The sequence below is a fragment of the Helianthus annuus genome, chromosome 12 (assembly GCF_002127325.2).
Source record: "Helianthus annuus cultivar XRQ/B chromosome 12, HanXRQr2.0-SUNRISE, whole genome shotgun sequence".
In the NCBI taxonomy this organism is placed as follows: Eukaryota; Viridiplantae; Streptophyta; class Magnoliopsida; order Asterales; family Asteraceae; genus Helianthus; species Helianthus annuus.
Window position 1 is genome coordinate 84,088,825 of NC_035444.2, and position 72,089 is coordinate 84,160,913.

The window sequence follows — 72,089 nt, forward strand, 5'->3', positions numbered from 1 at the left end:
TGAATGGAAGTTCTGACCTAGTCTCCGGATAATACTTTCCGCATTGCTTGAAACATAGCATCGCCCTCAGCAATTTGATGAAACAATAAAATTGATAATCATGTGCTGTTGAAGAAAAGATCCTCTAAAGGGGACACACCTAAAGTCGAACCGTCATCTCTCTGCTGAACGGAAGTTCTGACCTGAGCTCTCACGGTTTCGCAATTTAACCCCTTACAGATATCATCTAGGTATATTCATCTGTAAAACTGAATATTGGGATCTGGATACGGGAGTATATTCAAGAGGTGGGACACATGAATAAGTTTAAGTCTTTAAAACACCTAATTCGTATCCTGAGTCAGTTGAAATTTGTGTGAAAATTTAAGTGGATCAGTATATCGATAATCTAAGTGAATTGTTTAATTCTTAATGTGTAACTAAGCTCAACGGTACTTGTGACTTGCCATAAACTGATATGATCCTCTGATGCATACTCAAACAAAAATATTGTCTGTAAATATGTTTGTACATATTTCTTTACTGCTTTATATTTTCAGAAAAATACTAAAAGATTTTTGATTCTGCTTTATTTTCGACAACTGATGTCTGAAATGCTGAGTTTCAAAATCTAAGTAAGCTGATTGTGTTTCTGAAAATAAAACAAGTTCATTAATTTGAAACTTGAAATTCTTTATCAAAAATCAAAAACAGTTTGTGATATCTCCAAAGGTCATTAGTTTGGACTTGGATGATTAACTGTGTGGGATTTGGTTGCTTATATTGTTATAGAGCCAGTTTCTGATCCTGTTTGTTGAAACTTCCATATCAATGAAGTTAGTTGATAGGGGGAGTGAGTTAGAGAGTTTGTTGTTGAATTTGAAAGCATTATATTTATAGATGTTTGAGTGATTGCAGATAGTCCAGACTACGATCCCGAGAGTAGAGTCTAAGGGGGAGTCTGAAGACAAGCTGGAAGCTAGGGGGAGCTTGTAGATGGAAAGCTAGGTGTCGATCCCAAAGCACAGAAGCTTGACGAAAGGGGGAGCCTTAAGCTGATAAAAGTAGATAAAGATTGATGGATGCTTACAATGTTACAATCTGAATGAGAAGGCAGAATGATCAAGACTGAAGATGTGTGATACTGAAGATTAGACACTGAAGACTTCGTCAATATCCGAGGGGGAGTCTGTTAGTGCATTACGTCTATTGACTTCGTCTTGTATCATGTAATAGGATAGAATAGGAAAATCAGTGTCCGAGGTTCGAGAAACAGATTTTTAGGTTATAGGAAGTGATTCCGCTTGAAAGTGTCAAGTGACATTTCAAGCGAAATCAGAATAATCAAATTCCGCTTGAAACTGTCCTTGACCATTTCAAGCGAAATCAACATGTTATCTGATTCTGCTTGAACTTGTCTGGTCCATTTCGAGCGGAATCCCACTAGTATAAATAGGACACTTGTATTTCCTTTTAGCACACGGCTTCTGGATTTGTAACGAAGTGCTGCCAAAATCTGTTCAGGTTGTAATTGATGTTATAATCAATATAAGTGACAGATTTAATAGTATCAAGCTGTTTCCAAGTCCGTTTCACTGATTCCGCCTTTGATTCGGATATAAAGCTCTTCTGAACGACTCAGTCGGGTCAAACAACGATCCTACAGGTTTGTTGGACGTTAATAACAAAACCTTATTCTATATGGTTTGTGAAGGTTCAAGGTTGATTATATTTGTTTACGTGCCCTTTTAAATCTCTGCCAACAGTCACGTTATCAATCTTGGTGACTAGGTTAATTCGACTTACATGTCTATCTTATCTTCCCGAATCAGTTGCAGTTAGGCAGTTGCTGGACGCCATCCGTGCATGTTAATAAATTTGAGTTTTATTGTCTGGTCTCACGTGTAGTGGAGTGCGTCCGGTTGCTAGACGCCATCCGTTTGTTGGAAGTCCAGAATAACTTATTGCGACGGTTTCAAGAGGGAAGAAAGAGTTTGTGATTCAGACGGCCGGGAATTTGGATGTTCTAAGAAGTTGGATGGAACGGGTTGTGAGCAAGAGGTTAAAAATGATGTTAGAGTTTTGGCTTATTTGTAGTTTTGTGGAGTTTGATGGCTAGATTGTGTATGTTTATTAAATTGTTATTTATTTTATATGTATATAAATATATGTGTTGTTGCTGTTGATTTTAATGTTGTTGATTAACTGTCACACCCCGATTTCCACGTGTCTCACCGGTGGGCCCGGTGGGGGATTATTGTGACGTAGTTGGCAACAATATAGTCAAACCACACAATATATGAATGCACAGCGGAAGCATAAAGATAAATTATATTTCAACCATTGTTTGCAATATCAAAGTATTACGAATAGTCGAAATTGTATCCACAGGGGATCAAATAAAAATATAAGTTTTGTTCAACAGACGAAGGCATCTTAAGCTTGCGAGACTCTTTATGATGCTAAGGAGAATATCCAACCAATTACGCATAGTACCTGCATTTAGTCTTTTTGGGAAAATACGTCAGTTTACACTGGTAAATACATTCAACCGACACTTTTGTAAAATGTTTATTAAAATTGATTTGAATGCACAAGGCACAAACTCTTTTATAACTTGGGAGAATTATTTAAATATATAATCTTTTGAACGAATTACATGTTTCTTATGCGTTCAGTAGCCCGGATCAAGCCCGGGTTAAAGATCAATAGACACACCACAGCGACTATTTATGCACTGACGAGTGTACGCCTACACTCCGCGCTTAGGTCGTGGCCATTTCGTAAAATGATGCCAGGGATATCCGGGACATGGTCATTAACCCCCCAAAGGCTTTTAAGTAACAGGACTGTTTAAACGGGCCGATCAAATTTATTCAATTACCCACTCAATCGGTGGAGAATTTGATGCCCGATCAAGCGGTATGCTATATACCGTAACCCAAGCCCGTATAACGGAAAATAAGTTAAAAGTATTTACCTTTGCAAGTATAAATCCTTAATCGAAATAAATTGCAGATAGCTTTTACTGGTCTCCTAATCTGGAACGAAGGTTTAAATTAACCTATTAGAATCCTAACGGGTCTTTAATTTAGCCGTAGCTTAGACCGGTCAGTTTCAACGGATAGTTACGGTTTAATCGCGTGAAAGGCGAAAACCGGGAATGGAATGTTATTTTGAACCAAAAAGTTTGAAGACTTGTTTTATATGGGTATAATAATCACACTCTGGATTTTGGGGTCAAAACAATAAGGTTTGATCCGTTTCGGCTAGTTTATGTAAACTAGTTACATAAACCGAACCGTGCGCGCAAAAGGCGTAACGGGTAACCGTAAGAGTCCTACACTGGTTTCCTATGTCAATATGCTTTAAAGAGGTTGTGGTATCAGTAGGATACCTTCCATAATGCCCGAAACGAGTTTAAGTTCATATTATGCCCCGTAGGGGTATTTCGGTCTTTTTAAAGATTATAAAAGAGGTTTCTGAGTTCTACAGGAAATCTGAGTTTCCCGAACAGTTTATAAAGTCTAAAATACTTTATTTATTATTTAAAATCAGTAGCAACTGGAATCGGGTCAAAAGACTTTGTAGAACTCAAGTTATGGCCGAAAAGGGTATATTCGGTAATTACCGAATCGATGCCATAACCGCAGGTTATGAGAAGGTAAAAAAAATAATTAAAAATCTTTGAAAATCCCAAAATATTATTTTACATCAGTGAGTAAAAGGTTTGGTGTCGAAATCCGGGTTTAGATAGGCGTTATGCTAATTGCGCTATTAAATTACTAAAGTTTCCGTAATTTGCGCTATTTAGCATAACTCCTATTCTGGACCTCGGATTGACGTGAAATTTTAGGGACATGCTTAGAAATCAGTAACTAAGGTTATGGTTCTTTCACATGTCCGAAATTCTCGTTTTAAATTAAAAAGGGCGTTACGGTCAACTTTTAAGCATTTAATGGAAATGTGTAAAAGACTCGGACAAACAACAAACCGGTCACAGAGGGTAATACCATCATGTAACCTGGTCCTAAGAGAGTCCTAAGGTATATCTAAATCAAACTTTAACGGGTCAGAACTGAAGTCAAAGCAAAAGTCAAAGCTTTTGCGACTTTCGGCTCCGAACCGGGTCAAAACAGTAAATGGTCGGATCAAACAAGCTTAGACTAGTTAATATACTTATTATCATGTTTTATGAGTGTTTAAACAGGTTACATATCATCTACATTACTGATTATGCAAGAAATCGCAAAATAGCATTTCTGTTGACTTTTTCTAAGCACGTTTGACTCGATATTCGGACTAGTTAGAGTGGGAATCAGTGGGTGCCCTTTTAGAGGTTTAAAGCCCACATGATTACCAACATATAACTATCTTTGATTCGACAAACCACTGGACCATTTGTGATTTATCGCCAAGTCAACCGTTAATTACGACGGATTGACTTTTAAGCTAAACTATGCATAAACTAAGCCACAAAAGGTTAGGCACACTTACAGAAGCTTGGTGCACGACTATGGATGTTAGGAGAATGCTTGAGAGCTCCAGAAGTGATCAGAAGTGCAAGAGAAAGGTGTGAGGAACTTGTTGCCACTATGTGGCCTTTTATAGGCAATGAAGATGCATAGGATCATCACAACAAGGCCTACATGTGTCCCTTGATGATTAACAACTGTCCCTTAGTGCTAGGGAGTGATTAGGGGTCACCCATATCTCTGGAAAATCTTTACATTAATGATTTACCGTTTACAACAGCCAACAGCCAACTTTCTGTCGCTGGGCGTCGCTTACGGACCGTATGGCATGGCCCTTGCGGTCCGTAAGCCTTTGGCAGAAACAAGTTACCCTTTCACCCCCCTTACGATCCGTAAGGCAGGACCCTTACGGTCCGTAAGCGCTTAACAGAGGCAAAATTTTAACCTTTCATGATTTGAATGGTCAACTACAATACATGATTTTTGAATCTGGAACAAGTCAGTATGAGGCCCTTTTTAACCCATGCTTGGTCAGTTATCATAATGAATCATGGGTTTGCACAAGGATGGGCTTTATGAACAATTATTTGCATTGCATTATTTTCTTAGGATCCAAATTAGCAATTTGGACATCCTTGGTTAATAGTAATTACCGGATTAAGACATATTAGATGCTTATTAATTATGCTTAGGGTCTTGGGATTTATAATGAAGAAGTCGCTCAGAGGTACAAATTAACATGTCGACCTGTTCAAAAATCCTACCGTACATTTTAATTAAATCAGGGTTTACAATACTTTTGTCGTATGCGACACGTGTCATTTATTTATTGGACACAAAAGTTCGAGGTGTTACATCCTTACCCCCTTAAAATAAATCCCGACCCGAGATTTACTGAAATAAATAAGGGTATTTCTCTTTCATCGTGGATTCAACCTCCCACGTGAATTCGGGACCTCTACGGGCATCCCATTTGACCTTAACAATAGGTACATGCTTCCTTCGAAGCTTCTTTACCTGTCGATCTTCAATCGACAAAGGTTTCTCCACAAATTTTAAGCTCTCATCTATATGCACATCTGTATGGGGTATTACCAGTGATTCGTCAGCGAAGCACTTTTTCAGATTGCAGATGTGGAACACATTGTGAATTCCATTGAGCTCCTCCGGTAAGTTCAACTTATAGGCAACTGACCCGACACGTTCGATAACCTCGAAAGGTCCTATGTATCTCGGGCTTAGTTTGCCTTTCTTACCGAAATGCATCACCCCCTTCCAGGGTGATACTTTAAGTAACACTTTTTCACCTACTTCGAGTGAAAATCCTTACGCTTTGGATCCGCGTAACTCTTCTGCCTATCTCGGGCAGCTTTGAGACGGTCTCGAATCTGGACAATCTTCCGTCGTCTCGAAGACTATCTCTGGTCCTGATAATTGGACATCTCCAACTTCCGCCCAACAAACCGGCGATCTACATTTTCTACCGTATAATGCCTCGAAGGGCGCAGCCTTAATGCTGGTATGGTAGCTATTGTTGTAGGAGAATTCGATTAGTGGTAGGTTCTTATCCCAACTACCACCCAAATCGATAGCACATGCCCGTAGCATGTCTTCCAACATTTGAATAGTACGCTCACTCTGACCGTCTGTCTGAGGATGGTAAGCCGTACTAAAATTCAAACGTGTGCCCAAAGATTGCTGGAAGCTTTTCCAGAAATGAGATGTGTATCTAGTATCTCGGTCAGAGATAATAGACACAGGTATGCCATGTAAGGCTAGAATCTTATCAACGTATAACTGAGCTAACATGTCGGAGCTATAAGTCTCCTTGATGGGTAAGAAATGTGCTGACTTAGTCAGTCTATCGACTATAACCCATATTATGTCATTTCCTTTTCTCGTCTTGGGTAACTTGGTAATAAAATCCATAGTTACACATTCCCACTTCCATTCGGGGAGTTCAGGCTGTTGTAGCAAGCCTGACGGCTTTTGATGCTCAGCTTTGACTTGCGCACAAGTCAAGCATTTGGCTACATAAGCAGCTACAGACTTTTTCAAGCCTATCCACCAATAATTTGCCTTTAGATCCTGATACATCTTATCAGCTCCAGGGTGAACATAATATTTGGAACTATGGGCTTCCTGTAGGATAACATCTCGTAGTCCTCCATAAATTGGAACCCATATTCGTCCATTTAATCGTAAAATTATGTCCTTGCTAAGAGTTAACTGCTCCTCAGTTACTCCCAGCTTCTCTTTAGGATAGTTAGCTTCCAATACAGCTTCTCTCTGTGCAGCTAACAACCTTTCAATCAAATTATTCTTCACTTCAATGCTCTTGGCATTGATTCGGATGGGTTTCACTCTTTCCTTTCTACTCAGGGCATCAGCGACTACATTCGCCTTGCCGGGATGATATCTGATTTCACAATCATAATCATTTAAAGTCTCCATCCAACGGCGTTGCCTCATGTTTAATTCCTTCTGATTAAACAGATGTTGAAGGCTCTTATGATCAGAATAGATCACAAACTTGATTCCATACAGATAATGCCTCCACAGCTTTAGTGCAAACACAACGGCACCCAGCTCCAAGTCATGGGTAGTGTAATTCTTCTCGTGCACCTTTAACTGTCTCGAAGCATAGGCAATAACCTTGCCTTTTTGCATGAGCACACATCCCATGCCAGTGTGTGATGCGTTGCAGTAAACTACGAACTCCTCGGTACCTTCAAGCAATGTCAGTACAGGAGCGTTGCTCAACTTTTGCTTTAGAATATCAAAGGACTCTTGCTGCTTAGGGCCCCAAACGAACTTTACTTTCTTCTTGGTCAGGGAAGTTAAGGGCGCAACAATCCTTGAAAAATTTTCAATGAAACGCCTGTAATATCCTGCTAACCCCAGGAAACTACGAATCTCTGTAGGCGTCTTTGGCTCTTGCCAATTCATGACAGCTTCTACTTTAGCGGGATCCACTTGGATACCACGCTCGCTGACAACATGTCCAAGAAATTGGACTTCACGAAGCTAGAATTCGCACTTAGAGAATTTGGCATAGAGTTTCTCCTGATGCAGGAGTTTGAGAATACAGCGAAGGTGTTTCTCATCGTCTGCTTGGTTCTTCGAGTAGATAAGAATATCGTCGATGAAAACGATGACGAATTTGTCTAAGTACGGCTTGCAAACGCGATTCATGAGATCCATGAACACAGCCGGTGCATTAGTGAGCCCAAAAGGCATCACTAGGAACTCATAGTGACCATAACGAGTCCTAAATGCGGTTTTAGGTACGTCTTCATCTCTGACTTTCAGTTGATGGTAGCCTGACCTCAAGTCAATCTTCGAGAAATAACTTGCCCCTTGTAGCTGATCGAACAAATCGTCGATCCTCGGCAAAGGATATCTATTCTTTATCGTGACCTTATTAAGCTCGCGATAATCGATGCACAGACGCATCGATCCGTCCTTCTTCTTGACAAACAGAACAGGTGCTCCCCAGGGAGACGAACTAGGTTTGATGAAACCTTTAGCTAGCAGTTCATCCAGCTGGGTCCTCAACTCCTTCATTTCGGTTGGTGCTAACCTGTAAGGTGCTCTGGCAATAGGTGCTGCTCCAGGGATGATATCAATCCTGAATTCCACTTGCCTATCCAGTGGCAGACCAGGTAGATCTTCAGGGAAAACTTCTGGATATTCTGAAATGACGGGAATGTCTTCTATCTTCGGTTTAGGCTCATCAAAAATCACCTGTGCCATGTAGATGACACAACCCTTCTTTAGACATTTTAAAGCCTTGAGCATAGTCACTTGCTCAGGCAATCCGTACTGGGTATCTCCTCGAATGGTAAGCGATTCACCAGTCGGAGTCTTTATCACCACTTGCTTTCTGTTGCAGACGATTTGGGCCTGGTTGTGAGATAATCAGTCCATACCCAATACTAGGTCAAAACCGGCCAATTTAAAGGGAAGTAGAGATAGAGGAAAAGAGTGGTTCTTAATGGATATCACATATCCATCTAACATAGTGGAGACGGTTTCTATGGTGCCATCTGCTAGCTCTACCTCGTAATTCACATTTAAGGTTTTGACAGGCATATTCAGCAATTTGCAAAATTTATGATCTACGAAAGACTTATTAGCGCCCGAATCAAAAAGTACTCTTGCAAAGATATCATTTACGAGGAAGGTACCTGTTATCACATTGTCGTCTAGCATTGCTTCTTTCGCCTCCATCCTGAAGACTCTTGCATTGGTCTTCTTGGCCTCTTCCGGCTTCTTGGCATTTTTAGGGCAGTTGGTTCGAATGTGCCCCTTCTCGTTGCAACTGTAGCAAGTTTCATCCTTTATCTTTTTGCAATCCACGGTCTTGTGGTCCTTGGACTTGCATAACCCGCAAGCATACGACTTCGACTGAGTCTGCGAGTTTGATTCGAGTCTACACTTTCCAAAGTGATGTCTGACGTGATGTCGTGGTCACGCAAATTTAATCCCAATAACAACTATATAGATAGTGGCAAGTGGGTATCGAACACAGGGAGTTTGTGGAAAATATGCTATTTGAAATGCTTCTCTAAGTTAACTAAATTAAACTAATTGCAAGAGAAAATAAAATTCACGAGTTGGTTTGATTTGTTTGGTTTTAAAAAATAAGATTAATTAACTAATTTGCAAAATGAGAATTTGAGATGTAAACAATTGAGAGACAAATGACTATCTTGAGTATCCGGTTTGTTTCAACTTTTGTGTCAACATTCAACTAGAAAGAACTACATAGACATAGTTCATGCATAACCAATTGCAGTGATGAAAGAGGACTAAGTACTCAGATTCCGAGAACATGAGGTTATCACCCGATGATCAATCAACCCTTACCCAAACCTAACTATACCCATGATATCTCGATTGCCAACGGCACCAAGAACGTAAGGTTTCAAACTAGATTAACATAAAGATCAACAAGTTACTAACAATCAATCATGCATCATAACAATCAATTCAAATGGAAAGGAATTGTTATTCTAGAAATATAAATAAAAGACACAAAAGTTTACCACAACCTTCAACACAAGATAATCATCCAAGAAACTAGCCACTCATGGCTTTAACAAACATGATGCAAGAAATTGAAAAGGAAAAATAGTGTTCACAAGTTTCACCAACAAAAGCTAGATAAAGATTAGTGATAGATAGTTCCAAGATATGTTTCTTCACTCCCAAATGCTCCTCATATACCCTCCAACTCGTTCCCTCCAAAAAATAACTGAAAACATATGATTAAGAATCATAATATTCCATCAAAAGCCCTTTAAATGCGGAGGTTACGATTTGGGATCAATCGTCGCCGTAAGCTACGCCAGTTGCCATAGCTTACGGTGGTCAGTATCATTCCGGGTCTCAATATAGCGCCGTACGCTACGGCTCATCGCCGTAGCTTATGGCGACCAACATTCTTTACGCCGTCCGCTTCCTGTCCTACGGTGGTGTTTTTCTTCAACCAAGTGAGAGCCGTAGGTTACGGCGCTGAACATTATTTTCTTCTTGTTTCCTTCACTTCACTTTATGCCAACTTCTAGTATCCATTTAAGCTTCCTAAAACTCGTGTTTTGAGCACTTTCACACCTGCATAATCAAATGTAGAATAGTTACCAAGTTCGAACAATTAAACGAGTAAAGTATGGAGATTTATTCTATTTGAAGCACTTAAGGGTTGTCCTACGGACCACCCGTCACATCCCCACACTTACCCGTTGCTTGTCCCAAGCAACCACTTCAAAAATTATTTTTAACCATAAGCGACCAATCGTGCAAACCAAACCAAAGTGCCGTCCTTTTACTAGCTTTTATCAAACCACAAGACACACCCCTCACAATACTCTCGGTGACAAGAAAAATTAGCAAATTATGCTAAACCACTCAATGCGTATATGTGTGTGTGTGCGACAATAAGCTTGTATGAAAATCAAGTTGCCTCCTAACCAATATCTAACATGCTTTTGAATCAAAGGAACTTACGGGTTGTAACGGGGCTAGGTGCAAGGGTAGGAAAAGGAATATATATGTAGTAGCGAAGGACTTAACTCGGTCTTTTATTACACAATGAAACAAACAAACAAAAAAAAAACATGACATAACTTCTATATACAAGACAACTCAATCATCACTTCTTTTCTTCTTTTTCTTTACTTTTTTTTTCTTTTTTTTTTCAACATAATACCATAACATGTCTACATACTAATAAAACAACTACTAACATTATAAGACCGGGTTAAGTCGGGTAAACTTTTGGGAAACTAGCTAAGGGGTAACAAACAATCGGCTTTTAGGCACAAAATGGGCAACTAAATGTCCAAACCCCCGCCCCTCTCGCAACCATGCTCATATATATAATTAATGAGGTCCAACCCCCCAAATCCCACACTCGCACTCACCTAGACGAGGCATCCTAGAAGTCCCATATCATCTTCAAAAGCATGTTAACTCTAAGATTTAACAAGTATTCACACACAAGTTCTATTAACACACAACACACACCGCCACTCAAACAATGAAATATCAATAACAATCATGCGTGGCTCAATTCTCACCAAGAAAAAATTAGAAATGGGTGTCGGTGTGTCAAATGGAACAATATCATGTTTTCAAATTTTTACACTTTCGCTCGAATTTGCAAAAAATTTTTGAATTTCTCAAAAATTTCCCCCATCCCCACACTTGGGATACATTGTCCCAATGTATGGTTTTGAGGAAAAGATCGCTTTCAACAAGAACATCCCCAATTGCTTATATTCTCAAACCCATTTTTTTTTTATTTTTTAGAAGACACCACCAACTCTCACAACCCAACAACATATTAACACAAACACCACCCAACCTCCCAACCGCAACACAGACATAAACACATAGACATATATACAAAAATGTACAAAGGAGCAAAATACAACCTGGCTAGTAGTACTTCGGCTGTGGAGGCCCAAAGATGGATGTCATCATATCCGTCCACTCACCAAAACCGAATGCTCCACCGCTACTACTGCTTCCTTGATCACTGCTTGGATTTGCTTGTTGATAACTCATAGCATGCGGGTCCACCCACTGAGAATGGTGCAATGGCGGGGTGGGGTATGACACACTACCATCATATGGTGGCAATGTGGTGTAGTCCACAATGGGTGGATCTCCTACAACTGGCTGCCCCGCATGCCATTGGTCATGCATACGTCTTTGACGATCATCCAAGTAACGGTTGTTTGTTTCTTCTTCACGGGCATATCTATGAGCACGGTTCCATTGCTCATTTCTATCGTAACTTCTTTTAATAGCCCTTTCCACACTAGCACCCATAAATGTTTGTTGATCAAATAGCACTTGGTTTTGTTCACTCCAATCACCGAATGTGGGTGGCCGCCTTTGTTGAATGATTTGACCCATATCCCCCGAATGGGCCCAATACGGGTCATAAGGCTGTTGTGCATAGTCAAATGCACTACCCACATAACCAGATTGTACGCCAGCTCCTTGAATTCCCGATGATTGCCCAAATGGAATAGTCGAGTAGTGGAAACCCGATTGGTTTGAGGGTCTAAATGATGTAGCATGGACAATGGTAGAATTTGGTGCTATGGTATGGCTTGAATATGATGGACCCGCACCCGGGAAGAAATGTGATAATGGTGGTATAGTAGTGGAAGGATTAAAGGTAATGGTCGGTTCTTCTTGGGTAGTAATGGGTTGTGTGGTGTTGGTTGATGTAACATTTTGAATTATGGTGGGGTCGGTAATATTTGGTGGAATGGTGGTATTTGGTGAAGGTTGAGTGGATGTTGGTGTAAAAGGTGGAAAAGGTTCACCCGTAGTGGGTGGTGGTGGATCCCTATCCATGTATCGAAGTGGTGTAATCGGTGTAATTGGTGTTGTTGGTGAACTACTGATTGTATTTTCCCTTAGCAAAATTCTGTTTGCTCGCAAAGTTCGCTCGATTTCCGGATCAAACGCCAATGGTGATAGCTTGTGAGAGCTCCTAGTACGCATGCACCTGTCAATACCTGCACACTAACACACCCAGCGTAAACCAGAAAAATAACAAACTTAAAACAAGAACAAAAATAACACACGTTGCGCACTACTCCCCGGCAGCGGCGCCAAAATTTGACGTGATGTCGTGGTCACGCAAATTTAATCCCAATAACAACTATATAGATAGTGGCAAGTGGGTATCGAACACAGGGAGTTTGTGGAAAATGTGCTATTTGAAATGCTTCTCTAAGTTAACTAAATTAAACTAATTGCAAGAGAAAATAAAATTCACGAGTTGGTTTGATTTGTTTGGTTTTAAAAACTAAGATTAATTAACTAATTTGCAAAATGAGAATTTGAGATGTAAACAATTGAGAGACAAATGACTATCTTGAGTATCCGGTTTGTTTCAACTTTTGTGTCAACATTCAACTAGAAAGAACTACATAGACATAGTTCATGCATAACCAATTGCAGTGATGAAATGGGACTAAGTACTCAGATTCCGAGAACATGAGGTTATCACCCGATGATCAATCAACCCTTACCCAAACCTAACTATACCCATGATATCTCGATTGCCAACGGCACCAAGAACGTATGGTTTCAAACTAGATTAACATAAAGATCAACAAGTTACTAACAATCAATCATGCATCATAACAATCAATTCAAATGGAAAGGAATTGTTATTCTAGAAATATAAATAAAAGACACAAAAGTTTACCACAACCTTCAACACAAGATAATCATCCAAGAAACTAGCCACTCATGGCTTTAACAAACATGATGCAAGAAATTGAAAAGGAAAAATAGTGTTCACAAGTTTCACCAACAAAAGCTAGATAAAGATTAGTGATAGATAGTTCCAAGATATGTTTCTTCACTCCCAAATGCTTCTCATATACCCTCCAACTCGTTCCCTCCAAAAAATAACTGAAAACATATGATTAAGAATCATAATATTCCATCAAAAGCCCTTTAAATGCGGAGGTTACGATTTGGGATCAATCGTCGCCGTAAGCTACGCCAGTTGCCGTAGCTTACGGTGGTCAGTATCATTCCGGGTCTCAATATAGCGCCGTACGCTACGGCTCATCGCCGTAGCTTACGGCGACCAACATTCTTTACGCCGTCCGCTTCCTGTCCTACGGTGGTGTTTTTCTTCAACCAAGTGAGGGCCGTAGCCTACGGCTAGAGCCGTAGGTTACGGCGCTGAACATTATTTTCTTCTTGTTTCCTTCACTTCACTTAACTCCCTCACATCTTGATTATGCCAACTTCTAGTATCCATTTAAGCTTCCTAAAACTCGTGTTTTGAGCACTTTCACACCTTCATAATCAAATGTAGAATAGTTACCAAGTTCGAACAATTAAACGAGTAAAGTATGGAGATTTATTCTATTTGAAGCACTTAAGGGTTGTCCTACGGACCACCCGTCAATGTCTCTTGCAATTCTTGCACTTGGGCTTCTCACCAGACTGCTGCCCATCCTTCCTTGACTCAGACCCTCTCTTGTTGTCACCGTTTCCACGGTGCTTCTTGCCCGACCTTCGTGAAGTATCATCTTCACGCTTTCTCTTCTCAGCCTCTTTGTTCCTCAGCGATCTTTGTCGGACCGCATCCAGAGTGAGGGACAAAGAAATGTCAGCTACAGATCTAAAGGTCGCTGGCCGAGAGGCCTTTACGCTTGCCTTTATCTCGGGGGCTAAACCACCGATAAAACGAGCTATTCTCTTTGGCTCCGAGGTTACCAGATACGGAACCAACCGGGACATCGTGTTGAAGCTCGTGAGGTAAGCTTGACAGTCAAGGTTCGTCATAACCAACGATAGAAAGTCGGTCTCAATCTTTTCAACCTCATGTTGAGGGCAGTAATTCTCCTTAATGAGAGAAATGAATTCCTCCCATGTCATGGTGTATAGAACAGCCTTTCCCGAGGCCTGAACCAAAGACCTCCACCAAGCCAGGGCCTCGCCCTTGAATGATTGTGAAACAAACTTTACCACATCTTTCTCTGCGCAACCACTGATGTCCACCACGGTGTCCATCTTGTCTAGCCACGTCATACAATCAACTGCGCCTTTCTCCCCAGTGAAGTCTCGAGGTTTGCATGATACGAAATACTTGTAGGTGCAGCCCCTGGCGCGAGACGCATCAGTATACACTTTTTCTGGACGGACACTGTTTTCACTGGATGAGTGGTTATCATCGTCCTTTTTAGGCTTGGACGGTGGTTTGCTGTGAGATTTTGAGTGGGTTTTCGGCTTTGAGTGTGGTTTAGATATGGTTCTGCTCCGGGATTCAGTATACTCCTCGTATTGTCGATCCAGGGCTGCCTTAACAGCATTGTTGACCAGAGCTTTCAATTCTGCGCCCGTCAAATGAACCTGGGCGTTATCGTATTAGTCTTCTTTCGAATGACTATTTTCCCCACTTGGATCAGCCATGGTAACTTGAATCTGCTACAGAAGATAACGAAAAAAATTTTATTTAGGAGTTTATTATGGAATTGTCTTTTATGGCAATTCATTAACCATGGTAAACAGAGACCATATCTGGTTAATTTGTTTACTCTCTATTATTTAGGATTTGAACATAACCTATCCTAATTACAAACAATGTTGTTAGTGGCATACAAGCCTAGTCACGAGGACGTTTTTATAATATTAGCCGGAATTTTAGAGAATCAAGGCATGAAGAGTCATAGACTACCACTGTCTTTTGTATTATATGACAATAATTATGGCCTGTAGGCTTTACATCACTAATGGATGTTTAATAAATTTGGCCCGTAGGCACTACATCGCTAATGGATGTTTAATAAGTTTGGCCCGTAGGCATTACATCACTATGGATGTTTAATAAATGATCATCTTCATTGATGATTTAGCCCATGATTTATAAATCATTAAGTTGGGCTTTGAAATCCTTTAAAGGATTCTTATATGAGAATGACGCGTGCGATTTTAACGAATCACATCTGCCATGAACGTTAACATGTTTACAGCGGTTAACTTGGAATCTGAATCTTTTAATCAGGTCTTACCATCTTGGCCGGGTCTTATAATGACATCTGGCTAGGTTTCACTCTTAAGATTCTTTATTTAGGAAGATTTAAATTTGAAAGGAATGATTTTTGATTTGTTTCATATATAATAACAAAATTGAAATTCATAACATAACATTCCATAAATTTCAAATATGATTACACGCTGCCCTAAACGGGACTTTTTAAATAAATAATTACCTACGCAGAGGTTTATAGAAAAAAACAAGTCCACGCAGGGACCAATACAAGATAGATGTCCGTGCAGGGACTAAAAGATAAGTCCACGTAGGGACTGAAATACGATAAATGTCCACGCAGGGACTAAATTTCAAATACAACAATACATAAGGAGACTAATGATCTCGCTTCTTCCTCCCTTTTAGCAGGTTTGTTAGGCCCTTGAGAAATCCACGATTACTCTTACGTTCTTGTTCGAAGTCTCGTTCCACACGGTTTAAACGGTGGAGTATTTCTTCTTGCTCCGATGGAGAAAAACGTGGCTACTGTGCGGTTGCTGAACCGGAGGTCTAGGAGGTATTGGATACCCATGAGCTGAGTAATCTGGTCTCCAAGAGGTTCCATGGAGGGCATTATAATTAGCCGCTACCACGTATGGATCGGCATCATAGTTATAGTTGTAGTGCGTGTGAGTCGGCTGCTCAAACAGATTGTATGCGGTAGAGCCGCCGTACGCTGGTATCGGATTATCGTATCCGAATGGTGGCGGAGGTGGTGCAACTGGTGCAGAATTCACCTCTGCAGGGTGACCCGAAGGTTCCCCTAATTGTGGTTCTTCTTCAGGTACTGACGGAAAGTGACTAGCACTCGAGTGGCGAGGGGTGCTGAAATGGAATTCCCCTCCTCGGGTAGACATCTGTGCGCCTGATCTTCTACGCCTTGGCGGATCTGGAATTATTGGTTGTACTGGTGGCGGTGGCGGTGGCGTAACTGCCACGAACCACGAATCCTCAAAAGGATCCTGTTGTTGCTGTTGGTCATGAGGCGAGAAATGATGAGATGGTGTAAAGTACCAATTACATTGGTCAAACCTCGCCTGGTAGCTGTCGGGACCTTGATAGGGTGTCCCATGAAAGGATGACCCATCAGAAATCTCGATTGGATGGTTGGGAGTACCCCTTGCAGGTTCGACGGGGTCTGTATCCTCGTCCATATCCACTGCATTATCTTCAGAAAAGTGATCATCTGGTCCTAAAGGGTTATACCCTATTGGCTCTTGGACATAGTCCGCCGGGTTAAACTGTCCTACGAAGAAAGTTGAAGGATCGCCATAAGAACGGTGCGAAGCAGATCGCTGGAGAGGTATGAACGATGGTTGAGGGTTATTGGGATTGTTTTCCGAATCTGGTCCAAAAGAATGACGGTATGAGGGTGTTGAGCTATGCGAGGTAGAATGTCTCGCAGGTTCATAGAGGTTTCTTCTTCGTCTCTGTGGTTCTTCACTCCTTGTACTGGAAGGAGCTCGCATGTTCGAAGGTCCAGCCTCGTGATCATTGTGAGTAATGATCGTCCCTTTGCCTCTTCCTCCTCTTCCTCGTCTGATTGCTGGTGGCATATTTCCTGCTTTCAAAACTTTAAATAACAATAAACAATAAAAAGACAAACTGGAATAACAATTCGAATTTGTCCTATGTTCTTGTCTAGACTCAAGTATGTGCAATTGTGTAACTGAGATTAAACACAAAGGCTAGTGTTTAATTCACTCAGTGTTGGCTCTGATACCAACCTGTTACACCCCGATTTCCACGTGTCTCACCGGTGGGCCCGGTATGGGATTATTGTGACGTAGTTGGCAACAATATAGTCAAACCACACAATATATGAATGCACAGCGGAAGCATAAAGATAAATTATATTTCAACCATTGTTTGCAATATCAAAGTATTACGAATAGTCGAAATTGTATCCACAGGGGATCAAATAAAAATATAAGTTTTGTTCAACAGACGAAGGCATCTTAAGCTTGCGAGACTCTTTATGATGCTAAGGAGAATATCCAGCCAATTACGCATAGTACCTGCATTTAATCTTTTTGGGAAAATACGTCAGTTTACACTGGTAAATACATTCAACCGACACTTTTGTAAAATGTTTATTAAAATTGATTTGAATGCACAAGGCACAAACTCTTTTATAACTTGGGAGAATTATTTAAATATATAATCTTGTGAACGAATTACATGTTCCTTATGCGTTCAGTAGCCCGGATCAAGTCCGGGTTAAAGATCAATAGACACACCACAACGACTATTTATGCACTGACGAGTGTATGCCTACACTCCGCGCTTAGGTCGTGGCCATTTCGTAAAATAATGCCAGGGATATCCGGGACATGGTCATTAACCCCCCAAAGGCTTTTAAGTAACAGGACTGTTTAAACAGGCCGATCAAATTTATTCAATTACCCACTCAATCGGTGGAGAATTTGATGCCCGATCAAGTTGTATGCTATATACCGTAACCCAAGCCCGTATAACGGAAAATAAGTTAAAAGTATTTACCTTTGCAAGTATAAATCCTTAATCGAAATAAATTGCAGATAACTTTTACTGGTCTCCTAATCTGGAACGAAGGTTTAAATTAACCTACTAGAATCCTAACGGGTCTTTAATTTAGCCGTAGCTTAGACCGGTCAGTTTCAACGGATAGTTACGGTTTAATCGCGTGAAAGGCGAAAACCGGGAATGGAATGTGATTTTGACCCAACAAGTTTGAAGACTTGTTTTATATGGGTATAATAATTACACTCTGGATTTTGGGGTCAAAACAATAAGGTTTGACCCGTTTCGGCTAGTTTATGTAAACTAGTTACATAAACCGAACCGTGCGCGCAAAAGGCGTAATGGGTAACCGTAAGAGTCCTACATTGGTTTCCTAAGTCAATATACTTTAAAGAGGTTGTGGTATCAGTAGGATACCTTCCATAATGCCCGAAACGAGTTTAAGTTCATATTATGCCCTGTAGGGGTATTTCGGTCTTTTTAAAGATTATAAAAGAGGTTTCTGAGTTCTACAGGAAATCTGAGTTTCCCGAACAGTTTATAAAGTCTAAAATACTTTATTTATTATTTAAAATCAGTAGAAACTGGAATCGGGTCAAAAGACCTTGTAGAACTCAAGTTATGGCCGAAAAGGGTATATTCGGTAATTACTGAACCGATGCCATAACCGCAGGGCAGGTTATGAGCAGGTAAAAAAATAATTAAAAATCTTTACAAATCCCAAAATATTATTTTACATCAGTGAGTAAAAGGTTTGGTGTCGAAATCCGGGTTTAGATAGGCGTTATGCTAATTGCGCTATTAAATTCCTAAAGTTTCCGTAATTTGCGCTATTTAGCATAACTCCTATTCTGGACCTCGGATTGACGTGAAATTTTAGGGACATGCTTAGAAATCAGTAACTAAGGTCATGGTTCTTTCACATGTCCGAAATTCTCGTTTTAAATTAAAAAGGGCGTTACGATCAACTTTTAAGCATTTAATGGAAATGTGTAAAAGACTCGGACAAACAATGAACCGGTCACAGAGGGTTATACCATCATGTAACCTGGTCCTAAGAGAGTCCTAAGGTATATCTAAATTAAACTTTAACGGGTCAGAACTGAAGTCAAAGCAAAAGTCAAAGCTTTTGCGACTTTCGGCTCCGAACCGGGTCAAAACAGTAAATGGTCGGATCAAACAAGCTTAGACTAGTTAATATACTTATTATCATGTTTTATGAGTGTTTAAACAGGTTACATATCATCTACATTACTGATTATGCAAGAAATCGCAAAATAGCATTTCTGTTGACTTTTTCTAAGCACGTTTGACTCGATATTCGGACTAGTTAGAGTGGGAATTAGTGGGTGCCCTTTTAGAGGTTTAAAGCCCACATGATTACCAACATATAACTATCTTTGATTCGACAAACCACTGGACCATTTGTGATTTATCGCCAAGTCAACCGTTAATTACGACGGATTGACTTTTAAGCTAAACTATGCATAAACTAAGCCACAAAACGTTAGGCACACTTACAGAAGCTTGGTGCACGACTATGGATGTTAGGAGAATGCTTGAGAGCTCCAGAAGTGATCAGAAGTGCAAGAGAAAGGTGTGAGGAACTTGTTGCCACTATGTGGCCTTTTATAGGCAATTAAGATGCATAGGATCATCACAACAAGGCCTACAAGTGTCCCTTGATGATCAACAACTGTCCCTTAGTGCTAGGGAGTGATTAGGGGTCGCCCATATCTCTGGAAAATCTTTACATTAATGATTTACCGTTTACAACAGCCAACAACCAACTTTCTGTCGCTGGGCGTCGCTTATGGATCGTATGGCGTGGCCCTTGCGGTCCGTAAACCTTTGGCGGAAACAAGTTACCCTTTCACCCCCCTTACGATCTGTAAGGCAGGACCCTTACGGTCCGTAAGCGCTTAACAGAGGCAAAATTTTAACCTTTCATGATTTGAATGGTCAACTACAATACATGATTTTTGAATCTGGAACTAGTCAGTATGAGGCCCTTTTTAACCCATGCTTGGTCAGTTATCATAATGAATCATGGGTTTGCACAAGGATGGGCTTTATGAACAATTATTTGCATTGCATTATTTTCTTAGGATCCAAATTAGCAATTTGGACATCCTTGGTTAATAGTAATTATCGGATTAAGACATATTAGATGCTTATTAATTATGCTTAGGGTCTTGGGATTTATAATGAAGAAGTCGCTCAGAGGTACAAATTAACATGTCGACCTGTTCAAAAATCCTACCGTACATTTTATTAAATCCGGGTTTACAATACTTTTGTCGTATGCGACACGTGTCATTTATTTATTGGACACAAAATTTCGAGGTGTTACATTAACCAATTCAAGTAATTGTGTTGTTTTTGTTTAATTATTTAGTTGTTCACCACGGTACATGATTCCATAGCCCAGTGTGAGGTTTCAACACTTTTTCGAAAACATGAACGCGACTCTCGCAACGCGCGAAATGGATGACACTAGTTACTTTAATATATATATATATAGGGGAAGGTTCAAATGAAAACCACTAGTTATTGTGAAAACTAGAAAACTAACTAAAACCCACTAAAAAGGAGGGGGGAAGACTTTTAATGAAGGAGGGGTAAAATTGGAACAAAAAATATATAACTTTTCAAACATTTCCCATTTCTCCATACGTTATCATTTTAAAACAAAAATGGCACCATAAGATCACAAATTTTCTTATCTTTCATTCAAGTATATTCGAGCATATTTTTTATGATATAAAAAAAGATTTATGGTGTCGTCTTGTTTTCAATACTATTATTATAGTAGTGCACATGTGCAATATAACATGTACTACAATGTGCATTACATGCTTAAAATTAGCTTTTTGATTCTAGTTTAGCTTTTAGGGTTAGTTTTTTTAGAGGTTTAGGATTAGGATTAGGTTTTTGGGTGTGGGGGGGAGGGGGGTTTAGGTTTTTGGGGGGTGGGGGTGGGGGTTTAGGTTTTTTTCGGGTTTGTGTTTAGGGTTTAGTTTTAGGTTTTCGGGAGGGTGGGGGGTGGGGGGGTTTAGGTTTTTTTTTTTTTTGGGGGGGGGTGGGGGGGTTTAGGTTTTTTTTTTGGGGGGGGGGGGGTGGGGGTTTAGGTTTTTGGGGGGTGTCGGTGGGGGGTGGGTTAAGTGGTTTAGGCTTTCCGTATTAGTGCACATGTGCAGTACAACCAAAAAATATATATATTTTTTTTTGAATTTTTTTTTCATATATAAAAAGTAGCGATTTTTCTAAAAAAAATTGTAAAAAAAAAAAAAAAAATTTGTATGTTTTTTAGGCTTTTTTAGTTAGTTTTCGAGTTTTCACAATAAAAATGGTTTTCATTTGAACCATCCCCTATATATATATATATATATATATATATATATATATATATATATATATATATATAAATAGTATACGAATGGGTGAATATTTAAATTTTATATTGCAAGTGAGTCCCACTATCGGTCCGTTTTCTCGCCTGCAAATCTGGACCTCTATGCCGAACCATAAGCGAACAACGGGCATCCAAACTATGGCCCAACAGCTTGCGCCGGACCATACCACATCATCATCATTTTGGGTGCTCTTGTGTTTTGGTGGAGAACAACCAAAACCAAATTATGTAACTACATGGAAGAAGAGAGTTGAAAAAAAAGAGTAGGTTAGTTTCAGAGGATTGTGAACGAGCTGAGAGAGAAAATTTAATGATTTGCTTCGATAGTGCCATGTGTCAAAAATAAGGTAAAAACCATCTCAGATAATTTGTTAAAATATATAAAATTAACTATCTGTTAACTAAATTTTCTATTATATGATGTACTAATTTTTCCCATTGAAATGTTATCGCATAGAAACGATTAGATGAAAAGCATAAATCCATTCTCATAAGTCGTGCATAACATGATGATTTTGCGTGAGTTGTATAGATTTTGATTGACAGAAATCTTGTTTAAAACCACATGGTGAGAAAATCTACTTTTCTTTTTTATGATAAAAATGTTTGGTGCAAATCCAATTAACAAAGGTAAAGCATGTGTATTAATCATAAGCTCTGCGTTAATATAACCCATTATATTAAATAATATAATCTGAAAACAAATGGACTCTATTCTTGGTAGTCCTACTTGACAACAAAATAAATTAAATAATATAATCTGAAAAACAATTGGACTCTATTCTAGGTAGTCCTACTTGACAACCAAATAAGATCAAGTGGGTCTACTAACATGATAAAACATTAAAACCTCGTTTTTACTAGCAATCAAACTCCTTTTGAATGTTCTTTTTTAAAATTAATTGTTAACAGTTTTTTTTTTCAGAAAAAAACACAATATGGTAATAAAAAAATCAAAAAGTTGTACCAATTATGGTCCATTATAGAAAAACAATACGAATGTTTATAGATGAATCATCTATGTTGAGGATAAGTTATGCAAATATCAATACACTGAAAGATATATTAACAAAAAGATGCCGACACAAGCATTATGAGACATCTTATATCAATATTTACAGGTAAAATTTTGTAGAAAAATATGTTCGTATCCACACAAAATGCTTGTTCATAAGCAAAACATTGAAAACGCTTTTTATTTCTACTCATCTCGAAGATTCATCCTATATTCCTATAGATTAATCGAGCCAAATTATTCCAGTAAATAACAGAACTGCGGACAGTGGTGCGGAATATTTTTAAAGAATTTAGGCTCTTAGGTATATGAAAAAACTTGGGTTCATATCGGGCCGTATCAGATCGGTTCGGGTCGGGTCATGTAAAACAAAAGAATATCAAGCTAAAATTTATATAATCATCAAAAACACGTCAAACGTCGTTACAAACATATTTAAAATGTCGCCCTACGGGTTTTTATTTTTCAAAATCTATACAAACATCATTTAGAGCTACTTTTCTAAGCAAGTATTTCTCTATATAACATATACAACTAATTTTTAACACTAACCACTTAAACAATCAAGCCCTAGTATTAATTGTTGATTCCTTGTAACTACCCATTTAAACACACTAAACTTTAACTAAAACAACAAAATCAGCCAACTAAAGTTTCAAAAAACAACAAAAGAACTAAAATTTCAAACATTTTTAACGATTTCATTTCTCCTAAAAATCCAAATAAAACAAGAAAACAAGAAAGTAATCGAATCATATCCGAAAAGAGTGATGAATATGTTGTTTTCGTGAGTTTGGTGGCCATAATTTACTATTCTTCGGCGGAATCTGAAGTTGTTGCTGCTGCCTGATAAAGACCTGTTGTGCGCTGTTGTTGGTGTCGTGGGCCTGAGATCACAAAACAAAGAGCGGGGCAAGAGAAGGGGAAAGGACGGTGGGTTGTGTTATTATATTTTGGTTCAAATTATATTATTAATTGGGTTGGGTGTTATGGAGTGTTTGTTAGGCGTTAATTGGGTTAAGTGAAAGTTAATTAGTTAAGTGGAAAATTAATTAGGTTGTATTTAAAAAAAAAATTCAAGGGGTGCGGTCGAGATTTTCAAGGGGTGCGGACGAAAATTTTCAAGGGGTACGGTCGAGATTTTACCGAAAATTTAGCACTTAATCTTTTTTTTTCAATGGGTGTGCCCGCCCACCCTAAATGGCTAACAAAGGAGGTGGATTTCATATACAAGAAGAAAAAGATGATTATGATGTCGATGAAATTTATGGTAAAGTTCAAAGTTCATTTTTTATATCTAACTTCGATCCTTTTTATTTACTGGTTTAAAGTTTAGATTTTGAATCTTTAAAATGCAGGACTTTATCCAACATTGTTCTCAATCAACATGCATCATGGAGGATCATTTACAAACAATCCAGGTCATATGTATGTAAATAGTTCCTTAAGTTTCGTTGATTTGGTAGATAATGAGAAATTTAGGATTTATGAATTGGCCCTAATGATGAATGAGTTAGGTTACGATGATGTTGTCCCTACCTTTTACCATTATCTTGAGCCTGGGGGTGTTTAGGATTCTGGGCTTCATCCTTTGGCTGAAGATTCCCATGTCTTGCAGTTGTTAGAAATCATTCATGAGGGAACAGGTTTATTGATGTATACATTGAGCATGGGATGTCTAATATTAATTTAGTGGAGATACCCTCACAGTCAAGTGTGATAATAGAATAAATTAGTGAACTTGAAGCTCAAATAAGTGAAAGTAAAAAGAACAACCCAAAGGGACTTGCATTGACCTGGCATGAATCATCAAATGAAAACAATGGAGGTGTGGAATGTGGAACAAAGCATATTGAAGGTGATACCGAAAATGCAGCATATGTAGTGGATATTGGAAGCTCTAGTATTGTTACTCCAAGTATCTAATGCTATAAATCTTGATGTTAGAATGAGTAGTTCTGTTATGAATGATTTTGACCCTTTCTTAGATGATAATGATAGGGACAGTAATGAGGTTAATGGTAGGAAGGATGTCAATAATAATATTCTAAAACCTATTAGTGACTAGGATAGTGATACAGTTGATGAGAATAATCAGGATGATAATGATATGGAAGAAGATAGTGACCAGGATAGTGATTATATAGTAGATGAGGAGAATGATATAGATGAAAGTGATGTTGACATGAGAGATTATAAGTTCATGGTTGATGATGAAGAGGAAGATGAAACTCACCCTGATGCAAGGATTGATGATTTAGAGGTCTTGGACAATGAAAAATTTGATAGTGCTAGTGATATTGAGGATAATATAGGGAATGTTAGGAGGAGAACCTTAAAACATATAAAAAGGGAACATGGTAATGATAACATGTTCTACATAGGTCAAATGTTTGGAAATAAGGTTGGTGTTAAAAAGTTTTTAAAAAATACACAGTGGAGACTAGAAGGTTGTTAAAAATAGTAAAGGATGATAAGGATAGGGTAAGGGTGGCATGTTCAGGTGATATTCCTGGTGTTGACAAGGTGGAATCTGTTAAGAGGCCAAAAAAGAAGAAAGTTAAAAAGAACTAGAAAGAAGGGGACATTTCTATTGAAGGAGGGATTGAAGTTGAACATGATAGGAAAGAAGGAGGTGCAAAAAAAAAAAAAAAAAAACACATTGGGGGAAGAGGTAAAAAGAGAAACCCTAAACAGTTTGTATGTCCCTTTGTGTTGTTGGTGTCTAGGGATTCAGTGATGGAGAGTTGGATAGTTAAGACTCTAACTGATGAACACAAATGTCTAGAGAGCCGAAACATGTATCATTGTAGTTCAACTTTCTTAGCACAACAACTGATGGAACAAATTGAAGATAACCCCAACATCCCTGTCAAAGCAGTACATGAACAGTTTCAACAAAAATATGAAGTATCAATTTCTAAATGGACAACTTTTAGGGCCAGATCTAAAGCTCAGAAGCAGGTACATGGTGACTATGGTTCACAGTATGGTCTACTTAGACAATACCTTGATGAATTGCTTAGGAGAAATCCAGGTTCCACTATCAAGTTAGATGTGGAACCACCAGCAGAGCCTAGTAAGACTACAAGAAAATTCAAAAGAATCTACATTTGTCTTGGTTCACTAAAGCAAGGATTCAATGCTATTGGGATGGAGTTAGTAGGACTTGATGATTCATTTATGAAAGGACCTTTTCCTAGTCAGGTTCTCACAGCTGTTGGAATTGACAATAACAACATGATTTATCCTCTTTCCTATGCAATTGTTGAAGCTGAGAACATTAACTCATGGACCTAGTTTCTTCAATATCTTGGTGATGACTTACAACTTGCAAGCAATTCCAATTTCATATTCATGAGTGAAAGACAAAAGGTACATGTTTTACATTATTAATGTTTCTACTTTATCATACTTATGCATTTTAAAATGTGTAACAGGGAATTCAGAATGCAGTGTCAAATTTGTTCCCAAATGTTGAGCAAAGATACTATCTCAGACATATCCATGAGAACATGAGATTATCTTATAAAGGGAAGGAGTACAAAGACATGCTTTGGAAACTAGCAAGTGTTATGTCCGCGGCTATACAAACTTGACATAAACAACAACTGCAATAATATCCATATCATCTAAATTGCCAAAATACATTCCATTAATAATATCCAAAATATATCATTGCCATAACATGATTCACAACTACAAAACAAAATACATCAAGATCTTACTAGATTTCATTCCACTACCTAACCATTTTAACTAAAACAACAGTGAAAAGCATCATCCAACAAAGAATCATGTACTTTTTCCATTTTTCTGATTCAGCTCTGCTGTCTTTCAAATGTGCTTCAAGTTTCTTGTTTCTAGCATGAAGCTCCTGATTTAAATCCATGAGTTCATTGTTATTCCTTAGTAAACCTGGAATAGTATATTATGCTTCTTCATCAGCCTTTGGTTCCCCTATTGCTATGATTATGTTGTTATAAATCTAACACGTCTATAATTTGCTTAGGATAATGATGTTACATATGCTACAATATAAAAGTTACATACGTTACAAGATAGGAATTCGTGTATAATCACTAAGTAATAATTGAGCATTTCACATGTGAACTTGAATTGATTTCTAAGACGATTCTCATTGATGTGTTGCAAGATTAACTAAGCTTGATAATTAGGAATGTTACAAAAATTTATTGGACTATGTAAATTGTGTTTTAGGGAAGGATTAGCATAACATACTCAAAGGTAGATCCAAGAATTTTTTTTTATCTGGGTGTCGCTAATTTTCAGTGCATGGATATCTATCAAATTGATTACATAATTTTTGATCCAAGCTAGGTTAGATCAAACCATTTTGGAAACTTAAAACCCAACATTATACAAATTCAAGGTTCCAAATAACACTTACGTAATATGATTTAAACTTTGTAAATAAGCATTGTTTTATATTTGTTTTTTAAGCTAGTTATTTTAAAAGCAATAAAATAAAGGTGTTTTTCAACATAAATTTGTAAATTTTACATATGTAGCATATATAATATTAGCGTACTTAAGAGGTCAAGAAAAAAATAGAAATTGGTATTAATAATGAGTATCTATAATAATCAAGAAAAATTATTAAAAATCAATGATAAAATAAGAGTAAATAACTAAAATATATTAATTGTGATTCTAGGTTGATTTGATTGTATTATATGCTGATTTTGATTTATATTGTACTAACTTTATTTTAGATTAGGATAACTTGTTTGAATTATCATGAATTCCATAACACCCAATCGTTTTAACTTTTAATGATGTTTTATTTGTGATTTGAATGTGATTAGTGGAACGTTGTTATTATGTATAGTTTGAGTTTAGTTACTTGGTGTTCTTGTTACTTTAGTGTGAAATTGGTGGAATAGCAACTATCGCATTGGAGGAGAAATGATTGGTTGGTATTAGTGATCCAAGGTGAATTGATTATGATTTTTATCTTTTTTATTTGGGAATTAGTGACCTAAGTGCTAACTTTTAGTCTCTATTGAATGTAAATGTTGATTCGGGTGATATAGTCTCCAATAATCAATCATCATAATCTAACAAATTCGAAGGGGAAAGTCAAGAAGAACCCTTATGTTGGACCTACAGAAGAACAGATGATATCCGAAAGCCAAAGCATGATCATCTGATCAAGAAATAAACAAGAGTTTGAACTATATTCTCCCTAAATATAGTGAATCTTGAACACCTAATCAAAATATCTCTTGAAGATAAGCAAATATCTGATCAAGCCTTAGAACCACTGTTCAAGAAGAAACAACATTTGTTGAAAACAAAACTCTGTTGAAGCCAAAGGTTTGATGAAGAAGACCAAACATTTTTATGCCCAAACATATATTTAGATCAAAGCAATAGAGGATAGGTCCAACAGTGGTTTACCAATGTAACAATATTGTTTAATCAGTGTTTAGACTAGTTAGAACAGATGTTTAGATTTGCACATATGTTTGCAACATCTGTGGAATCTTTTCTGTTACGAATGTTAGATGTCATTATTATGGTGGTGTCAATCAATCATAAAACAGAGCTTTCATACTTAGTATAAATAGATCACACCTATTAGTGATCTATTTATCACACACGTCACCTTTTCTCTAATACGAACAGAATTGTTAAGTGATCAGGTGAGGGGAGTCTGTAGAGCCAATCTATTGTACAACATTTGAATCATTTATGATCAATGAAAAAAATTGTTGATGATGACTTCTCATTTGTGATTATTTATCTTTTGCTATACAATTCCATATTGTTTGAGCTTAAACTGTATTTCTAATCACAAACCTTGTAAACTCGAACCTAACAATTGGTATCAGAGCTTGGTCACGTTAAACTCGATCTTACAATCAGATTAACATACAAAGATCGGCTCTACAAAGATCCAATATTGTTCGTAGCTCAGAGTTTTTTAGTGAAGAACTAATTAATGTATTTCACATACTCTGTTTTTCTCATAAAGAACAAGAGAAAATGGCACTAAATGATCCACATAACATTGGCTTCAGTAATAAACCACCTATAATTGTCAGATCAAAATTTAACATCTAGCAACGTATGATGGGGCATATACTTGCTCAGCAAAATACAGGGTGTTGGGAGTCTATTGTCTTCGGACCACATATTCCAATGGCACCAAATGTCGAGAACCCAAATGTATTTGAGCCAAAGAAGCTGAAGAATTACTCTGAGCAAGATTATCAAAAATTCGAGCTAGATGCAAAAGTCATCAGTATCATGGCTATGGCTCTGCTGAATGATATCTATGTTGGCCTTTTGCATTGCAACAGTGCCAAAGAGTTGTGGGGTGCATTGAAGGAACAATTTGGTTGAACAGATGATGTTACCTAGAACACTCGAGAAATTCTTAACCAGCAATATGAAACCTTCACTCATGTCAAAGGGGAGACCCTGACTCAGCAGTTTTAACGATTTTTATGTCTAATCAGTGAACTGAATTTGGTTAAAAAAGAAATTACTAAAGCAACTTTAAGTAACCAATTTCTGAGATATTTTCCTGAAAAATTGGATACTATTGGTATAGTGATGAGAACATCCCCATATTTCAAGGACATGATCCTAACTCAGCTCCATGGAAAGCTTCTAACATTTAAGAGGGAGCTTGTTCAAAAGAAAAAGCTCCAGGAAACTGGAAAGGTGTTTGAGAGTTACGTTTTTGGTAGCACAACAAATTTAAGTCAGGAGGGATCATCTGCTGGAATGGGAAATGATAAGAGCTTTGATCATTTTATTGATGTATCAACATGAATCAACTCTGATCAACATTCCACAAGTTATGCTTTTGTAGCAAACTATGATACTCATGTTACTGATAATCTGTCGTTTTTACTCGATGATCTTAAGCACAGAGGCCCAACTGACAAAGAGGAGATAGAAATATTGCACTAGGTAGCCTTACTCAGCCTAAGAGCTAACGATTTTTATGAAAGAACTGGTAGGACTTACCCAGGATTAAGTAGGAGGTCGAAAGTGGGGTTGGATAAATCTAAGATTAAATGTTTTAAGTGTAATAGGTTAGGACACTTTGCTAGAGAATACAAGAGTCAACCAAGTAACATTGCACCAAAGATCATATAACCCAGTCAAAGATCTCAACCTAATACACAACAGTAGTTTTATCACCAAAATACCCTTGGACCAAATGTGCAAAACACAGCCCAGTTTGCACAAAACTTGAATCCTGTTCCAGTACACTATGTTCATGCACCACTAGTCCCTCAGGTTCAGTATGTCCAAATGCCAATTGCACATGTTAAAGCACCACAAGCTACTCCTACTTCTGCTAATAAACAAAGCTCTTTTACACATGGCTATGTTGACTGGAACAACTTGCCAGAGAACTTAACAGATGAAAACTTTGCTTTGATAGCAAAAGATTGTGATGAACATGAAAACTTTTGTTTGATCGCTCTTGAGCATGTTTCAGGTGAAGAAGATCCAGTTCAAACTGCTGTTGGTGAAGAGGTTGTTGGTAGAACTGCTAAAAGCTCTGGTCGAACATTTGTTGATGACCAACAGCATGCAGGTAGAATGGATGAGAAATATCCAAAAAGTTCTACTGACTGCATCAGTGAGGATCAAGTTTAACTGGCTGCCTCTAAGTATCACCTCAAACTCTTAAGGAGTTGTGTTATGAAAAATTCATCATAGCTTTTGCTAACATAAAATAGGTGAATGAAAATGTAGGACCGGTTTTGACTCCGAAACGATTGCGAAACGAACGTGTGACGTGCGGAATCCGTACACGAACGTGACTTAACACACAAGACGTAATATAACGGTGATTCGATTAGAAATATGACATGTACATGCACCTTGAATCACTTTCTCTCTCTAGATTCTCTCTCTAGATCTAGAGCTCTCCAAAATGAGAAATGTAGCAAAAGTCTTTGAAACAAACTCTAACTCTCCTATTTATAGCCCTCGGAATTAATGAGACTTCTCATTAATTACCAAAATGCCACCTTGCTATTTCTAACTAGATATTACAATATAAAGCTAATTAGAATGGTTTCTCGCTACGGCTCGGATTGACGAAGGAGATAGACATAAATGCACTAACAGACTCCCCCTTGGATATTGCCGCAGTCAATCTCGTAGCGTCTTGTCTTTCTCTCTCTGTGAGTCTTCTTGAAGCTTTAACACGTTTTCATCAACGTAGTGAATAGAATCCCCGTGGATCTGTCTTCAGCTTCAGCTCCCCCTTTCTGTAGATTCTTTTCTTCATCAGGCTCCCCCTTTTGTCAAGCTTCCGTGCTTTTGGGATCGACACCTTGCTTTCCGTATACAAGCTCTTCTGAGATAGTTACATGGCTTCTTGAATCCACGCTTCCTCTTGCGTTGAGCTCGTCTTCAGACTCCCCCTTAGACTCGGCTGTTGGGATCGTAGTCTGGTACACCATCTGCAAATCTCAAACATTTATAAGTAACATTTTAAACATTCAATTGTCTAGGAATTGTAACCCTGGCTCTATTAAACTTTCTAAATCAAGATTCTGGCTTTAAGATATAATAATATGAATATATCCAGAAATATCTTGACTCTCTCCCCCTATCAACAAACTTCAAAGATTTGGTAGTATTAAGCGAACAAAATCAGAAACTGGCTGTTTTACAGATTTTAACAATATGAGCATCCAAATCCCTCACAGTTAATCATCCAAGTCCAAATTAATGACCTTGGAGATATCAAAAACTATTTTTGATTTTAAAACTACAAGTTTCAAATTAATGAACTTGATTTATTTTCAGAAACATAATCAGCATACTAAGATTTTGAAACTCAGCACTCAGACATCGGTTGTCGAAAATAAAGCGGAATAAAAAATCTTTTTGTATTTTTCTGAAATATAAAGCAGTAAAGAAATATTTACAAACATATTTACAGACAATATTTTTGTTTGAGTTCGCGTCAGAGGATTATATCAGTTTTTGACAAATCACTAGTACCGTTGAGCTTTAAACACTTTCAGTTCTAAACGATTCACTTAGATTGTCAGTATACTGATCCACTTAAATTTTCACACAAAGTTCAACTATTTCGAGATACGGATTTAGTGTTTTAAGGACTTAACTTATTCGCGTGTCCCACCTCAGAATATACTCCCATATCCAGACTTCTATATTCAGTCTTACAGGTGAATGTACACTAATGATATTTGTAAACGGGTAATGCGAGACTATGAGAGCTCAGGCTATTGCTTCCGCAAAATCAGAGAGATGATGGCTCGTCTTTAGGTGTGTCCCGTTTGGGGATCTTTTCTTCAACAGCACACGATTAGCATTTTTCAATGTTTCATCATTTTTTATGCTGAGGGTGGGCTTTATGATTAAAGCAATGCAAAGTATTATACGAGGACTAGGCTATTGCTCCCGCAAAATCAGAAGTCCCGGTATAATACCCCAGATATCATCACGTACAAAGACCTAGTATGTCAGAAATAGAAAGCCCTTCAAACAAGATTTCAGGGGTTACCTATATATCCGAGAGATGTTCCCCACGAGATAAGTAAAGTATTTGATATTTAGGTTTATATCTCGAAAACAATCTACTAAGCGTGTAAAAACCTACTGGCATATCATCAGTGAGACCGTTTATCACATTAAAACATTCCATTTCTTTAGCGTACTGTGATTGTTTATTGATGTACTATCATTTCCTCTTTTTACACAAAAACTCTTTTTCGAATTTTATCATGTTTTTGGCTTTTTCAAATTTTCAAATGTTTTTGAATTTTCTGAAATTTTCTGAAATATTCTTACTCCCCCTAAAATGCAAAATCATTTAAAGAAAATTTGACAAACCGACACTGATAGCTTTGTCTCGCCATCCATTTTCTGCTTTTCGTGCACTGAATTACAGAAAATATAACATGTGAAGAAGTAATTACACCCATGATTTACAACACATTGATTTTTTACAGTTTGAAAACCGTTTTTCAATCTTGTGAAATTAATCATGTTTGTTCCGCCATGAGGGTTTCGGCATATTCAAGCAACATATTTTTGAAATTTTGATTTTTGACAAATTTAAAAACAAACATATTTTTGATTTTTCAATTTTTGACAAAATAAAAACATATTTTTGGTTTTTAAATTTTTCAATTTTTAGGGTTTTTGAAATATTGTTTATTTATGTACAGAATTCAAATAAACTCCCTGTTTAACCATCACAAGGTTCAGCAGCCTTCTCTTCCAGTTGTGCCAGGCTGCTCCGATTTCCATTCTCACAGTTTTCAATTTTTTTGAGCACTTACACATTCAACTATTCAATCACTTAACCAATTTAGCCCAGGTTTGTTTGACCTTAGGCATTTCAACACAGTATGCTTCATTCAACTTCGGAAAATCTTTGTCATTCTGAACAAAGACTTTTTCAACTTGAACACCATCTTTTTCTTCATTTACCGAAACGATTTGTTTCTTAGCAGACCATGTTTGACGTTTAGGAGTCCCTCGTTTGTAAAAATGTGACTCTTTTTGCATATTTTGACTTTGAACAACATTTGGTTTCCAAAACTGTTGGGGTTTTGTCATATCAACTGATGTTTGCCAACTTTGCGTTGTTCTGAATCTGGGTGTGTGAGAATTCCAGGTCTGTATAGAATTGAACCTATTCAGATTTGATTTCCAAGTTTAATTCGAAGCAAACTTGTTTGTGTTGTACCTCTAAGTTTGTTTTGAATCAAATCTGGTTGACCTTTGTTTCACATCCTCAGATTTATGTTTCTCAACATTTTCAGACTTCTTTTCTGACTCAATAGCAACAGGTTTTAGATTCTGACACTTGCGTGCAAGATGTCCAGTTTGATCACATTTGAAACATGTTCTCTTAGACACATCTTTAACCTGTGTCTGTTGCTTTTTCTTTTGAGCATAGAACTCTTCATTAGACTGTCGTCTAAATTGGAGTTCTTTCTCTTCTTCAGAACTTGTTCCGTGAACAAAATTCATCCTTGCCTGATTATTTGGCATTTCATTTTTCTTCCAATTCTGTTTCTTTTTATAACCCAACCCAGCCTTCATGTTTTTCTTCTTGAAACCAGGTTTGTTAGCAAATTTTGAAATCTTAGACTTTTCAATCTCCACCATTTTGAAAACTTTGTCAATCTTTTCTGAAATCACATTCTGAATCGGGAATACAATATCTAAAAATAATTTGTCCGATCCAATCATGGTATAAACCAATCCTTTTGAATCGTCATTCAAATTTTTCTTGGATTTTGAGTTTTTCAGATATTCTTCATGAAAACTACCTTCATTTTCCTCCTGTGATTCAGTTTTACCTTTTTCAACCGACTCTTCTTTCAACACACTTTCAACGACCTTACCAACCACCTCTGAATCACTAGAATCGTCAGATTTGGAATAGGTTACTTCAATGTTATCTGGCAATTGATCTACCATGTTGAAAGCTTTTTCGACCTTCTCATCATCATTAAATGCAAACTTTTCCGGTGGTGGAACTTGATGAAATTCTGAACCAATGCCCTTTTTGTTTTTCTCAGAATCACCATCTCCCTGTTTTATATTGAAAATACGTTCAAGCACATATGATGACGCGTGATAACTTTTTAACTTGTTATGATCCTGTTCTAAATCAGCAATCTGACGCTTAAGCTTAGCAACATCCTCAATGTAAGAATTTACAACTTGTTGCTTTATTTCATACTGTCGCTTAAACATATCAGTTGTTTCAGAACAGTATCTCAATCTCGATTGAACAAGTTTCATTTGACTCTTCACATCTTCATATGACTTTTTAGTAATGTGATAAGCCAAATTTATTTAATCATATTCTTTTTTAATTTCTTGACACTCATATTCTTTTTGAGAACATTCTTCTGTCATTTTCAAAACTTTTTCTTTCAAATTTTCATTTTCTTTTTCTAAATTTTTACAATTTTCTGAAATCTTTTCATCATTATCTTTCAAAACTTTTTCATTTTCAAGCATTTCTTTGTATTTATTTTTAAAAACTTTTTCTATTTTGGTAAATTCAATATCTCTTGTTCTGAACTTTTCGTCTTTCTCAATACAAGCACTGCACGTTTCCACGCATTTCTTGCACTGTTCAACAATTTTCAAGATTTCAGAATCAAAATTTACCTTAGTGATTGGCTCTTCGGTGTTTACTTCTGTTTGCTTCAACTCATCTTCACTCTTCTTTTCTTCACCAGTACCAGCATCACCAACACTATCAGCTGAACTTTCAACCTTTAATTCAACCGATCTTTCCAACTTCTCTTCAGCTTCTTCAACCTGCTGTTCTTCAGTAACAGCTTTTTTTTCAATAACTTTTTCTTCTACCTTCTCTTCCTCTACTTTAGCTTCTTCAGCAACTTTCTTCAAATCGTTCACCATCTCATCAACATTCTTCTTCATTCTCTCTTCATCCCTCTTCCTCAAACTTGAAGTCATAACATCTCTAAGAAGTTTTTCAAACCTTTTCACATATGTTTTATCTTTTCCAGCATTTGTGTAGTATTCGACTGATCGAGGGATTACCAAATGAACATCATCAAAAACTATGTCCTTTTTGGGAACAACAGGTTCACCATTTCTGTTGACATAGCATTCTCGCTTCTTGTCCCATCTTTTGTTTCTTACAGCACTTTCATACTCCTCTTGCATCTCATTAATTCTCTTCTAAGCAATGTTTTCTCCTCCAGAATCTCTTCTCTGGTTTTCTCTTTGATCTCAGCAACAAAAACATAATGTTTGCCTTGTGATATTTTTCTTCCATGTGCTGTGACATTTTCATCAACACAATCTTCTTCATTTCTTTTCTTGATCTCAGCAGCCAATCCTGAGTCAGATGGAATGTATTTGTCCCAACTGAAACCCTCTGCCACTTTTTCATCATCTTGATGTATAAGTAAGGCTTTCTTCTTGGGATTATTTTCAATCATTTTCGGCTCTTCTTTGCTACGGTGGTAAATCGACTTTCGGTAATAATCATCATTGAAAGGATTTTCATTTCCATCAACTAAAGAATTTTGACACTCTCTCTTGAAATGACCTCTTTGCTTGCATTTGAAACAAGTCACTTTGGATTTATCAAATCCTAGCTTAGTTGATGGACCACCGATTGACTGCTTTCCAGTAATCTCCAGCGAATATCGATAGGTTCCATCTCTTCCGGATCAATCTGGTCATAGTCTTCTTTGGTCAATTCAGAATTTCCAATTTTGCCAGCTACTAGACCTTCATAAGATTCTAGAACAGATGCAAGAAAACTCATTTGTTGCTTGGCTGCATTGATGCTCATAGTCGGAGAATTCTTCAATTTGAGAGCAATGTTGCAGAGAACTTCTTCAGATTCTTCAACACTTGCTTTTGATGAAGACGAATGATATCTTGGATTGTAGCTTGATTGACTTGTCGGAGGTTCTTTTGTCTTCACACCACTGAATGCTGTTTTTGGTGATTCACTAACTTTCACCAAAGGTATTGCACCTTTGTAATAAAGACCGACATTCTGTTGATGCGAAGAACTACTCATCTTGTTCTGCTTTTGCAATTCAAGCTCATGACTTTCTATCTTTTCTATCAAGACATCAAGAGAAATTGTATCATATAAAGCATCATTTTTCAATATGAATACAAACGTTTGCCACTGATCAGCTCGTGGTAACGCTTCTATGATCTTATCAATTATTTCTTCTCGAGTTTTAACAATGCCAAAACGATCAAGTTCAATTTTTAGATGACCAAATCTCTCTATCATTTGTCTAACTAATTCACCTTTCAAACTATCAAACAAATCAAATTCTTTCTTTAATAATGCAATTTTATTTTTCTTGATTTGTTTACCCCCCTCAGCTTTTACCCGTAAAGCTTCCCAGACAGATTTTGATGACCCATCATGTTGAAGTAAAGCAAACAGGTCATGTCTAATTGATGATTGAATTAAAGCAATCATTCTCTGTTCAGCTGAGAATTCTCTTTTGTCTTCTATTAATAAACTTTTGAGTGGGGTTTCTTCTCCTTTATCATCGGTCGGCCTACTATAACCAAATTCCAAACAAAACCAGCTTTCATGAGCGTAAGCTTTTGCCCAGTTGATGAACCGCTCTTTCCACCAAGTGTAATCTTCAATGCTTTCAAGTGTTGGTGGTTTTGAATTTGTTCCGTAGAAATTATCATGTTTAATGTTTTCATTGATCGCTTTTGTAATGGTTTTTGGTTTGACAGTTGAAGTTTCGAAAGACTCAGATGTAAACGCGTTGTAGAACGTGTTGTAAAATTCTTCAGCCATGATGTGATCTTCTAAAATTACCTGAATCACTTTTTCTCTCTAGAACCTCTCTCTAGATCTAGAGCTCTCTAAAACTCCAAAATGAGCGAAAGTCCTAAACTATGACATAACATCCCTATTTATAGGCCAGGGCTTTTAATGAGATTTCTCATTAATTACAATATTGCCACCTTGTCTTTTGACTAGATATAACAATATAAAGCTAGATATCTGTTGGATCATCGTGTGACCCTAACGAGTCAATCCGATGAGTTCAGCATAAAAAACAAAGGCGGAATCAATGTAATTGATGTAAAACAGCTTGTTCCTTTCTAATTATCTTCTTATTGATTGATTCTGAGCTTTTTACAATTTTGATAACAATTCGGCAGCACCTCGGCTCTGAATCTATGACCTAATTTTGTTCCAAATGAACGACAAGATCAGGTATTTATAGACAAGGCTAATTCCGCTTGAACCGTTCACGCAGAATTAAGTTTCAAACGGAATTACCTAATTCCGTGGGGAATTACCTAATTCCGTGCGGAATTAGTTAATTTCTCTTGAACATCTAATTCCGTTTGAATGACACTAAACACCTTTCAAGCGGAATTACCTATATACTCGTTTTCTCGATTTGCGTGCCCTGATCTATTTAGTATATTACAAGACTCTATAAAGACGAAGTTAACAGACATCAGTGCATCAACAGACTCCCCCTTGGATGTTGACGAAGTCTTTAGTATCCAGTCTTTAGTCTTTAGTCTTGATCTATCGTTCTCTATCCCAAATTGCCTTGACATTGTAAAGCATCCTTCAATCTTCTATCTTCAAACTCTAACCTTCAATCTCCCCTTTGAATGTTGATCCAGAATTCTGACTCCCCCTTTCGCAGACTCCCCCTCTCGATAAGCTGGGACTTATATTCTGGTTCAAACTTTAACATTTTCTTTGCCATGGGGATTTTAACTCCTGTTTCCTGTTACTCAAATATATAATATTATAATCTATTCAACTTTACACACTATTAACTGTTCATCAGTTTTAGAAATCCACTTAAGTATTCAGGTCTAAGTTAATGACCCTGATTACTCAATTTATCTACCAAGTCCAACTTAATGACCTTGGTTGATCTGTGACAAAAACAAACTGATTTTTGTTCAACAATTTCAAATATTTTTTCTGAAAATTACCAGTTTCAAGTTAATGAACTTGTTTTGACTTTCCAATTTTCCAAGTTTAAAATATGAAGCTCCCAACTCATCATCCAGCTTAGAATCTTTCTGCATCTGCTCCAACCTTCTGAATCTGAAGATCAACTTTCCACTTTGGTTTGTCAGAGAATAAAGCAGAAATGAAAAATCTTTTTGGATTTTTAATAAAGTTTATAAACTAGACAATGAATGTAGAAATGAAATACAGAATGCAAACTATTTACAAACATATTTTTGGTGAGCGTGTTAGGGAATCATATCAGCTAATGACAAATTACTAGCACCATTAAGCTTGATAACATACTAAGTCTTAAACAATTCACTTAGATTGTCGATATGCTGATCCTTTTAAATTTTTATACAAATTTCAATCTGCTCAGGATACAATTTAGGTGAATTAATGACTTAAACTTATATGTGTGTCCCACCTCTTGAATATACCCCTGTATCCAGATCCCAATATTCAGTCTTACAGGTGAGTATACCTAGATGATATCTGTAAAAGGGTTAGATGCGAAATCGTGAGAGCTCAGGTCAGAACTTCCGTTCAGCAAAGAGATGATGGTTCGACTTTAGGTGTGTCCCCTTTAGAGGATCTTTTCTTCAACAACACATGATTAGCATTTTTGCAATGTTTCATCATTTTTATGCTGAGGGTGAGCTTTATTTCAAGCAAGCAGAAAGTATTATACGGGGACTAGGCCATTGCTTCCACAAAATCAGAAGTCCCAGGATAATACCCCAGATATCACTGAGTATAAAGACCTAGTATTTCAGAAAGAGGGACCTTTCAAACAAGATTTCAGGGGTTACCTATATATCCAAGATTTGTTCCCCACAAAATAAGCAAGTTTGAATTTTAGGTTTATATCCCAAACAAGATTTACTGTATGTATAAAATCCTATTGACATATCATCAGCGAGACTGTTTAAAAACTTTAAAACTTTACATTTCTTTAGCGTACCGTAACTGTCAAGCCGATGTACTATAATTTTCCCTTTTTACACAAGCTCTTTTTCAGTTTTCTATTATTTTTGGATTTTTAAATTTTCTCATGTTTTTTTGGATTTTTGAATTTTTTATTGTTTTTGTATTTTCTGAAAATATAATACTCCCCCTAAATACCAAAACAAGTAAAAAATCGATAAACCATTGCAGATTGTTTCTCAACATCATCATCTATAATGTTATCCTCATCAACGCCAATAATCCCATCCGACACCGATAGAAGCTTCATACCGTTTAGTTTTAAAAGATATTTAAAACGAGTTTTGTCAAATGCTTTGGTATGTAAATCAGCTTTCTGTTCGTCAGTGTGGATTTTCTCAATTCGTATCAACTTCTTCTCGAAATAATCTCGGATGAAGTGATGACGAATTTCGATGTGTTTCGTTTTAGCGTGATGAATAGGATTTTTCGTGATATTAATCGCTGCCTCATTATCAACAAAGATAGGGGTGTTAAGAAATTGCAAACCGTAGTCGCGCAGCTGTTGCTGTATCCACAAGATTTGAGAGCACCAACTGCTAGCAGATACATACTCCGCTTCACATGTGGATAGAGCCACAGAGGTTTGCTTCTTACATTGCCAGGTGACCAACCCGCTGTTGTTGATTTAGCATTAACTTTGCAGCTTCCGTAGTCGGAATCAGAATACCCTTCGAGCGTGAAATCGCCTGTTTTTGGATACCACAACCCCAATGATGGAGTTCCTTTCAGGTAGCGTAATATCCGTTTCACAATCACCATATGCGAAGCTCTGGGAGTTGACTGAAACCGTGCTACGAGGCACGTCAGATACATGATATCGGGTCTTGAAGCAGTTAAGTACATCAGCGATCCGATCATGGAACGATACATCGTTTCATCTACCCTGTCTCTGGTGAGATCTGGGTTTATCCCATGATTTGTCGCTAACGGGGTTGACGCTAGAGTAGATCCTGACATCCCAAATTTCCCTAAGATATCATGAACATACTTCATCTGATGTATGAAAATTCCCTCAGGTAGTTGATCAACTTGAAGTCCCAAGAAGAATTTCATCTCCCCCATCGATGACATTTCGAATTTTTGCTTCATAAGAGATTCAAAGTCTTTACACAAACTTTCATTCATTGACCCAAATATGATGTCGTCCACGTATATCTGAACTATCAGAAGATGTCCGTTGACCTTTTTGGTGAAGAGGCCACGGATGAAGCTGTTGGCTAGTAGGTTTTGAGACAATGTCTCGTACCAAGCTCTCGGGGCCTGGTGTAAACCATACAGCGCCTTATCCAGTAAATAAACCATGTCTTTGTGGATTGGGTCGGTGAAGCCTGGTGGCTGTCCGACATATATACCTCCTCTTTTACCTTCCCATAGAGAAACGCCGATTTAACATCTAACTGAAAAACTTTAAATCCCTTCCATGATGCAAATGCCAGAAAGATTCTAATTGCTTCTAAACGAGCCACAGGAGCATATACTTCGGTGAAATCTATACCCTCCTGCTGACTAAAACCCTGGACTACGAGTCGAGCTTTATTTCGAATAATAACCCCTCGATCATCTCTCTTGCATTTAAACACCCATTTTGTGTTAATTTTCCTGTGACCATCAGGCAAGTCTAGTAATTTCCACACTCCTAATTTCTCGAACTGGCTCAGTTCCTCCTGCATCGCATTGACCCAAGAATCTTCAGTAAGCGCCTCCTTATAAGTACTCGGTTCAATCTGCGAGATAAAACAACTTAGTGAAAACTCAGTTTGTAATGGAGCAACTGTAGTATAAAAACAAGTAAGCGCTTGATCAATTTGTCGTCAAGTGCGGACGCCTGATTGCAATTCTCCAATAATCAGCGCTTCTGGATGGTATGAAAGTGTTCTTGGCATCACTTCACCTGGAACATCTACCTCACCCTCCATATTTGTGATATTTTGATCTGCACTTTGTTCACTGATTGGAATAGATTGACTTGAAATCTGAATTTGCTCCCCCTCAGAATATGAATCACCATGGTCAAATACTGGTCTGTTCTCAGATTCTTGATTATCATTCTCTACCATCTGATGATCTTGAGCAACTTCATTTTGTTGAATATCATCATGTTCTCCAGCATTGCTTGGACCTGCTTCATCGTCATTTGAAGTATGCCTTTGACGTCTTGAAGACTCAGCTGGGAACCTTTCCTGAGATGACTCATACTCTCTCAGAATATCCAACTCGTCAAAGAAATCTTCTTCTTCTTCCTCTTCTTTTTCCATGTCAAACGAATTCCACAAAGTGTCATAATGAAAACGCCATGAATCCCCGGGATTTTGTGGTGGAATTGTATAGCCTTGACATTCAACATTATGCGCCTCAATAAATCCGCTTCAAGTTTGGAACATAGACTCGTCTCAAAGGACTTGAGTAACCCACAAATATTCCCTCAATACTCTTTGGACCAAACTTACCAAAAGGCTCTAGAACAGTGCAGGGAGACCCAAACGGTTCTAAATACTTCAGGTTCGGTTTGCGGTTATTGATCAGCTCAAAACATGTCTTGTTGAATTTCTTTACAGTAAGAACCCGGTTGAGCGTATAGCATGCGGCTGATACTGCTTCTGCCCAAAAGTTAACGGGTAGCTTGGAATCAGCAAGCATCGACCTTGTCGTTTTAATTAGCGTCCTGTTCTTTCTTTCAGCTACTCCATTCTGTTGTGGAGTGTAAGGAGCACTAAATTCATGCAATATACCTCTTTCATCGCAATACTCTTCCATCTTGATATTCTTGAACTCAGTACCATTGTCACTACGTAATCTTCTAATGCGTGTCTGGTACAAGTTTTCCATCTTCTTGCAAAGCATCATCAAACGATCAAATGTCTCATCTTTTGACTTCAGAAATAATACCCAAGAAAATTTGGAATAATCGTCTGTGACTACAAGACAATAGAGATCCCTAGTAATGCTTTTGACGTTCACTGGACCAAACAAATCCATATGTAGTCTCTCTAAAGGTCTTGAGATTGAATTTTCTTTCTTCCCGGGGTGAGATTTCTTCGTTTGCTTTCCTTTGATGCAGCTAATGCAGTCCCCCTCAAGATGAAAACCTCTCACATAAACACCAGTAACCAAATAATTATACACCAGATGATTCATTTTTCGCAAATGTATATGACCCATTTTTCGGTGCCACAACTGTGATTCTTTCTCTGTTGCTCTAAACATAAAACAATGAGCCTGACCCGTGGTTGTAGTTGCTACGCTCATATCCAACACGTACAGATCATTGACTCTTGGTGCTCTCATGATAATCCATTCTTCGGGAACAACAAATCCTGGTTTCAAGATCAAACACTCTTTGTCTGTGAAGTGCGTTGTATACATCCTATCACAGATCTGAGAAATACTCAGTAGATTATTCTCAAGCTCGGCAATGTAATTAACTCTTTCAAACGTGACAATCCCATTGGATAACGTTCCTTCTCCAATTATCCTACTTCCTTGATTTCCTGCAAAACCCACATAACCTCCATTAAACTCTCTAACATCGTACAGCAGGGTCTTCTTCCCCGTCATGTGCCGAGAAGCTCCACTATCCATAATCCAACGTGAAACGGATCTTGGAAGCTCCTGCACAATTCAAAAACACTTAGTTAGATTTTGATGCTACCCAAGCCTCTTTGGACACAGGTAACTGGACATCAAGGACAGTTCTTTTGGTGATCAATGGTGGAAAATTCTTATCATTGATCTTCAAGCTTTCTTCAGACCCAACCTCATCCTCTTTGTATAAGAAAAACTCATCTTTCTGAGGTTGACCAGATGGTTGGTCTTTCTTTGGAACATCTTTCTTCTCAGACTTTTGCATTTCTTTCTCAAGTTTCACATAGTAATCCAAAGGAACATTCATCTTTACTGGTGTAGTAGAAGATGATTGTTTTTCTGACTCCGAAACCTTTGGTTTTGGAGAACTTGTTTTTGTTGGTGCATATTTGTGACAACAGCTTAGATTTGGTCTTTGGATATCTTGTAATTAGTTAAACGATAAACAGTTAGCGGGTTTAATTTTGTATTAGTGAGATAATTGAGTTTGGGCTAAACTAAACCCAGTTTGGGTCTAGTGGGACGAATTGGGCTTGCCCATGTAGTAAACCCTAGCCCAAGTTGTAAATCTTGTGTATATAAACAAGGTTAGGCTTTAAGGTTTAGGTAAATCAGCCAAAACAGTTGTTAGAGAGAATTTCGTGAGAGCTTACTAGCTTGGACGAATTTGTGAGAGGATTAGGGTTTTAATTGATTGTAATACCTTGGTTTGATAATCAATAGAAAACCCGGATTAAAAGTGATTTCTGTTTCTACTCATTCTGCTATATTCTGATCAAGAGGATTCCGCACTCTTGATCGGATTGACAATTCTGTGAAGATCCATACACATCAAGGGGACCTACAATTGGTATCAAAGCATTAGGCTCTTGAAGGCTCGGTTCAGAATTGTGTTCTGTAGAAACAAGGAGTTTTCAGGATTCTTGATATTAGGGTTTAAAATTTTCGAAATTTTGAAACCTGAAACTAGGGTTTCGAAAATTTCTGTTAATTCTGATAATATTCTGCGAATTTGTTGGTGTTTGATCAGTTTGTTTGTTTGTTTTGGCTGATTTGCAGGTTTTTGGGACAGTATTTGGTTGTTTTTGAAGAATATTTGGCTGGATTTCAAAGACTTTTCTTCGTGTTCTTCATTAGATTCATTAAATTTGTGTCAAAAGTCTGCTGATTTGCTTGTTCGATTTTGCAGGAAATTGATACGAAATCTGTTGAATTCTGAGAAGATTGAATTTCCAAATTTACAGACCAGTGAAATTAACTGGTCCTGCGAATTTAACTGATCTGCAAACTTGACGGCGAACTTAAAATCCAAAGGCGACTTTGGTAACCGTGTAATTATCCTCAGCGAAATTACTACGGTTTTCAGCGAATTTACAAGTCATCGTAATCGCGAAATTGATCAGCGAACTTGTCAGCAAATTTAACCTTTTCAGCAAAATAACCAGCGAATTTAAAATAACCAGCGAATTTAAACTGACCAGCGAATTTAATTTGACTTTCCAGCGAAATTGGTTGAGAAATTAAGTGGTGGAATTTTAGTTGGCAAGCGTCGGAAAAATTTCAGTGTTTTGCAAATAGAAAGTGATCCGTAGCTCGGTTTTTGACATTATATATCATTGGATTCGTCTTTTCGAGACAATTCTAAAGGTGTAATTTGCTAACCATTGTTTTCAGACATATTTTGTACGGTTTTACCGGTCTGTTACGTTTAAAATGTCGAACATGAAGACCTTGAATGCTCCTAAGATGATGAAGGTGGAGAACTATCTTACATGGAAGGACAACTTCAAATCCTTCATTAAATCTCAGGATGCACGCATGTGGATATGTATTGAAGATGGGTACATAAACCCAGTACATGATTTTGAGGGCAGACCACGTAGAACAGACTACGTGAACATGAAAGAGGCTGATAAGAAAGTGTATGAAGCTGAAAAGAGAGCCTTAGCCGCTATCAGGATGTCCTTACCTGATGGCATCAAGCATATCTTTAATAAGTACACTAATTCAAAGGATTTATGGGATGCATTACAAAGGTGATATCAGGGAAATGAGAGTGCTGCTCAGGCATTCATGGCAGAGATAGTGCCATTTGATGAGGCTAAAAGTACTGTGAGTGATGTTGAATCTGAAGTGAAAAATGCTGAAGCAAAAGTGGATGTTGAAGTAGAGAAAGAAAGTGAAACTGAACAGGTTGGTGCTGATGAAACTTCAGAAGTTCATGAGGAAGAGGTACAATCTAATTCTGTGTGTTTAAGATGTCGTGAACTACAGGGTGAGGTTGACAGGTTGTCAACACAAAACCCAAGTCTGGTGAGCGAGATGTCTAGCATTAAAGAGTCAAACTTTTTTGCTAAAAGAAATGAATCTCTATACTTGAAGAAGATAAAAGGTTATGAAAGTGAAATCGAAGCTTTAACATGCAAATTAAACGAAAAACTTCAAGTAATAGACTCAGCTCACGACATGATGGCTGAGAAAACAAAAGAGATTTCTGAAAAAAACAAAGAGTTGTCAGATGCACAACTCCAAATTGTTGAACTTGAAAAGAAATTAAGTCAATTCAGAGATTCGTCTTTTGTAATGAAACACATGATGGGTGGGTTAAAGAAAAGTAATGACAAGACCACTGTGGGCTTCCAGGGCTTTAATGAAGTCCCACCTTCTCTTAGTCATGACTATTCTTTCCTCCCTGATGAAGATGAGCTAGCAGACTTTATGTCAACTGCACCAAGTAGTTTCGCGTCTACATCAAGTCAAGGTGAGGGGTCAAAGAGTGATGATGCTAAGAAGAACAATAACAGGGAACCTTTGAAAAAGAAAAATTCACCTCCTAAGAGCAAAAATCATACTTTTGTTAAAAAGATTAATTTTGTTCAAGGTAGTGATATGAAAAATGAAACCACTGTTATTGAAAAAGAATCCAATGTAGAGTTTGCTAAAAATAAAAACAAAGAAATATCTGAATCCAAGCAAACTGAACCAAATTCTTCGAAGGCATCGTCACCATCTGATAAGGGGTCTACCTCAGAGACTCCAGCTAAGAAGTCTTTGAAAAGGAGATCGTGCTTCAGGTGTCACATAAAGGGACATGTAGCTAGCTGCTGTCCTAACAAAAAGAGTGAAGCACAAGTTAGTGAGAGAAAGAGAGAGAAGTCACCAGAGAAAAGTGGTGATAAGCAAGAGAGAGAGTCTAACTCTCCAAAGAAATCTGCTCCTAAGCAACCAGAGAAAGTTGTTGTTGGTGAGGATAAGGCTGAAAAGGAACTCCACAAGTTCCTCGTTTTCAAAGAAATCAACCTAGATTTCATCCTAGATCTCCACCAGGCAGATATCAGAGACCTAGAAGCAGTTCACCTAGAATGAACAATTATAATTCAAATAATTTCAGAAGTCAAGGTCAATATCAAAATCGATACCAGAATAATGGTGGTCGAACTTTTTATAACAATGGCTTTAGAAATTATAACATTCAAGCTTCTTGGAATCAAAATTCATGGTTTCAAAATCAAAATTTCCAAAGGTCAAATAGTCCAAATGTATATAGGAACCCTCAGGACCAGAGACCTTATGGAAATCAAAATCAAATTCCATCAACAGGTCTAAGATCCAAGACTCCAGTTAGGAGTAATGGATATTGGATGGATGTTCAAATAGTTGGTGAATTTGGACGACCCAAGACCACTAAGGCTTGGGTCCCCCAATCTAACTAATTTCTTAAGTTGGTGTGTGCGGGAGCTGCTAAGGAGGATTATCAACTTATATTGATAATGGCTGCTTCAGGCATATGATGGGGGATGTGAGATTGTTGATTTATATATATTAAATGATTTAAATTGAAGTTCAAAGTGTTGAGTCGACACAGAAGATAACCTGACAGATCTTTATACTAAAGCATTTGACAGGGCTCGCTTTGAACACTTAGTCGAACTCAACGGGATGAGGAATCCTGAATATCTGTTTTTTCATAAGAATTTTGTAAATAGTTTACTACTTTTCATAAAAATCAAAAACATAAAAAAAAATTGAAAAATCAAAAACAAAAAAAAAGAAAATCAAAAATGAGTTATCACTGCGTGAAAAAGGAGAGATGATAGTACATCAGCAAGTTAGACTGTCACACTGAAATTGAACCTACATTGCTTAAGTGTGATAGCAGCTTCATCATATGATGTACCAGTAGGCAAAAGCATGAAATAATCAACTTACCAATGTGATATAAACATAAATGAACTGAATATGAGTGGGGAACACATCAGTGGTGTATGGTTTAATGACCTTAATTCTTGCGTTGATAGATTGCAAAAATCTGAAGTTTTGGGTCTTTATACTGTTATTTCATCTGGGGATATCTTGGCTGTCTTTCTGTACAGAACTAAAATTGTACATGACCTCAGGAAAGAAAGTCACTTGGAATTAACTCATTTTTATTTAAATGTCTGTATGTTGTCCCGATACACACAATTTTGATTTGATTCTGAAATCTTCTCTGAAAAAAATCGTGTACCTCCTCTGCTGCATCAAGATATATGCTGACCTGGAGGTGCTGGGCAACGACAGCTTCTGCTGCATCCAGATACATGCTGACCTAGCTGTACGTTGTCGCGCTATAGATCTGATACACCCGAAAGAGGCCCTCAAGTGCCCAAAAGAAACCCAAGAAACCTATATCAAACTGAGAAAAACTCATTTGATCTGTATATTATACCATCTCTGCTAAAGATCTATTCTGTTCTCTTCTCAACCTATTCCCAGTTAAGATTTCAGAAATCTGGATTGGACTTGTGAAATATGTGGTAGGGAAGATACTTGCATGATAGAGTGTGTTGTTTATATTTCCAGGATTTGATTAGTATTTATTTGGGTGTTCATAGTTAAGCAATCAAAACATGATAAAACAGATTATATGCAGACCTAGACACAGTCAGGATATCTTAAAGGATGACATCAGTATAACTCACCGACTACGATGAATCTTTGTGCATACCTTGATCGCGGGGGTATATCCTGAAGTGGGACACACTAGTATATCAGTATTAAAATTACCTTAATGTATCATATGGTAATGGTACTTGAAATGTTCATGCATTTTGTTTAAGTGGACAAACATACTGGTAATCGTTTTGAACTGTTTTTCACTAAAACATTACATAAAGAATTATATAATTGTGTGAAACAGTTTATTATGTTGATATGATCTTCTTACCAGTGATTCTCACAAAAATAGAGTGTTTATTGTTTTGTTATTTACTTGCTTTCAGAAAATACAAAAATCCAAAAATAGTGTCTTTTTCTGTTTAAAATTCTTAACGTACGGAAAACTGTTATTCTTGGAGGAATTGTTACTGATAGGGGGAGACGGTGTTAGAAAGTGAGTTCAAAATTTTAAATCAGACAGGTTCTTGTGTGTTGAACAAAAATTTTTGTGTGTTGGTGATGAATTTGAAAATGCTTAATTAGTGATACAGTTTACATATCTCTTGAATAATAATAATTTATTGAAAAATTCTTATAGTTTTTCGAGATGTTTGTTTCATAGTATACAGATTGAAGCGGTATGTTGCTGAGAAGTTGCTGAAAAGATGAGAGTTTAATTGGATGCATGGTAGAACCTCCTTTCTATATTACAGACAAAGTTGGAGAGCTTGAAGGTTGCTGTGCAAATGCTAAACTGGAGTTTACTCAAACGCTAACGTGTTGAAGATTTGGTGATTGGATGCATCAGCTTAGGGGGAGTCTGTTGCTGACAGAAGCTATTGAAGCTGAAGTTATCCAAAGACCAAAGACAGTGCAAGACTACATGAAGATTGCAAGAAGACTGAAGACAAAGTTTTTATGAAGCTATTGTCAAGGGGGAGTTTGTTGGTGTATATTTGTGACAACAACTTAGATTTGGTCTTTGGATATCTTGTAATTAGTTAAACGATAAACAGTTAGCGGGTTTAGCTTTGTATTAGTGAGATAATTGAGTTTGGGCTAAACTAAACCCAGTTTGGGTCTAGTGGGACGAATTAGGCTTGCCCATGTAGTAAACCCTAGCCCAAGTTGTAAACCTTGTGTTATATAAACAAGGTTAGGCTTTAGGGTTTAGGTAAATCAGCCAAAACAGTTGTTAGAGAGAATTTCGTGAGAGCTTACTAGCTTGGACGAATTTGTGAGAGGATTAGGGTTTTAATTGATTGTAATACCTTGGTTTGATAATCAATAGAAAACCCGGATTAAAAGTGATTTCTGTTTCTACTCATTCTGCTATATTCTGATCAAGAGGATTCCGCACTCTTGATCGGATTGACAATTCTGTGAAGATCCATACACATCAAGGGGACCTACAGTTTTCTTTTCAACAACTTTTGGCTTCCATGTTTGTTGAGATGACGCAACCCGCTTGTAAAATTTGTCATTTTTAGTGACCAAATTCTTAACAAGTTCAGTTTTGACTTTGGTGTTGTCATTTTTCAAAACCTTTTTCTCAACAACCAATGAAGCTTTGCCCTTTTCAACAAGTTTCTTTTTCTGGATCTCAACAACTTTAGTCTTAGGCTTCAAGTTGGTACACTTTCATGCAATATGTCCAACTTGATTACATTTGAAGCATGTTCGGGTGTCAACTACCCGACTTGTGCCTTCAGACTGAGGCTGTGAGACCTTCTTCTCAAAGAACTCTTTGTTTGATTTTGAAAAAATTTTAGATTCTTCATCAGAAAGTGAACTCGAACTTGAACTTTTCACAAACACCTTTTTCTCAGCAAACCTTCTGTTTTGAACATTCTTTTTCTGATATTTCTTACCACCCTGATATCCACCCGACCATTTGTTTTGATTGTTGTTATAAAAACGTGGTGGTACAACAGGCTTCTTGTAGTAAGCTTTATCTTTTTCAAAATTCATTTGCCTCTTTGTCTGATTTAAAACTTTTACTTCAGACAGATGAATTTCAATCAATTTGAACACTTTTGTCAATTTAGCAACATTAACATTCTCCAGTGGAAACTCAGAATCCGAATACAACTTATCCGATCCCGACATCTTGTACATGACAAGAGTAGGTTCTTCATTTAAGTTGTTTTTTGGACTTTTGTTTTGGAATATATTTGTCCAAGAAACATTCATCTTCCTCAGTAGTGTCACTTTCAGACTTTAAAACTTTTTTAACCACACTTTTCACAACTTCAGATTGGACACTATCTTCATCGGAAGATGAAGTAAATGTGACATCAATTGTGTCCGGAAGTTTCACTTCATGAACATCTTCATCATTAACCAGCCCTGATTGTTTCATTGAATAATTGTTTAAAACTGGTGGTAGAACTTGATGATACCCCACCCCTGTTCCATCCGAAAAGACATCTTCGCCTGCTTTGTTTTTCCCAATGGGTTTGGGAACAATGTGTTGTAAAACAAAGCTTGCGGAGTTGTAACTGTTCAGTTTCAAATGGATGCGTTCATTTTCAAGTTTAGCTTCTTAAAATTGAAGCTTCAACTTAGCAATTTCATCCAGTTGCTGGTTGATTAACTCTTCCTTAACTCTAAGAACACCTTTCAGTTGAACATTTTCTTTGTCTGTCTTACCATTTCTTTCATCAGAATCTTTAACCGTTCGTTTTAGCTTCTGAAAATTTTCTGAGATTTGACGATTTTCAAGAATCAATTTTTCATTTTCTTTCCTAATTCTTTCTACGTCATTTTTATCGTTTTCAATTTTCTCAGTTAATTCTTTTAGTTTGTCATTCGAAGCTTTCAACAGTTTATCACGGTTTAAGATCTGATCTTCAACACTTCTGACTCTACCAGTCAGTTCTTCAACCTTCTTACCACTAAGGTAAGCAACTGTACTACAAACTTTGCACTCTTTCATGCAATTTTTGCAGTTGTTCTCAGATTTAACATTCTTATCTGACTCATGTGTATCATTTGAACTGACCTTGTTTTTGGACTCAGTTCCAGAACCATAAACTACCTCTAGTTCTTTTGCAGCTAGGACCTTGTCAGCCATCTTCTTCAAGTTTTCAGCAGTGAATTCTTGTGATGTATCAATAATTCCATCATCAATCTTCTTAGGTTGCAGTTCTTTTTCTTTCTCTTTCTCTTTCTCATCAGATTCTCCTCCTCCCCACCATTCTCTCTGTCTGGCTTTTTCTTCATCAGCAAGCTATTTAGTGAGAACTTCAATATCAACAGTATCTGGAACCACAACTATGTTCCCATTAGGATCAAGATAACATTCTCTATCAGGATCCCATCGCCTTGCTTTCTTTACTTCCATCCATGTACGATAGATTTTGCCTTTCATGACTTGAGATGTTGCCTTCCTGTTCACATACTTCACTTCTTCAGATTTGTTATCTTTAAACGGAACAATCTTTGCTGTTGTGAAGGCATATCCAACTGCGCCTTCCTCAGGCAAAACATCACTCCAATCATAACCTTCATCATCATGAAAAACTGCAAGTGCCCTGGATTTTTCTTTGGGTGCCTCCTCTATCTGCTTCATCCTGGGAGGTTCTGCTTTATTCTGATGATAAATTGCCCTTTCGTAATAATCCTCTCGAAAAGCATTTGCAGTATCATTAGTGTAAGCATTTCTACACTCACGCTTAAAGTGACCTTTCTATTTACATTTAAAGCATGTCACTTTTGACTTGTCAAAGCCTAACTTGGTAGAAGGTCCACCAATAGACTGTCTTCCGGTAATCTCCATGAATCGTTGCGCTCTTCTCACTACACTAGCCATACACCACCTTATATCAATCAACTCCATCTCCTCAGGGTCGATCTGATCGTAATCTTCCTTTGTTAGGTTGGTGTTGCCTATCTTTCCTGCAACGAGACTTTCGTACGATTCTAACACAGACGCTAAAAACACCATCTGTTATTTAGTAGATTCTTCACTGAAATTCTGACCATTCTTCATATCCACAGCAATGTTGCATTGAAAGAGATTCTTTGATGCAGATTGATTTGAAGTACTTGACGAAGAACCACCATGATAGCCACTGCTAGGAGTTTCTTGATTCATTGTGTTTGAACTTTCTGCTGAAAAGGCTGTCTTAGGAGATGCAGTCTTTGGAATCATACTGCCTCTGTAATACAGTTCCACATTCTGCTGATAAGATGTGTTATTGACTTTATTGGATTGTTTGATCTCCAATTCATGGCTTTCCAGTCTTTCTATAAGCAGATCAACCTTCAAATCAGCCGGCTTTATCGTATTCTTCAGCATCAATGCAAAATACTGCCAGTCTTGCTCATTCGGTAGTGCGTCAAACAATTTGTCTACCAGCTCTTCTTGAGTGTAAATGATGTCATGTCTAGCAAGCTCCATCTTCAGATGCCCAAATCTCTCAATCATCTTGAAAACATACTCGTTCTTTAAACAACCAAACAAATCAAACTCTTTTCGTAACAGTTTCTTTTTTTTCTTAACTATTTCAGCACTACCAATACATTTTATTTTTAATTTTTCCCAAAGGTCTCTCGAATCTTTGTACTCGATCAGTGCGATAATATCATCTCGGACAGATTGGTGAAGCAGAGCACACTTTTGTTCAGCAACATATCTTTCAATTTAATTTTCTTCCAAGTTTTCATAGTCTGATCTCCCCAAATCAAAGCCATTTTTCAAACTACTCCAACTGGGATAAGCAAACGCTTTAAGCCATTCTTCGAATCTTGTAGCCCACCTGTTGTAATCTTCAATAGCCATCAACTTGGGCGGCTTGTTATATGTTCCATATGCACTGTCTACGCTCATAGCATCCGAAAGAATTTTCTTTGCACTCGGTGTTGGTGTAGTTCAGTCGTGTTGTTTGATGTGCCATCTCCTGACCCACTGGTAAATGCAAACACGTCACTAAATGGATTCATGAAATCATCTATCTTTCAAGTACCTGAAACAGTCAACAAACACTTAGAAAAATTTTGGAATTTTGAAAATTGCAATTTCAAACGGAATTAGTTCGAATGGAATTGCTCAAACGGAATTCCCACTCAAAAGGAATTAAGCTTTTCAAACTAAATTACCCAACAATCTCTAATTCCGTGCGGAATTAGATCAATTGCAAACGAAATTAAGCTAATTGAAGCGGAATTAGGTACTCTGAAGCGGAAATAGTAATTCCGTTTGTACTTTCAAGCGAAATTAAGTCCCGTTTGAAATTTCAAGCGAAATTAAGAACAATATGTCTAATTTCGTGCGGTATTAGGATTTAGTTCAAACGGAATTATGATGACGTCATTATGTGCGATCAGTTTTTCAAGCGGAATTAAAAGTTTTATCAGTTTTAAGTCGAATTTTAGTCCAATTCTTTCAAGGATTAGATAAAACTATGTTTCGCTTGTAATATGTGAAAATCAGGTCATTTTGTCCGTTCAATCTTGTTCAAATCAGAAAAGTAGGAGTAGAAGTAAGAGAATCCAATGAAATCAAGCTGATTGGTATGAACTCCTCGTCCTGAGTTCTGATACCACTTGTTGGATCATCGTGTGACCCTAACGAGTCAATCCGATGAGTTCAGCATCAAAAACAAAGGCGAAATCAGTGTAATTGATGTAAAACAGCTTGTTCCTTTCTAATTATCTTCTTATTGATTGATTCTGAGCTTTTTACAATTTTGATAACAATTCGGCAGCACCTCGACTCTGAATCTATGACCTAATTCCGTTCCAAATGAACGACAAGATCAGGTATTTATAGACAAGGCTAATTCCGCTTGAACCGTTCACGCGGAATTAAGTTTCAAACGGAATTACCTAATTCTATGCGGAATTAGTTAATTTCGCTTGAACATCTAATTCCCTTTGAATGACACTAAACACCTTTCAAGCGGAATTACCTATATACTCGTTTTCTCGATTTACGTGCCCTGGTCTATTTAGTACATTACAAGACTCTATAAAGACGAAGTTAACAGACATCAGTGCATCAACAATATCTTCAGTTTCTCGCTATGGCTCGGATTGACGAAGGCGATAGACATAAATGCACTAACAGAAAATCTTAGAGAAAAGGTACAAATCAGCGAAATAATTGTTGAAAAACTGAAAAGAGATTTTAAAAGAAGAATTGTTGAAAAAGACCTTGAAATAAGCAGTTTGAAACATGAAGCATCCATAACCAAGGATCAACTCCAATCAATGATAGAAAAATATCAAAATTGTAAATAGGAGTTGGAATCCACAAAAATCACCTGTGAAAGGTGGGTGGAGTCCTGCAATGGTTATGATATGCTCTTAGAAAAACAAAAAAAGAGTAATGTGAAGTTTGGTGTTGGTTTTAGAAAATATGACCAAGAACAAGAAACCAATACTTCCATTGACTCTGAGATGGTTGAAATTATACCAACCACATCAACTAGTAAAGAAATCAAGATCGCTGAACCTAGTGGCAAGAAAATAACCCTTGAAAAGCCACTAAGTTCCATTCAATCGAAAAAACAAAAGTATGAGTTTAAACCTACTTGGTCAAATGAATGTGTTGTTCTTGAGAATTTCAGACTAGTTGACTTCATGAACCTAAATGGTCTTGACCCACCCAAGATAAAAATTATTCCTGTTACCTACTCTCAAACAAATGTTAAAACATATGTTGCTGAAAAGAGAGATAATGGTACCAAGAAAGATAAAATTCCAGCTTTGCCATGTAAATTTTGTGGAAAAAATTTATTTGGCAAACGACAATTTCAAGTTAAAAGCCTGTGATATTAATCTAACTAACAACATCGATGAATCTTCACTTGGGTGCACCATTTGTGGAAAACTCAATCATCTGACTCAACAATGTTCCTTTCTATAACCCTATGATATAAATGAAAATAGGTCAAGAAAGAAAATGAATTTCAAAAGGGATGATGGGCCCATTAATAGGCTTCCCCAACCACTCCCCAAAAGAGTTGAGTTATACCACACATCTATCCCACACAATTTGAACCAACATCATGCACAAAGTTGGTTAAACATCTGTTGCACTACAAAACCCACTCCCTAGAGGCCATGGGCAACCACCATGCGCCAGGGTACCTTATAGGTATGAAGAACTTGTGCACCAGCCCCAAAAGCCAATGGCAAATAGACATCTACATGGGTACAACTATCTCATTGGGAATGGTCAACCACCAGTCGACCCAAATGTGCAAGCACTTGCAGGGGGTCAAAATAACTATTTGAGATAATGCAAAAACTTCTTGTGACAAATGGCCAATCCCAAGGAACCATTACAGTGGTTGACAACACCACACCCAAAGCAGATAATGTTTTGGGTCATCTGCAAAATTGACCCATTCACCACTGTCTGCAGGGAACTTCTTTTGGCAATTTGAAAATGCAAAGGGATGATACCCAAGCATATATCTCTACCCTATTAATAAAAGAAAGAAAATGTTTCAAAATGCACCAAAAAGTTCCTACAACATTAATATGTTGTTTTTTAAAACAAGAAAAAAATCAAAATTGATGTTTTTAAAACAAAGAAAAGATGGATGAAATCAACAAAAACAAAAATCTGTTTAAAAGAGTGTAACATCTGTTTAAGTGGTTCAAAACTATGTCTAACCTTGGTTAAACACCATTTAAAACAAAAGAACCATTGTTTTACCAACCAGTGTTTGACAACAAAAGTCAAACTGATCCCCTATTTCATCAAAACTCACCACTGTTTTCACTCAAAACTTTATTTAACCCAACATAGGTTTCAAACATGGGTTTACATCCATCTGTTGACCAAAAGTCAAAAAGATGTTCAAACCACGGATTTGGCCACCCAAACGTCTGTTGAGTACAACAGATGTTTCAAACAAATATTTTGAAAAGAGACCTTTTCTATCTTCATCAAAGGGTTTCCTTAAAAGGACCCACTTTCTAAACAAAGGTTTGCCATAACAAATAGAAACTAGCCACATGTACCAAAAAGGTAACCGTTGGCGACGCTGGCATCCTTGTTCCCCTCTTCCAACAGAGTTTTCACTTCACTATATTTCATCAAATCAAAAGCATTTCAAAACAGAAAAAATCTGAAATCGCAATCGCCTTTCATTGCTTTCAATCAAAAGATTATCAATTTAATAGATTTTCAAAATATTTGATCATATTTCACCATGGCTCTCGAACTGAAAACTTGTCACAACTATTTTTCGTATCTTGTAAAACATAGCAAGAACACGGTCTTCCATACCATCATTGACATTATCACCTCATCCAAATACATTCATATACTCATTGCAAAAAGCCCCCATCCATCTAACCACCCTCATGGAATTTCGTGCGAATGGAAAACTTTCGCTTCAAAACAAAATGCCTCATCTCATCACTTCCACCATCAATAAAGAACATGTAGAAATTACTGCAAAATCCATCTCCAACATGTTCTGTCTACAAGATTTGGCAGGTACGGAAACTTTCCCCAAAAATGACTTGCAAAATGAGTTCATAGAAAGGGGCTATGAAGGTCAAATGGTGGGAGCAACACTTTATAAACCAAAGTTCCCACCAGAAATGAAATTCTTATTCCATACCTTCTTGGTTTGCTTATCAGCAAAGACCACTACTTTTAATGAAATTCCCCTATATCTGGGGTATGCAATTTTGGGAAATTCAAATCACAAGCAATCCTAGACACTGTTTATGGATTTGGTAGCAAACATAAAAGCAATCAAGAGAGGCACTGGTAGTCCTTTTAAATCTTTCCACGATTGTTAAGATTTTACCTCAAAAATGTCTTAAGACAATAGAGCTTTGAATAAGGTGAAACGCTTGAAAGTAACAGTCTTTCAGATGAAACTTTTACACGCATGATGACTAAGAGTCGAGAAAATATGGTAGAATAAAACATTTTACAAAACCAAGCAACAGATGTTGTAACATCTGTTGTTGAGCCCACTACTCCTGGTGACAAAGTGCACAACCCAGCACTACGGAACACACACCAGAAATTTCCATACAAACCACTTCCATTCCCATCTCCAAATCCAAAAGAAAAACTAAAAAGAAAGGATCACTAGGGGTTGAGATGCCAGAGATACCTGTTGTAACACAAATGCAGCTAACATATGTTGTTACTTCCTTACAACAGATGCAAACAATCTCCACCTATCCAAACTCCTCACTCATCCTCACAAAAGATGAGTGGTGTAAGCACATAGGACACTTCTCTGACCACACCTCCACTAACTAAAACTGTCCCATCATCACTTTAAAAATTGCTTGATGCAATTGATACAACTGACTTGAACATACCTAGTTCCCCTCAACGATAAATCACAGAGAGTACATTTCAACAAGTGACTAGGGCAAGTTCAAGGATCATTGCTACCCCACAAGCAGACGAGGCAACACCTCCTGTGTCTCAAGACACAAAGGCATGTAATTCACGTGGGGCAGCTACTACAACTATAGATGCAACAGTCTCACAATTGGATAGTTATTACATTATTAAGACCCCCTTAAAGGCAACAAGTGTTGAGATAATAGTCTCTTTACCAGTTGGAAGTCCCCAGTACCAAGAAAAAGGGGTACCTAGTTCAAAACTAGGTACAACTACCTCAGGTGGGAATTCAAATGATCCTTTTAGCTTAGGTGATGGATTAAACTATCCTGAATTAACGTAGAGAGTCACCAAATTGGAAAAATCTGTTGAAGAAATCAGAGACATGATGAAAATTTTCGTCGAAAACTCTAGAACTCCACCATCAAATGCAGAAATTGTAAAATAAATGTGTGATCGTGTTCAACCATACCTACACCTTCAAAAGCAATCTGTAGAAGAAAGATATTCTATGCAAATAGAGTTGATACGTCAAATAGTGGATGCCACGTACAAAGATACTCAGGATGAAGTTAAAGCCATCAAAGACTTTATCTTTGAAAATACTGGTAAAACTCTCACTCTCCCTAAGTATGAAGATGATGCCAAAAGGGGGAGGAAGATTGCATGAAGAAGCTCCCACCTTTAGTAAAAAGGCTGGAAAAAGGCCTGACATTGTTGCACTTAAAAAGGCAAGACAAGAAGAAATTGCCAAAGAAGTGGAGAAGCGAAAGAAGAGGGATACAATGGAAGCCAACATGCTGATAACAGTGCAAGAGATCATTGAACGAAAGAAAATTCAAGATAACCAGGGTTCTTCAATAGAGGTTCCAATAGAGGATACTCAAAACACTACTACAACTATCCCAACCACTGTCACAACATCCATCACTCAAACCACTGCTTCCACTGTCCAAACATCTATTGCCATTACAAAAGTGGCAACAAAGGTTACAACTACTCAACCACCACCACTAACACACAAGTCCCTAAAGGACTCCTCAAAAGAAAACCAACAACACTGCCTCGACAACCACTATAAAAAACACAAACACCATAAACCAGAACCAGGAGAACTAAATTCATTTCCCAAGACGATGATGAAGAAACTCCTGATGCATCTCCTATTAAAACCACAACCCACACAACCTCATACATCTCATCTCAACCATCAACTACCACAACCATAACTCTTACCATGATAACTCCACCTGCAAGACCAACCCCCACCATACTTGACCCATGGGATTAGAAAATATAACAAAAGAGATACAATCTTTCTATTCCACAACTAACATCAGCCAACTTAACTTTCCATCCCTCAAAAGATATCAAAAGCCTAAAAATGTACAAGAGTACCTAGAACTGAAGGTTATACAGGCTGAAAAGATAGTTGCTTTCAAAAGTAAACGAAAAGTGATAAGGAGGCTCAGCGAATTATGTGTGTAGAATTCACAAAATTGAACAGACTTGAAGATTTCGCAAAAGATGTTAGCCAAAAGGCTTCTCAAGGACTAGTAAGTAACCCTAACCTCAAAAAGGAACTAAGGGAAGATTATCTGGAGTTCATCATGAAAAATATACCTTATAGAGCCTCAAGAGCTCAATTCTCTGGTCGAACTACAGAAGTCCTTCTGGAAGAAATCACAAGGATTGAGATGTTAAGGCTCAATCCAGATATCAAGCCCACTCCACCCAACTGGGCTGCAGGTAGAAAACCTGTTGGTCAAAAAGCAGTTGAACTTAGAAGAATGAATAAGGAGATGGTTGCTGTAAAGTTTGGATCCATACAATCTATGGCTAGATGGGATGAGCCAACAATCAAATGTTAGGATCTGAGTTTGATAAGATTGTGTTTGTTTAACTAAAATAAAGATGAATCAGAAATAATTGCAGCGGAAATAGATGAATAAAGTTTCAACACAATCAAAAAGAGAATTGTTTTAAGCAAAACATGTTTAACATGAAATCGAATGATTATATTTATTACAATCTTCAATTACAATGCATGCATGCATACAATCTCCCCCTCAGCCTGAGCTCACAGTGAATGTTCGTAAGAATGACTTTGTGATGAAGATAGCTAATAGAACAGTACAGGGTACTGTTCTATTTATAGTACAGAACAAACCACTGTGGCATCTTTGCTGACGTCACCATGAAAGTGACATCTAACCTCCTAACAACCTCTAACAACTGATCTATTACAAAAACTGCTTACTAAACTACTGATTACAAACAATACAAATAAAGAAGGTAAACTACTGCTTCTTCATTCCACTTCTTTAGCCCTAGCAGTGCTTTGTGTCATCAGCAGTACTTGAACCATAGCAGCAAATTGAGCAATAGTCCTTTGTCTTCAACAGTCTTTAGTGTTCATCAGTTGTTGTAGATTAGCAGTTGTTGTAGAAGGGCAGTACTTAGAGATCATCAGATGTTAGGCTACATTCAAGGGGAAAGACTGATGCAAACAACTGCTTATTGTGAATCCACTGATCTGATCCAGTTTTAGCTTTAATCAACTGTTCCTTTATAGGGTTCAATCCCAACAATCTCCCCCTGGAACAGATGATGCCAAAACTCTTCATTATTTTGGATTTTTATTGCCTCATCAATAATTCCCTGACTTGAACTTTGAATTGTAATTCAAAGTCCATGGAATCTACATCATTCTCATCCCTACACAGTGTAAGCTCAAGGAGATCTTGTAGATCTTCAACACCCAGGCCTAGTGCTTGTTCCCTTGATATATGCTTCATTTCACCATTGGATTTGAGCAGAGTCAGTACGTGGGTCTTTTTATCAGACTTCCACTTTAGTATTTTTGAATCCTTTGGGTTTCTTATGTGGGTCTTTTATTCAGACTTCCACTTTAGTATTTTTGAATCCTTTGGGTTTCTTGGGAGAGTTTTTATTCCTGTTGAGTTTGGAGATTGAGGCCTGGTGATGACAACTTTGGCAGGGTCTTGAGATGGTGCTAAGTGTTGTTTCTCTGCCATAAGTGTCTGAAGAACCGTCTTCATGATATACTCTTCTGAAGCCTTGTCTTCTTTTGTTACTGCATCCATCTGCTTTTGTTTCCTTCTTTGATAATGGATGGCAGCAGTTGGAACAGTGGGTCTCCTGATTGTTAACTTTTGTTGTTTGACTGGAACCACTGCTTCTGGATAATCAGGATTTTTAAGAGTAGTGGGATCTCTCTTCCTTAACTCTTCCAACTTTTTGTAGGTAGCTAACACCTTGTCTTCTGACCATCTTGTAACCTGGTTCCTTGACCCATAATCAGCAGTTATCAGCTCTTCTTTCATTCTTTTCAGTTTCAAGGCCCTTTCTGGTACATTTTTCTTGTAATTGGCCCAGATTGGAGGAGTTCGTTTTACTTTGTCTTCAATCATCTTCTCAATTCTGGCTAACTCCTCTTTAAGTTCACTGATGGTCCATTCCTTGTACTGAATCTTTTCTGCCCTATATTTCTTGTATGCCATGATGTGTTCAATGTAGTATTGTCTCATACTTTCCTTATCCTTTTCAGACAATTTTTGGCAAAGGTCTTTTGAGAACTATTCTAAAGTTCTGACCTTGGTGAGCAGGTATTGCAGATTTCTCTGAATCTCCTTGTCAGACTTTCCCTCTGTATCTCTTTGAGAAATATCTTCTGCTTGTTTGGCCTTTATTTTGAGATACTCTTTTATGTTTCTTGGGAAAGGGTAACCTTGAACAGATGGGAGTTTCCTCTTTTCTAGGTCATCTTCAGAGTAGAAGGATTTGATTTCCTCCCTAACTGCTGGAAGATCTAGAGGTTATTGTACTCCTGCAGGGACAATGGCAGTGTTTTGATTGGAGACTTTAAGTGAAGATATTGGAACAGGGTTTGGAATGGTGACAAGGGTCAGTGGTTGTGAAGATGTTGGAAGTGGAGAAGTATCATCTTCCAGTACAATATTTGTTACCCTTCTTGTTTTGGGCTTTTGGAGAAATTGGTGGAGTGTTTGTGGGTTGAGTGGTGGTGATTTGAGTGATGGGTGGCTGACTAACAGTTGTTGAAACAACTGGTGTTTCAACCACTGTTGTCACTACAACAGTTGATGTGTCAGCTGTTGTCTTCTGCTTTTTGGCAGGTGGTTTTTGTGGTGGTGAAGTTGTTTTTGGTATGGTAGTGGATTGAGTGTGAGTTGATGTAGTAGTGATGGCAGTTGTTGGGATAACATCTGTTGGTTTGGAGGTTTGATGAGAGGAACTTTTGGGGATTTGAGGAGTATGTTTGGTGGTTTTGGAAGGTGTGGTTTTGGGTTGGCTTACTTTTCTAGTAGGCTGTCTTCTTTTAAGAAGTACCCTGCTCTTCCTTTTCCATCAAAATTTTCTTCTCCTGAGCAAACCTTTTAGACCCTTTTATTTCCATTGACTCTTTCATGTTTGTCTTTAATGCAGCAAAAGCATTTTGAGTCTCATCAACCTTTTTGGAAACATCTGGCCTTGGGATTTCTACCACTAGTTTAGACATTGGATCTGGTTTAATGTATAGACAATCTTTTCCCTTTTTACCCTTCCCCCCCCCCTTTTGGCATCATCAAGGGCTTCAACAAAGATTATTGAAGGAGGAGTAGTGCCAGTGGTTTGAAGCAAATGAGCTTTTATGGCTTTGATATCTGCTTGAGTATCTTTGTACCTAGCTTCCATGACATTTCTGACCATTTGAAGTTGAACTTCATGCTGTTGATCTGCATACTGTCTTTGTTTGTGAAGCATAGGTTGAAACAGATGCCATAGCTCAGTAGGGGATGGAGCAGATGTTGTAGCAGTGGGTGTAGCCTTTTGAGCTTGTAACAACTGTTGCAGCATATCTTTGATTTCTGCAACAGATGTGTCAAGTTTATCAACTCTCTCCGTCAATTCTTTGTATTTTAAACCATCCCCCAATTTAATGGGATCATCTGATTTCCCACCAGTGGTGGTTGTATCAGTGGTTGACTTAGGGAAAGTTTCCCAAAAATCATCCACTGATGCCCCTTGTTCTCGGTACTGGGGACTTCTTTATTCAGCAGAGGTTACCATTTTAAGGTCACTAGTGTATAATGGTAACACACCAGTGGACACTATGGTTCCCAAAGAAGAAATTGCCTTCAAGGGAGTCTTACTTATGAAACTACTATCCAGGTGTAAACAAGTGGGTTCAACACCTGTAGTAGCTGCTCCACTTGAACTACTGACAACAATTACTTGTAATACCTGCAGTGTAGCCTCCTCAACTGTTGGTGGGTTAGCAATGATAGAGGCACCAGACTCAGTCACTTGTTGTGGTATATTCTCATTGACAGGTGATTGAGAAGAAGTGATTTGTGTCTGGGCTATATCAAGTGCATCCAACAGAGGTATCATTGATGGTGGAAGTTGTGCAGTGAGGATTGGGGTAGAAAGAGAATTTGCCCCGGGAGGAGGGATGTGGAAGATGGAATCAAGTGATTCCAGAGCTTCATTATGTGGTGTCCCTGTGGATACAACCTGGTCCTTTTTAGAGGATACAGGAGGTGTTTGAGGCTCAAGTTGAGGTCTTTCTTCCAACTGCTATAAGGAAGTAGCAGCAGTGGTTGTTGGTGACTTTTGTGTTGTCACATGTATAACCTCTAGGACCTCATCTTCCAGTGTTACCTTTTTGGTAGGTTTGGGGGGCTTTTGGGATTTTTTTTTCTTTGGCTTTTTGATGATTTTTCGTGTGGGTTTCACAGCAGGGGTTGTGCTGCTGTGATCACCAGGAGCAGTGGGCTCAACAGCAAGGGCCTGAGGAGCAGTTGTTGCTGCTAAATTCTGCTCAGGTACCTCTGTTTGTGTTTTTGAAGGTTTTGACAGCCTTGTGAATGTTTCAGAAGTTAGGCTGTTTATTTGAAAAGGATTTCCTTGGATAAGCAAATGAGCATTATCCTTTGAAAATTTCTTTTGAAAATAAAAACTTAAAAACCTTGGAAATAATAAAAATGATTTGTTATTAACATTTTTAACCAAATTATTGAGTAGTTAAAATTTTCTTCAGCCATGATAGCATAGCCCAGGTATTGGATTTTCAATGGTATCACATTGAAAGCAGTAGTTTATTTGACACACACATGAGGAGGGTATAGAATAAAAACCTCATGGCAGGTGGAAATCTGCCCTTTTGCAAAGTATCTTTTTTCATTTCTTCTTCATACCCTCTCTCAACGAAATTAGTTTGATACTCTGTTTTTGGAAAAGAGCTTTTACCTGTAAGTTCATCGATTTCAAAAACCTCTAAAATGGTTTGAGGTGTGATGGTAACTGGAATTTCCATTATTGATGAAGTAATGGCTAAGGGTTTTTTTTCCTTTGTTTCAAGTTTAGCATTTTTCCAGAATTCTTGTTGCGTATCCAGAAAGATGGGTGCATTACAGGTCAATAAAGTTTTGTACTTTGAAGACGAGAGCGCATCAATCACGGAGTTGAAGGTTGTGTTTTGACTTGGTTTTTCAAGTATACACAGGTAGTTATGAGGAGTTTTAAATGGGAGAGCCATGGTGAATCGAAGGTGGTTTAGAACGAATGAAGAAGATGAGTGATTTGAGAGTATTTGATGAAAACTGCTTTTGAAAGGAATTTTGAATTCGATTCAACAGTGAAAACCGTGTTTGGGGTTTTGATCAGGGTTTTATAGGATGAAAAAGTGTATGCTGACGTGGCAGCGGTTACAAAAGATCTGACGGCTAAGTACTGTCCACGTGACAACCTCTGATGAATAATGGATGACAGTTGTTAGGAAACCACTGATGGAACAATATCAGTGGTTTACAACGGTAAAGATGAAAACAGTGGCTGACTATAACTATAAGTGGATTAGAACACTGAGGTTTAACAACAGTGATTATCAAAGAGAATGAGAGAACAGAGGTTGACTTTCAGCAGTGGACAACATTCAGCATAACAGATATTTGAACCAAAACAGTGGTTATGGCAGACTTTTAAGGATTAATGAAAATTTTCATTTTTAGCTATTTTTAAGGATGAATTTTTGATTTTCTGAAAACATTTTAATGCTTTTATTCATAAAAAAACAAGATTTTGCCTGTTATTCCATGTTCAGCATGCGAATCCTAGAGATCAAGCTTTCAAAGGTGGATGTGTCTAAAGCCTTTGTTAGCACATCTGCCAGCTGATCTTTAGTTGGAACATGGTGCAGATAAATCAAACCTTTTTCATAGCAATCCCTCACAAAGTGGTGTCTGATATCAATGTGCTTGGTGGTTGAGTGTGAAACTGGATTTTTGATGATATTTTCTGCTGCCTGACTGTCCAACATGAGAGGTGTCTTTAAGGCAGTGATACCAAAATCCAGCAGCTGATTTTGAAGCCATAGCAGTTGGGTTGTACAGCTTGCAGCAGCAATATACTCTGCCTCAGCAGTGGATGTTGAAACAGTTGCTTGCTTTTTGCTTTGCCAAGATACTAAGCAATTGCCTAGGAATTGGCACCCTCCTGATGTGGACTTCCTTGTTGTATTGCATCCAGCAAAGTCACTATCTGAGAAACCTGAAAACTTGATATTTCCATCAGCTGGATACCAGATACCAAGTGTGGGAGCACTTTTGAGGTATCTGAATATCCTTTTTACAGCAATTAGGTTTGACTTTCTAGGGACTGATTGGGATCTTGCACAAAAACATGTTGCAAACATGATGTCTGGCCTAGATGCAGTTAGGTACAATAAAGACCCAATCATGCTTCTATAAAGAGTTTGATCAACCAAATCATCCTTTTCATCAGACATGACTAACTTGTTGGTTGCTATGGGTGTACTACATGGTTTGCAGTCATTCATATCAAATTTTGTTAAAAGTTCTTTGGCATATTTTCCTTGATGAATGAAAGTACCATTTTGCAGTTGCTTTACTTGGAGACCAAGAAAGCACTGTAGTTCACCCATTGCACTCATCTCAAACTTAGTTGTCATGAGTTGTCTGAACTCTTCACACATTTTAGGAGATGTGCTTCCAAAGATGATGTCATCCACATAAATCTGGACAATCATCAAATCTTTCCCTCTCCATTTTAGAAACAAAGTTTTATCAATTTTACGTCTTGTGAAACCAATGGAAAGAAGAAAGGTGGAAAGAGTTTCATACCAGGCTCTAGGTGCTTGTTTCAAGCCATACAAAGCCTTATTTAGCTTGTAGACACGATTTGGATAAAATGGATCCTCAAAGCCAGGAGGTTGACAAACATATACCTCTTCTTGAATTTTACCATAGAGGAAAGCACATTTGATATCCATTTGAAACACCTTGATGTTGTGGTTGACAACAAAGGCCAAGAACAGTCTGATAGCTTCCAGTCTTGCTACAGGGGCAAAAGTTTCATCATAGTCAATACCCTCTTCCTGTCTGAAACCTTGAACCACTAGCCTTGCTTTATTCTTGACAACAATGCCCCTTTCATCAGTTTTATTTTTAAAGACCCATTTTGTGCCAATAGGACTCACACCCTCTGGCAATGGTACAAGCTCCCATACTTGTTGTCTTTTAAACTGTTGGAGCTCTTCCTGCATGGCCTCTACCCAGTTGTTGTCTTTTAGTTCCTCTTGGTACTTGACTGACTAATGGAGAGATAGAAAGCCAGCAAAAAGACAGATGTTTTGGGATTGGCTTCTTGTGAGCAAACCTTCACTGATGTTGCTAATGATTTGGTCAGGTGGATGAGACTTCAAGAAGATCAGATCTCCTTTGTATGGAATAATGGCATTTAAAGGTGAGGGCTGCAGATGTGAATCATCTGAGCTAACAACTGTTGTGACTTTGATGATCCAACAATGTCTTGAAATGGAAGTGGAGGAATAGGTGGAATTGGTGTGGAAACATGTTGACTTTTATCCACTGTTTGAGGACTTTTATCAACAGTGTTTGATAATGTGGAAGCAGGGGTTTTATGGCTACTTTGATCAACAACTGTTGATGTAGCAGTGGTTGAGCTTTGACAGCTGTTTTGAACATCTGGTGCTCTGGCAATGGATTTGAAGTTTTGTTGTGGAATGATCACTTCATAGCCATTGTCTGATGGAGGATTTTGAGATGGACCTGCACTGTTAGTCTTGACAGATACATTTTCAAAAGTAAATTTATCAAGATCAAATAACTCTGCAGGGTTTGCAGGGATTTTCATTGAAGAAAGTTCATTGAACTTTACATTCGAAGTCTCTTCCAATGTCTTAGTCCTAGTGTTAAACACTTTGTACGCCTTAGCAGTGGTTGAGTATCCCAAATGATATCCACTGTCTACTTTGGCTGCAAATTTTGAAATTGAGTCTTTTATGTTCAAAATAAAGCATGGGCAACCAAATACTTTAAAGTATGAGATCAGTGGTTTGATTTTATACAGAAGTTCATAGGTAGTCTTTTGATGCATGGGGTTGATTAAAACTCTGTTCTGGACATAGCAAGCAGTGTTTACTGCCTCTGCCCAAAAAGTTAATGGCAAACCTAAATCAGCAAGCATGGTTCTGGCAGCCTCAATAAGTGTCCTGTTCTTTCTCAACAACCCCATTTTGCTCTGGTGTCCTTGGAATGTTGTACTGCCATACAATTCCTTTTGACACACAAAACTCATCCAACTCCCTATTTCTGAACTCTGTGCCATTGTCACTCCTGAAGACTTTTACTAGCAAGTCAAACTGCTTTTCAACCGGTTTGACAAAGTCTTGCAGAATGCCTGCAGTCTCATCTTTGGAATGTAAGAAATAAGTCCTTGTAAACCTAGAAAAGTCATCTACAGTTACCAAACAATATCTTTTCTTTTTAAGACTCGTGACTTTTACTAGGCCAAACAGATCCATGTGCAGCATTTGCAAGCACTTGGTTATTTTAGACTCTTCAATGGACTTAAGTGAGCTTTTATGTTGTTTTCCCTTTAAGCAAGAAACACAATGCTCAGGACAGGTGAACAGTTTATGAGGTAGACCTCTTACTAACCCCTGTTTTGACAAAGCAGTGATTGTCTTGAGATTTGTGTGCCCCAATCTCCTGTGCCAAAGTTCTGTCTCTTTGTTAGAGGCAGCTGAGAAAAGACAGGCATCAGTCCTGGGGCTCTCTTTTGACAAGTCAACTACATAAACATTGCCACTCCTTTGAGCAACAAGTTGAGTTTTTCCATTTTTTATTATTTCGTCAATCTTTTAACCATTTCTGGTCCAACAATCCTACAACAATCCTTAGTGAAGAATGAGCCATAGCCCTTATCACTCATTTGTAAGACACTAAGGAGGTTGAATTTTAGGTTGTCTATTAGATTGACATTTTCAAACTTAACATTTCCAGATTGAACTGTACCAGAACCCCATCACCTTCCCTTTACTATTATTACCAAAAGATATATCACCCCCTCCATGAGTTTTGAATTCTTTGAGTAGGGCCCTACATCCAGTCATGTGCCTGGAGCCTCCACTATCTACATACCAAAGACTATCTAAGCATGCAGAAGCTCCCTGCACATCAAGTAAATAATTAGTTCAGGAGGGTCTCCAAAGCCAATAAGGCTTTGGATGGGTTCTCAACAGTGTCTGTGTTAAATTCAGGTGGATGGACAGTGGTTAGCTCAGGTGTTTGGACATTTTTAGAACTATTTTTCTCTAACCACTGTTGGGGGTCCTGTCCTATCAGTTGTTGATACCCAAAGGGATGCCTGTTCACTCTTGGTTTAGAAGGCTTTTTTGTAAACCTGATAAACGTGTGGGACCCTTGGGTATGGTGGTTGACCTTTACCTCTTTGGTATTGGTTTGCAGGAGGTGCATCAGTCACCTGAACTTCTCTTTTAACAGAGGTTTGGTTTAGCTATTTTGTAACAGCTGTTTGAACTGGCACAAAAATTGGTTGTTTCTTGACTTGTGGTTTTGATAAACTCAGGTGTTTTTGAAATGTACTCTTCCTTTTTGACCTCAAAGGATTTCAGGTACACACACTGCTGAGTAGAATGGTTTGTTTTACAACAGATGGTGCAGCTCTTTGAAGGCACAATGGTACTTGTTTTGTTAAGATCATAAGCTTTTAAGTGAAAACAATCTTTGGTCAGGTGATTTTTCTTTTCACAAAAGTCTCAAAACAAGTTTTTAATCTTTTCTTTTCTTTTCTTCTTTTCAGACTCCTTTGCAACAGAGTTTTTGAACCACTGTTGGGATGTCCTTAAGAGGAATTACCTTTTCCTTAGGTGTAACACCCCGTGTTTCGAAACTCAAAGTCAAAGGGAGACAAGATTGCTAATTACGATCTGTTCACTCGTTGCTCAAATCCTGTTTTGACTTCTTTGACTTTTAGTTAGTCTTTTTTTGTATGCTTTACGTTAGTTGTATTATCTGGAGTACTTATTACTAATCGAGGATTATTCGATATTTATCGCATATTTGATCGCTTAACGCTTATTGCAATCGCACTCGCAACTCGAATTACGCGTTCTGGGGATTATTTTATGTCTGTGTGTGCCTTTTATGTGTTACTTATGCAAGTTTAAATTATGTTATGTTGTGGTGATTGTTACGCCCTAATTCGTATTTATCAAAAGTTGCAGCGGAAATTCGTGCCATAAAATTTCTTTCATTACAAACGTCTTGACTTACTTGAAAGTTCGTTTTAAAATGTATCTTTTACAAAGATAAAATATAAGTCATGTTTACTAATAGTACATACTTAATTATTCCCGTACAATCTATCTCGTGACTCGGTCTTCGATCTCTAATTCTTGTGATAATTCGCCCGTTAACCGTATAACCTGCACGCACCACATACATTCATAACATTAGTACACATTATATAAACAAGGTTCATTCGCGTACACTTCACATTTCGTCATCTTTCAAACTTTAAGCATTTCTCATGCGTATCCATTTTCCTGGTGAGGCTTCAATAATGTACCTGCATTACTTTTCAATCTCAAGGTGCACCATTAATAACGTTAACCCTCAACGTGACTAAATTATGCATACATGCGTAATTACATACATACATACATACATACACATCTACATACGTACATATCTTCCCTACAATTTTACATACGAGTATACTCTCATACATGTCTTATTACATACATGCATGTACTTCTACATACGTACGTACCTTTCCTACATCTTTACATACATGCATACGCTCGTACATATCTTTATACATACATACATGCACATCTATATACGTACAAACCTTTCCTACATCATTACATACATGCATACACTCGTACATATCTTTATACATACATACATACACATCTACATTTGTTCATACCTTTCCTACTCATTACATACATGCATACCTTTATGTACACGTGCTAGATCACGCGTACCTCTTACATAATCATACATTATTTACATGGGTCTTAGACTTAGCTTTATAGCTCATAAACATCTAAGGAACCATCAAAATCATGTTTGGAAGGTCCGCCGTAGACCACGGATGACAAACCGAAGCCTACGATACATAAATTAACTTAAATAACAAGATTTCAGCTTTTGGAACTTGGGGAGGCCGTCGCCGACGCCCCTAGGGCCGTCGGCGACGGGCCTTGCGTTTACCCGTAGCCCAAAAACCCGTAGACAGGAAATTAACCCGTCAGCACAAAAATTCACTTTCTGGAGCCCGTCGGCGACGCCCCCATACCCGTCGGCGACGCCCTCTAGAAACTGCAGTTTTCTGCAGTTCCGTTTCGTCGTCCGTACGCACTAAAACGCGCATAACTTTTGAACCGTTTACCCGTTTAACCTCCCGTTTCTTCCTACATGCTTGTAAATTCACATTCTATCATATCATCTTAAAATCCTACCTCCGGATTAAGGAAATTCTTAACTTACGTGCATTCGACATATTACCCTTTTCTAACTATTTGACCCGTTCGTGCATTTATCAACATAATCTGATTACTTAACCTCGACTCCTCATGAACCTTTTAATATCAACGTTATTTATCATAGAGGATTAAATTCTTGGATGTCTTACCTATTTTTAACATATTTTTGGTCAGAAGCTTACCTTGACCCGTTATGGGTATTTATGCATTAAGTAGTTTATGACATACAAAAACATACTCCACATTTTCATGCTTGACCTAAATATTATACTAATCGAATATCTTGATTCCAAACGACTTCTAAGGTCGTTTGCCCGATATACCTATCAGGGGCATTTTAGTCAATTATGTTATATCCTTAATAACAAAGGAATTTCTTGCATGAGTAACCAATCATCACTACTTAGCTACAATTTCTTAATCACACCTGCCTAGCTTGGATCAAACTAAGATCCTTTTAATACTTTATTGACATCATACAACTCATTCCTGGTCAAACCTCAATTATCACATATAATTAGATTGCATATAACATTACATAACAACTAGGAAGTGATTGCGGAATCACTTACCTCATGCATCCGTGTTCATATTTGTTTCCTCGCCACTTCTTGACCCGTAGTCTTCCGTGCTTGATTCCGTCTCGACATGATTCCTATACTTCCATGTCATCAAAATCACATTCTTATTAGCATACACAATCGTACATGATAACGATCATATCGATCACATAATTCATACTAGAAGTCTATAGTCACTTCCAACAAGCATAATACATGTAACCAAGTTCATGTCATTTCAAACTCATGTAATATGTCGTGTCATCGTATTAAACACACGCACGTCTAACACGTCATTAGCCTAACTCATGACACATATTTATTCCTAAACCTTACAGTAGCATTCATAAGTCGAACCATACCATTCGCATATTCGTTGACTTTTCAGAAAGTCAACCATCAAGCATACAAATTTCCAACTCAAGAACATATGTCCATATTGATGTTAGTGGACCATGCTAACGACATCCTATGCATTTTGTAATCATATTCTTGAACACATACACCCATATAATTACTTGTCTATGTACACAAACATACACGTAATTCATTCCATTCATACTAGTATTTCTATAACTCCACAACTAACACTATAACACGTATTAAGCTAACCTTATACTATTCCAACAATGATTCTTTTTAGGACTCTCATATGCTTCACATATACTTCAAGTTCACAACTAGCGGATCAAACCACCACATGGTGTGCATCACATCATTTAAACGCATAGTGCAAGCCATTAGTGCACACTTCTACCCGGGAATGAAATCAACAAAATCTCCACATGGAGTCAATCTAACACGTCTTCTTCATGGTAGTTTACTAACAAACACATCATTATCACTCTTTATACATATTGACCCACAACTTGCATACAATTTCCTATATTATTGTCACATAGACATTTCATCAAACACTTGGTGTGCGTACTATCATCTAAGCATAATGTACAAGTATATAAAGCATATCTCTACTAGTTCATCTTCACATAACATTTACAATCATTTTATTATACATGATTATTTCATCCTACATCAACCTATTCACCATTCATGTATCACAAACCAGATTATTCACCCTAAAATTCATATGTATGATTTCACTTGATTATCATACTTATACTAACTTCTTAAAAATTTGGGTTTTTGCCATAATCTTACCAAATCACCAAGGCCAAACATAAATTCTGCTCCAATCCATATTCTTAACCTCCAATTACACAAAGTGTTTCATAAACTCATGATTCGGGTGAAACCCAACTCCTACTATTCATCAAAACACAAAATTGAACTTACCACTCTATTGGGTATGTTGAGCTACTTGAAAATTTGAAGACATGCAATCATTTAACATCGCATTTCCTTGATGATTTGATGAACTTGCATGAACAAGGGTTAACCCTTGTTTTTCCCCTGCTCTGATCGATCCAAAACACGCACCAGGGTGTGTGTTTTTGGTTTAACCCCTTTTTAATCCCTCACTTTCATTCTAATCCATCTAGCCCCTCATGTTTACCACTTAACATATTTGGCACAAATTTTCTTCATTTAATAGTTTTGGCCATAAACTTTAACTAGGTAAAATGGTCTAAATCACTTATTTCGGGGTACATTATATAAAAATGTATGTCAATTATAAACATTCGGATTTTGGGGCGTTACAGTGATTAATCGAATCGCAAACGCTAAACGCAAGTAATTTAGGATGATTATATGTTAGATATAGTAGTTGGGATTAAAAGTAATTTGAATAGGAAACTCTATCGCATCTTAACGCCCGCAATCGCAATCGAAACAGCAAAACTCGTCGTACCGAACACTCGAACTAACTGGCCAATCGACCAAGTGACCAGCCGAT

General features: G+C 37.6%; 1 protein-coding gene and 1 long non-coding RNA gene across 2 annotated transcripts; one reads left to right on the plus strand and one right to left on the minus strand.

Moving 5' to 3' along the window:
- The first annotated feature begins 23,669 nt into the window (after positions 1 to 23,669).
- On the plus strand, positions 23,670 to 25,043 carry LOC110893180 (coiled-coil domain-containing protein 1-like). Its single transcript, XM_022140299.1, has 5 exons — positions 23,670 to 23,739; positions 23,828 to 23,897; positions 24,417 to 24,483; positions 24,538 to 24,829; positions 24,907 to 25,043. The coding sequence occupies exons 1-5, from the start codon at positions 23,670 to 23,672 to the stop codon at positions 25,041 to 25,043; spliced, it is 636 nt and encodes a 211-aa protein (XP_021995991.1).
- Positions 25,044 to 68,445: 43,402 nt separating this feature from the next.
- Positions 68,446 to 71,705, minus strand: LOC118484948. Its single transcript, XR_004875151.1, has 3 exons — positions 71,528 to 71,705; positions 70,244 to 70,326; positions 68,446 to 68,603 (listed from the first exon to the last, which is right to left on the minus strand). It is a non-coding gene; the product is annotated as an uncharacterized LOC118484948 (long non-coding RNA).
- Positions 71,706 to 72,089: the final 384 nt, after the last annotated feature.

Bases quoted from the DNA above. Each gene is read 5' to 3' on its own strand.
- LOC110893180 (XM_022140299.1), top strand. From the start codon at position 23,670: ATGGCTAACAAAGGAGGTGGATTTCATATACAAGAAGAAAAAGATGAT. The intron at 24,484-24,537 runs GTTAATGGTAGG...ATTAGTGACTAG, and splicing joins ATGATAGGGACAGTAATGAG to GATAGTGATACAGTTGATGA. The intron at 24,830-24,906 runs GTAATGATAACA...AAAAATACACAG, and splicing joins ACATATAAAAAGGGAACATG to TGGAGACTAGAAGGTTGTTA.